The following is a 72,089-nucleotide window of genomic DNA, read 5'->3' on the forward strand; positions in this document are numbered from 1 at the left end:
AATTACCCAGTGGGATTGTCATTATTAAATTAAATAGCATATATTAAGCGATAAGAGAAAGACCTAAGGTATATCATGTGCTAATCTAATATTTCAGTTCTTTCTTCTCCCTCAGTCCTCCCTTTCATCCCTTTTACTCCACCCCCCTTTTTTTGGCTCTTTATTGGGAAAGGGGTATTTGAAATAATAGTGAGCATGGCAATTTTTGAGACCAGTGGTGTTTGAGGAGACAGGACATAGCAGAATTTCAAATATAGAGGAACTATCACTTAATCTAGAGAGGGGGGAGAGAAAGGAAGAGAAGTCACCCTTAAAGATCCATTTCTTGCCCAGAGGTTTGTTTTTCTGATTCCATTACAGGGAATGGATTTAAAGATTGTAGGTATTTAGTTACCTCTCCCCCACAGAAGTGGATATTCCCAGAATGATGAGCGAAGGATGGTCATAATTTGTTAAGATTTCTTGTGTAGTGTAACAGACACAGTGTCTTCTACCCAATTTTATTTTATTTTTTTCCCAGGGAAGAATAAAAACAAAGCAAAAAGCAAAAGGAAGTTCAGTGGACACCGTTGGATGGTGTGCAGAACCCCAGCAGAGAGCATGATCTAATATCTGAAATGAAACAAAAACATTTATTAAACCCGAGAATTGGGGGGCTGGGGTGTTCAGTGCCTTGGCTTCACAGATAAGAAAGCTAAGACCAGTGAAGTTTCTCAAGGCTGAAAAGTAATTGCAGAATTGGGCAGGGGTTGGGGGGAAGGCCATGGCACTTGGATTCTTTTCTCCCCGTGGAGGTGAAGAGGGTTTGTCCGGTTCAGGAAGGACTTCTTGGAAGGGACTTGTTTTGGGCAACTGAGAGGCTAATGTGAAGAGGCAAGATGGGGAACTCCCTAGGACAGTGGAACCCAAAGGGGACAATTCTGGGGCCATTTGTAACCAATTACAGATGGAAGGCAGGTAAGAAAAAAATGAAGAAAACAAGACAGGAGGACAAAAGTTTGAGCTACATGTGGACAGCAGCAAAAACGGAGACCTCAGGAAACTTTAGCGAGGAAAATCAGAGAAAAGTCCTTGTCAGGACCAAGAAAAAATAGGTAGTTTGTCAGCAAGGAGGAAGGTAAAGGAATTAGAGACAGAGAATGGAAAGAAAGAGGAGAGAGGAGCTGGGGGAGGAAGAAGGGGTTGGGGAGGAAGAGGAGAGGGGACAAGAGGAGAGGATGTGGAGGAGGAGGAAGATGAGGAGGAGGAAGACAAGGAGGAGAGGATCGCAACGGCAGCTAACATTTCTTAGGTGCTTACCACGTGGCAGACATTCTTCTAAGACACAGTGTTTGCGTCTGTATTTATTTATTTAATTCTAAGGACAGCCCTTTGAGGCTGACAGCAGGCCAGACAGTCTCAGGTTCCAAGAATCAGGAAGGATCATGGTCTGAGAAACACAGAAACAGCACGATGTTAGTTAAAGAAGGAAAGTGTTGAACTCAGAAGCAGACAGAGGGCATTTGAATCTCAGCTCCTACTACTTTGGCCCAGATCTGCCCAGGAGGTACCTTTAAGCAAACAGCTGAACCTTCCTGACACACTCAGTGATCAGTCCTAAATTCATATTACCTGAAAGTTTGTTTACAGAGTGGCCCATGCTAAAAGAAAGAAATGGGGTGAGGAGAACCACCTGCCGGTCCTGTCTGTCACCCACTTGCAGCGTGACCTTCAACCTAGGCATCGATATCTGGGCAGTTAAAAGACAGGAAGAAGTTACCCCTAAGATTCCTTCTAATGAAAAAAATTAAACCAGTCAATGTCTCATGGCTTTCATCCCCTAGCGCTGAGTCTTCTGTTCAGCTGTTTCTGAACCAGGAACAATAAATATAATTGTATATAATTGTATATACAATTGTATATAATTTGTAGCACATAAAGTCTGCTTTTGATTATAAAATCTGGATTTACAATGATAAGTCATGACCGTCGGTAGTGGTGGGAACAGAATGTGGTGATGTCGCGGGGTCAATAAAACTAAAGCCTCCTACTCCTCCGTGAGCCAACAGATAGTGCTTAAAGTGAAACACAGGAACGCGGCAACGCAAGAATGGGAGAGATAAGGAGGTAAATATCAGGAGAATCGACTGAAGATGGAGGAGAGTGAGTCTGAGTCTGGGAGAAAAAGGGTTATGGTTCTTTACAATAAGACTTTATTAGAAATACCAACTTTATGAACAATATGCCCTTAAAACTTTGATCAGACTAAATACTGAGATTAAATAAATATATCCTCTCAAAAACCCCAAAGGCATATGAACCTCATGGGGAAGAGAGCTGAAGCTTTGGTGGGTGTTGGAGCAGAAACTGGATGAGGCTAATGTTAGTGGATATGGGGCAAGACCACGTGACCATGGACGCCATGATAAGAGTTTGTGTTTATTCTGAAATCTGCAGAAAACCCCAGAAAGAAGACATGACACGATCAAGATTTACATTTTGAAAATGACAATCTGGCTCTCCCATAAGACTGGAGATGCCGTGAAAAGAGGAGCCAAGACAGTTACATCAGCCCTAGCATCTAAAGATAGGACCTAAAACAAAATGGCCCTTGGTAGACAATTGGTGAATGAATAAACTGATGAATGCATGAAATCCTACTTCCTTCCCCATGTCTCAGTTTCTTCATCTGTGTAATGGGGAGAATAAACCCCCTTCTTACCTTGTCTTCCCTCTTTTTTGTATACTCCCAGGAATGCTGGGAAACAAATGATGTGATAAGGGTAAAATATCTTAAGCTTCCTATGAAGTACCACTCTTTAAAAGGGTGAAAGCAAAGTATTCTGGTGAAATGAGGATGGGCACTCCTGTAAATTAAATTAAATTAAATTAAATTAAACACAAATGTCTGGGTTCTACTAGTTTTCAATAGCAGAGAGAATTATCCCGAATGAAATATGGAGGGACTGAGTCCACCTCAGAATGGGACGGTTTTTGAAAACTTGATATTTGAAATTGTTTTTCCATTTGCATTGAAGATGTTTAAACTGAAGTGCACCTTTTCCTCTGGAAAGCCCACTCCAAATGCAGCCCGGTCCATACGTCAGAGTGTGTGTGTGTGTGTGTGTGTGTGTGTGTGTGTGTGTGTTGCATATTTATAATGTCAGTATAGTTTGCAGAAAAATTTATGGGAGCAGCAGGAGTTCATCATAAGCAATAAAATCTTTTATGTGGATTCTTTCCCATTCTTTCCAATGGGATTTCTCAGGATTTTTTTTTCCACAACTTAATTTCAGACTCAAGAGAATCCCTGCTGCTGTTTTTTTTTTTTTCCCCAGCTGCTCCCGTCTTTCTCCCCTCTGCCACAGGGTACTGGGAAGGAGAGGCGGGCCATTCCCGCAGTGCCATTGGCTGACTGAATGAGGACTTTGGGCATCCATGCATGGTCTTTTGCTTGACAGGTCAGGAAGAACTGGGGGAAACATTCCCATCCCATATAATTCTGGACTCTGAGTTCAGGTGATTACAGAATGGAAAAGTGCATGGAGACACGACAGTGTCTCTGCAAGGTTACTACTGACAGGACCAGACTCATACTTGGAGGCCAGGGGACTACCATGGGGTATAATGGGAAGTATGTCAAAGACCCCCCCTGCCTTCTTCCATCTCTCCTTGCCAGAGCCGGATGCTTTTAGCCTAAAGTTTGCACTCTGTTTTTGCGGTGCCCAAATATTCTCCCTTTGCTTTGCCATTGCCAGGCATTCAAGAATTGAACAGTCGACTCACTGCAGAAGCTTGGCCTTTCCCTCAGTCTCCCTGCACAGCCATCTTTTTCTCTAGCTTCCCTCATTCTGTCTTACGAAGATGAGAGAAAGTTCTTGCACATTAACTTAAAAACTAAATTCTACCAGTCTTTCCTCCAGTTTGTAGAGAAACACAAGAAGTAGAAAACTTGTACATTGGAAACTACAAAACATCACTGAAAGAAATTAAAAACCTAAATAAGTGGAAAGCAATCCCATCTTCGTGGGTCAGATGATTTAATATTGTTAAGACGGGAGTACTCCCTAGACTGATTTACAGATTCAGCACAATCCCCATTAAAATCCTAACTGCCTTTTGTAAAAGAAATTAACAAGCTGATCATTAAATTTATATGGAAATCAAGGGACCTAAAATAGCCAAAACAGTCTTTTAAAAAAAAGAAGCGAAGTTGAACAACTCATGCTTCTTGATCTGAAAACTTTTGACAGTAATCAAGACTGTGAAAAGGGCATATGGATAGATACACAGATCAGTGAAATAGAACTGATGGTCCAGAAATAAAGTCTTTAAAAAAAATTTTTTTAAGGCTTATTCATTTTTGAGAAAGAGAGACAGAGAGGGTGAGCAGGGGAGTGGGAGGGGAAGAATAAGAGGGAGACACAGGATCGGATTCAGGCTCCAGGCTCTTAGCTGTCAGCACAGAGCCCGTCGCTGGGTTCGAACCGTGATATCATGACCTGAGCCGAAGTCAGACGCTTAACTGACTGAGCCACCCAAGAGCCCCCAGAAATAAACTCTTACATGTATGGTCAATTGATTTTCAATAAGGATGCTAAAACAATTCAGTGTGGGCAGTATGGTCTGTAACAAATGGGGCTGCGGCAACCAGATTTTCACAGGCAGTGAAGGAAGTTGAAACCCTGCCTTAAACTATATACAAAAACTAATTCAGAATGGATCATAGACCCAAACATAAGGCTAAAACGATAAAAAAAAAATAAATGTAATTCTTTGTGACTTGAATTACACAACGGTTTCTTAGGATATCCAAAACACGACCACTATACACACACATACACACACACACGTACGTATTGGATTTCATCAAAACTAAAACCTTCTGTGCTTCAAGGGACACCATCAAGAAAGCAAAAGACAACCCAGGTGGCTCAGTCAGTTAAGCATCTAGCTTCAGTTCAGGTTATGATCTCATGGCTCGTGGGTTCAAGCTCCACATCAGGCTCTGTGCTGACAGCTCAGAGCCTGGAGCCTGCTTCAGATTCTATGTCTCCCTCTCTCTCTGCCCCTCCCTCGCTTGTGCTCTCTCTCTCTCTCTCTCTCTCAAAAATAAATAAACATCTAAGAAAAAGACAATCCAGAGAATGGGAGGAAATATTTGCAAATCATATATCTGATAAGGGATTTATATCCAGTATCTATAAATGACTCTTACCATGAAACAATGAAAGACAAATAGGCCAATTAAAAAATGAATTTGAGTAGAAATTTCTCCAAAAGAGATATACAAATGGCCAAGAAGCTCACAAAAAGATGCCCAACATCATGAGTCATTAGGGAAATGCATATCAAAGCCACATTGAGATACCACTTCATATCTACTATGATGGCAACGTTAAGAAAGACAGTAAGAAGTATTGACTGGTTGCGGAGAAAGAACTCTTTTTGTTTATAATTTTTTTAAGTTTATTTACTTATTTTGAGAGAGACAGAGACAGCACAAGCCGGGGAGGGGCAGAGACAGAGGGAGAGAGAAACCCCATTCGTGCTGTCAGCTTAGAGCCCGATGTGGAGCTCGAACTCATGAAACGTGAGATCATGACCTGAGCTGAAACTGAGAATCGGGCGCTCAACCAACTGAACCCTGAAAGTAGAACTCTTATACAGGATAGTGGGAATCCATTCTGGCAATTCCAACTTCTGGGTAAATGGCCAGGGGAACTGAAAACATATCAACACAAAAACTTGTACACAATGTTCACAGCAGGGTCACTCCTCATAGCCAAAAAGTGGAAACAACGCAAAGTTCTATAAGTTGATGAATGGACGAATAAAATGGCACAGCCATACGATGACTATACAAGAGGGCATAGCCATTCAATGGCTTATTCAGTCATAAAAAGGAATGTACTATTAATACATGCTACAGTACGGATGGACCTGGAGGCCATTATACAAAGTGAAAAAAGCCAGATGTGAAAGCCCACATGTTGCATGATTTCGTTTATATGAAATGTCTGAAATAGGCAAATACATAGAGACAGAAAGTAGATTAGTGGTTGCCAGGGACTGGAGAGGGGGATACGGGGAGTGACTGTTAACAGGTATGGAGTTTCTTTTTGAGGTGATAAAATGTTCTGGACTTAAATGGTGAGATGGCTGCAAAATGTTGCAAATACTGAATTGTACACATTAAAATTTTATGGCATGTAATTATACCTCAAAACAAATTTGCAAAGAAATAACTGTTACAAAGAATGCATAATAACAGCTGATGTTTATTAAGGCTTTACTATGTCTGAGGCTAAAACTGACGTTGGCTAAAATTCTGTAGAGTAAAATTTGTTACCGGGGAAAACTAATGGAAAAATCAAATCTGTCAGAGAAAATTTACATCTGTAAATTTGACACAAGAAGGAAACCATTACAAACAAACAAACAAACAAAAAGGCAGAAGTTATATCACACACAAAAAATGAACGAATCAAATCTTTATGAAATATTTAAGTAGAAAATATTTAATTCTAGTAAAAATGCTTTAAATAAAATAAAGAGGATGATGGCAAATTTTGGAATGGCTTAACAGTACTTACAGGGAATGGTCTTAATGGAGCTTACAATGGAAAATGCTTTCCTTATAAAAATTGGTTAGGGTCTCCATTTTTCTCAGCCTCATCTTTAAATTTGTTCTTAGGTGCCCTGTATGAATCAGTCAGGCAGCCAATCTTGGACAAAAACCTGTCACCTGTCACCTGCCACATACACATTCATGGACTTGCCCATGCAACCAACACTTGCTGAGTACCTACTATGTCCCAGACATCATGTCAACAAACACATGGCCGCGTGCTAAAAATAAAATGATTGAGACAGGCATGTAAAGGGCTACTCAGAGAGCAAGGAGACCAGTGTGGTAATAGAGGTAAGCGCAGGGTAGCATGGGTATACCAAGAAGAGGCACTTGACATGGCCTGGTATGAAAAAAATCTAGTTAAGGACACCACTGTTGTCCTTCAGGTACTTCTCAGAGCTGTTTAGTTCTGAGATACTACATTTTCGTTTGTTTGTTTGTTTGTTTTTTTGTAAGTAAATTTTTATTTTGAGATAATTTTATTTTTTTGTTTATTTATTTTTTTTTTGAGAGAGAGAGAGAGAGAGAGAGAGAGCAAGCAGAGGAGGGGCAGAGAGAGAAAGGGAGAGAGGATCCAAGCAGGCTCTGTGCTGTCACAGGGCTCGATCTCATGAACCATGAGATCATGACCTGAGCCGAAACCAAGAGCCGGATGCTTAACCGACCGAGCCGCCCAGGTGCCCCTATTTTGAGATAATATTAGATTAATACGCAAATGTAAGAAATAATAGAGAGAGAGCCTGTATACCCTTTGCCCAGTGTCTCAGTCTGCGTGGGCTGCCACAACCAAGTTATGGGCAGCTTAAACAATGGAAATTTATTTCTCGCCTTTCTGGAGGCTGGGAGTCTAAGAGATCAAGGCGTTGCCAGGTTTGGTTCCTCCTGAAGCTTCTCTGGTTGGCTTACCAGAGGACTGCCTTCTGTGTCTTTATATGGCCCTTCTTCTGTGCAGGCATATCACTGATGTCTCTTCCTCTTCTTATAAGGACACAACCAGGCCGATTGGATTAGGGCCCTACCCTTTTGAATTACTTTTTTCGAGGCCCTGTCTCCAAATGCAGTCCTATTGGAGCTTACCAATTCGTGTGAATTCCAATTCATACGGGGGCTTCCCCATGAATTTTAGGGGATGCAACTCAGTCTATAACACTCAGTCTTCCCCAATGACAACATCTTGGAAAACTGCAGTATGACGTCACAATCTGGATACCGACAGGGATACAGTCACGATACAAAACATTCTTCATCACGAGGGTCCTTCATGGTGCCTCACTGCTCTCCCGCCCTGACCCCCTCCTTCAGCCCCTGAAACCACGTAGACTCTAATTCTCTATTTCTGCGATTTTGACATCTCAAGAATGTCATACGAATGGAATCACATGATGTAACCTTTTGGTTTTGGCTTTTTTTCGGTCAGCATAGTTCTCTGGAGATTCATCCAGGTTGTGGTGGATATCAGTCATTCATTCCGTTTTATTGCCTGGTAGTAGTCCATGAACGGATGTAGCACATTCTGTTTAACTATTCACCTGTTGAAAGATATCTGGCTTGTTTCCAGCGTGTGGTTTTTACAATCAAGTTTCTGTGACGATGTGTATACAGGTTTTGTGTGAAAATCGGCTTTGGTTTCTCTGGAGTAAATGCCCAGACTGCATTTGCTGGGTGGCGTGACGGCAGCCCCGTGCTTAATGTTTTATTTTAAAAGCTGCCAAACTGTCTTCCAGAGTGACTGTGCCATCTCACCTATTAGCCAGGATTGTGTAAGTGATCCTGTCTGTTCGCATCCTGGGCATCATCTGTCTTATATTAGTCATTCCGATAGGCGTATAGTTAGTGGTTGTAAGTTGCATTTCCCTAATGACCAATAACGTTGGACAGCTTCCCTTGTGCCTATTTGCTCTCTGGACACCTTCTTCAGTGAAATGTCTGTATGTGTCTTTTATCCATTTTCTAAGTGGGTTGCCTGTTTTTTGTTTTGTTTTGTTTTACTGTTGAGTTTTCAGAGTTTTTAATATATTCTAGATCCTAGTCTCTTGTTAGATACGTGGTTTGCCAATATTTCCTCCCAGTCTGTGGCTTGTCTCTTTTTTCTCTTATCGAGGTATTTCGAGGCATGAGTGTTTTTAATTTCGATGAAATCCATCTTATCCATTTTTCCTTTAATGCATCGTGTTTTGGGTATCAAGCCTAGGAACTTGGCTTAACCCCAGATCCCAAAGGTTTTTCTCTTTTTTTTCCCTAAAAACTTCACAGATTTGTATTTTACATTTAAGCCCATGATCCAATTTTGAGTTTATTTTTTTGTAGATCAGGGATCATTATTTTGCCCTTGCATGACCAGTTACCCCAACATTGTTTGCAACCTTCTCAAAAGTAAGTTTGGCATATTTGTGTGGGTCTACTTCAGGATTCTCTGTTCTCTTCCATTGACCTATGTGCCCCCCCCCTGCCAACACCACACAATTTTCACTACACTAGCTGTATTTTCACTCGTGACATTGGGTAGATCCCACACGTTTTACTCTTTTCAAAAATTGTTTTAGGGGTGCCTGGGTGGCTCAGTCGGTTAAGCATCTGGATTTCGACTCAGGTCATGATCTCACAGTTCGTGGGTTCGAGACCCGCATTGGGCTCTGTGCTGACAGCTCAGAGCCTGGAGCCTGATTCAGATTCTGTGTCTCTGTCTCTCTTTGCCCCTCTCCTGCTCACACTCTGTCTCCCTCTCTCTCTCAAAAATAAACATAAAAAATTTTTTAAATTGTTTTAACTATCTCAGTTCCTTTGCATTTGCATGCGAATTTTACTTTTTTAAGTTATGTTACGTTACATTACGTTACGTTATGTCATGTTATGTTATTTTGAGAGAAAGAGTGAGCCCATGTGAGCAGGGGAGGGGCAGAGGGAGAGAGAATCTTAAGCAGGCTCTGTGCCACGTGGGGCTCGATTCCATGACCCTGAGATCATGACCTGAGCCAAAATCAAGAATCAGACGCTTAACCAACTGAACCACCCAGATGCCTCTTGCATATGAATTTTAAAGTAATCTTGTGTATATCTATGAAAAGTCTGGCAGTGTATTTAATATGAATTACATTAAATCTGTATGCCAGTTTGGGGAGAATGAACTGCTTTATTAAGCTGAGTCTTCCAATTTATGAACAGGGAATGTGTCTCCATTTATTTTGGTCTTCTTTGATTTCTTTCATCAGAGTTTTGTAGTTTTCAGCATACAAGTCCCATATATGTGTTGTTAGATTTACACCTGAATATTTCTTTTTGTTGAGTAGTCGTCAATGGAATGGTGTTTTAAATTTCAGTATCCACGTTCATTGTTAGTATATAGAAGTCCAGTTAGCTTGTACACATTTGTCTTGCAGCCTGTGACCTTGTTGAACATGTATTGGTTGTAGGAGATTTCTTTTGTTGATTCCTTAGGATTTTCCACAGACAACCATGTCTTCTACAAAGAGACAGTTGCTTCCTTCCTTCCTTCCTTCCTTCCTTCCTTCCTTCCTTCCTTTCCTTCCTTTCTTCCCTTCCTCCTTTCCTTCCTTCCTTTTCTTCCTCCTTTCCTTCCTTCCTCCCTTCCTTCCTTCCTTCCTCCCTTCCTTCCTTCTTTCCTTCCTTCCTTCCTCCCTCCCTTCCATCTTCCCTTCCCTCCTTCCTTCCTTCCTCCCTCCCTCCCTTCCTTTCCTTCCTTCCTTCTTCCTTCCTTCCTTCCTTCCTTCCTTCCTTCCTTCCTTCCTGATTTGCTTGCCCTTTATTTCTTTTTCTTGTCCATTGTACTAGCTAGAACTTGTAACAATATATTGTACAAAAGTGTTCAGAGAAGACAACCTTGCCTTGTTCCTGATCTTAGAGGGAAAGAGTTCCCTCTTTTGCCATTAAGAATAATGTTAATTATAAATATTTTGTAGATGCTCATTTTCAAGGTGAGGAAGTTCCCTTCTATTCTTAGTTTTCTCAGCATTTTTATCACGAACAGATAATTGAATATTGTCAAATGTGTTCTTTAGTGATTAAAATGATCGTGTGATTTTTCCTTTAGCTATTAATAAGGTGGATTATGTTGGTTGATTTTTAAATAATGAACAAGCCTTCCATTTGTGGAACAAACCCCACTCTATTTGGTCACGGAGTATAATTTTTTTCTATATATTGCTGGATTCTCTTTACTAATATTTTGCCTCTAAATTTATAAGTATATTGGTCTGCTGTTTTCTTTTTTTGTACTGTCAATGTTTGGTTTTAGTATTATGATACTACTAACTTTATGAAACAAATTGGGAAGTATTCCCTCCTCTTCTATTTTTCTATAAGATATTTTGCTGAGTTGGTGTTAATTCTCTTTTAAATATTTGATAGAATTCTCCATTGAAACCACCTAGGTCTGGATATTTGGGACTTGGCAAGAAGTCCCTTGCCAAGTCCCTTGGCAAGAAGAATAGAGAAAGATATGTCTACTCAATCTTCCTAGAAGTGAAAGCCTGACTCCAAAATGTTAATGTGACCAGTTTACTGAAGAGCTTGGATCCCAAAGCTCCATTTTTGCCTCATCTCTACCCTTCAAATCCTATCTTCCCATCTCCCTACCCTGGATGATAGCGTGAGTGGGTCCTCAGACTTTCCAGGTCCAAGTGTGAATGGTCTTTATTTTCAGGGGTCAAAAAGGCAATCCAAACTAAGCCAAAATTCAATTTTTCATCCACCTCAGAGGATTCTTTTTCTTTCTACCACCGGACTTGGCCCCACCTTTTTAACCTGCATAGGGCAGAACTTGGCTTTCTCTTCTGCTTTGTTCTTCCTCTCCCTGGCTTCTTTTCCATCCACGGTTGGGGTCAGGGGAGGGGAAATTAAAAGACAGGGCAAAGTGTTACATTACGGTTGGAGCTGCTTCGGTCAGACAGGAGTGCCCCCTGCCAGTCAGGGGCCCAAATGTGGCTTCTCCCTCTGTTGTGGGTTCTCCTGAGCCCCTGCTCTAGGGGGACCACAGGTGTGGCACCGCTCTGTCAGCCTCTACAGACCTAGGGTGACAGACATTGTCTCCTGGCAACTGCTGCCCAGAGTCGTCCGTGTAGGGCACGGTTCTGTCATGACAGTTCAAGCCCAGCTGACTCCCACAGCATCTGCTAAAAGTGTCGCCAGTCTGCGATGTCTTCTTTTGACTTGCATAAACAGCTCTGGTCGACCTTTCTCCTCTAGAGTTCTCCCAAGGAGACTCAGGCAGATTCCAAGGGACACTGTCATGTCCTCCCAGGAGCTCATCTGCTCCTCCCCGTTGTGTTGTCCCAGCAGCACTGGGCAGCAGGCTCTCCACACCGGCTTGAAAAGGGGATGAGAAAAAGCTTTCCTCTGACTCTCACGAGGAGAGTGGAGGTACATACAGGACACTCAGATAAGCTGCTTTGAAGAAATCTTACTCCCCAGCATCCTTGATCAACCTCTAGCTTTCTCTTATATATAGGTTAGAGACGGGCGATGGGCCACCCCTTAGCAAATCCCACATGGACGGTCTAGCAACTTCTTTAGAAAGCAGAGTCATTTGTCAACTTGGGGCCCTCAGGAGAAATGCTGAGAAAATAGGGAAAGTCTCACTGAACATTCTGTCAGGAAGAACGAACGAAACACCATAGTCTAAACCATGCCCTAGGCCTGTAGAACAGTGGTTCTGAGACACAAGCTTGTCCCTCAAATCACCTTCATCCTCATGTACGCGTTGAGCTTTAAGCTGATCGCAGCCCACTCAGTGGCTAAGACGTGGTCTTCTTGTAACACAGCCACCTGTGCCATGGACTGGAGCACATTCAGCACAGACTGAATGCAATCAGAGCAAGTCGCACCTCAAAGGGCACAGCCTGCCACGGGACAGCTGGGAAGTGGCAGCAGCAGAGAGAGAAACTGGCTACAGCAATCTGAAGCTGAAGAAGCCTTTTTGAACAACAGACATTCTATGTGGAAAGTCTGTGGAACAAGAAAAGAGTAGTGGCCTTTGCGGCCTAAAGCTATTGTGTCCTACGCCTGTGGTAAGTCTTCCTGGGGTGCCCATGACAGCCCCTTGGTCCTCTGTGTGTCGCTTCAGCCCAGCTGGTGTCTTATAACACATTCCATGACATCACCCCCAAAATAAAGGATGAAGGGTTTGGGCAACACCCCACGTCTCATTCTGACAGTCCATTGTTCTGGTTACTAGAGTCTTCAAAATTGAGGCACACAGGTTGCCAATCTTCAAGGAATTTGAGTAAATAAAATACGTGGAGCCCTGAGAAGAGAGGGAGCTCAGAAGTTGACTTAGGATCTTACAGGACCCAAGGGTCATTAGCGTGTCACATGCTCTTGGACGGACAGCTGCAAGGAGTGTCAGTTAATTAGCTGTCCACTTAAGAGAATACACTTTCAAGGAATCTCAGGACCTCCGGAGGTAAGCTAGTTTGTCTCATTTCAAAATTTTTTTTTAACGTTTATTTATTTTTGAGACAGAGAGAGACAGAGCATGAACGGGGGAGGATCAGAGAGAGAGAGGGAGACACAGAATCTGAAACAGGCTCCAGGCTCTGAGCTGTTAGCACAGAGCCCGACGTGGGGCTTGAACTCATGAACCGCGAGATCATGACCTGAGCCGAAGTCGGATGCTTAACTGACTGAGCCACCTAGGCGCCCCTAATTTCAGGCTGTGGGTGTTGCAAGCCTGGAGCATGGGGTTCCGGACTCCTATTCCTTGGTTCTTCCCTCTAGCTGAGTGAACGCTGCGAGAGGGGCCTCCGAGGGTGAGCTTATCACTGACGTGGAGCTGAAGTGAGGACTGAGGACCAGACGTCAACAGGAGAGCATGGCGTTGCCATCCACCTCCTCTACAAAGTAGCAAATTCCGTCCAGACAACAGATGAATGCAGAGGCTTTCCCTTTCTCTCAGTGGCCACCAAAAAGTGTCAGGCCAAAACAAGACTATGTCCAAGCCTTCAGAGTATTATTTTGTTCAGCTAAACGATAAATTTCCCCTGGTCAATCATTGTGCGGTCCATGACATCTGAAAGGAGGTATCTCACGCTGCCCGCCCGGAGGGCAATCCATTTGGAAGTCTCTGGGGGGAGAGCAGAGCAGGGCTGATTTATGGCACCACCACAGGCATTACCGCAAGTATTGGGACCAAATGGAGGAAACGCCACAGAGCAGCCCTGAGGCCGGGCTTCCAGCCTGTGAACAAATCCTGCGGGTTGGGAATGCTGTTTTGAACCCAGCATGCACGAACCGCCTGCCCATACAGAAACCTCTGACAACACTTTCCTGTGAGAGACCTGGGCTCTAGGGAGGCCGGCTTCCTTCTGCGTCACCGTGATGTGACCACGAGGGTGGGAACCGGGCCCAGGAAAACTTCCTCCTGGACTGGGGCGACCCTTGTGCAGAATACTGGCTCAGAGCAGAGTGCTTTTCCCTGAGATATCAGGGCCTCTGTCACCCTGTCCAGAGGGGCCCCTCTGGCCACTGCCCTGCCAGGATCTGCCTTACTGCACCCTTGAGACTCTAGGGCTAAGAGCCGACTAATAGCAGGGCCTCTCTGTGTCCCAAGCCAAAGGGACCAGATTTAGAAAGTTTGATGACTCGGGTACCTGGGAATTCAAGGGCCTCTCATGCTATCAACAAAGCAAGCAAATTCTAAAAAATGAATACAATGTCAATTAGAACACAAAAATGCCAATGGAACTGTCTTGGAGCAGTAGAATTATGCTGATTTTTCCTCCTCGTACTTCATTGGATTTTCCAAGTTTTATATGCCTTTTGTATTGGAAACATAAGCTTTATGAAGTAAAAATGATCAGAATAACCATTAATTGATTCAATTTAATATTGCTCTTCAAAAGACTCATAAATACTGCTAGTAAGTAAAATCTTATAACTTAAAGCGCCCGAAGGTTGACTTGACTCCTGGGACCTTTTATTTCTCTGGGCCAGCTCCCCCAGATGTTGGCTGTCATCAAGACCTTAGTCGTTACCATGTCACAAAACTCCTGCATTTTCTAACAAAGGAATCATCTTTGTAAAGCTTCTTCATAGTCACATAAGAAACAAGACAGCTCAGTAAGCCCGCTATGCAACTTGTAAGAAAGCGACACAGTGTCCAGTATTAAGAAGGAATGATGACATAAAGATAATGGCCATTTATTGAGTATATAAGGTGCTTTGCCTTCATCTTTAATCCTTACAACAAGAAATAATGGGGGGTGGGGGGGGGCTAGGATAGGAGCAATTCATACTGCTGGGCTTGGATCCCGGTTCGACCATTTGTGAACTCTGTTACTTGCATGGTTACTTAACCTCTTTTACCTTCATCTGTAAAATACTACCTACCTGATCCAGTTGTTCTGAGGATTAAATGAGATTCCTCTGGTGAAACACGTAACATGATGACTGGCATAAAACAAGAAGGCCCCATACACCAGTTGTTATTATATTTGTTTTACAGAGTATGGCCGGGATGGGGGGGTGATGAAATGCATACCATATGGCTCCTGCCTCAGTGGAATTTATTTGAATGATACATAGATAGGTCTCCAGCTGATTAGTGCCTATATCCTCAAGTTTTAGGAGCAAACGACAATTGAATGTTCTCTCTTTGCCTCTCTATTGTGATTGGGAGTTTGAGGCCCAGTGTTGGAGGATGCCGTTAGCTAGTTAGACGGCGGATGTCTGACAGGCTACCCATGACACCATGACACCACACATCCGTGAGAGCCAAGGTCTGTGTCAACTGAGGTTTCCAAGGGTCATTAGTACGTATTCCATAGAGTGATTACAGTTATCAGGAAAGACCACTGCCTAATGGGGACATCCTTCCAAGAAAATTCAAATGGCAATGTAGCTTCCTGGTGGAGGAAATTTCCAGAGCCCGCATCTATTGCTTTTAGTGTGGCCTTGTACAGTTAAAACCAGAAAAGTCTGTCTCCCAACCTGAAGCCTCAGGAGTGAGGATAAGGAAGAGGGGAAGGAACAGAACTGCACTTGGAGCATTTCCCACATTAGGTTATTTCAGGATCTGTGTTGCTAGGTGTCCACATAAAATATATTCACCAGAGAAGCAGGAAGTTGAACACATTCTGCTCAAGACTTTTTTCAGCTGTGTGTCCACATTAGTGCCTCCTAGAAAGAAAACAGAGACAAAGACGGTCCTCCTTGGATTTTATATCCAGAAGCCCCCCAAAACAAAAATACTTGGGCAACTTTGATCTATAGACTTGTTCTTTCATCTGAGCTATGAGACTATTGGACGAGGCAAGTCCTCTAGGCCACTAACATGTTTGAGTTATTCTTTCACAGACAGTGGGGAGAATTCTGGATTGGATGGGTCCCATGAGCAATGTAAAGGGCTCTCTCTGTGTGTCTCCTCTCACTTTCTGCCTCCTTCCTAGGTGATGTCATCACTCCACTGGTTTTTACTGATCACATATGACAATGTCTTGAAAAATGCAGATATTACAGTCAAGGAAAAACTACATGACCCATTTCAAGGTCTCCTCTATGCTCCAGACCCATTGGATCAGTTAAGAATCCGTTTAGCTGCAAGTAACAACAATAAAAAATTCAACTTACAGTGGTGTGGCAGAGTCTATTAGCTATCCACAAAATCCATCCTTCCATAGAAGCTGGAATATGGTCTCCTGGTTACTCTGTATTTCTCAGTTCCCCTTGCAGCTAGATGTGGCCACATGACTCAGTTGTCTCCCATGCAAAGGGAGTGGAAGTTAAATATGCCATTCAGGGGCCTGGCCTATAAAATCTCCCTTCTCCCCCTGCTGGCCAACTGATTCTATGCTCAGAACAAAGTCAGAAGCCACAGGTTGAAAACAATAGATCCACTATTACCTTGTGTCCCTGGGCTTTCCACCACCAACAACCCGCAACATCCAGCCTTGACCGACCAAAACTAAGAAATACATGTTTATCATGTCTGAGCCATTACTTTTGGAATCTACTCATTACCTTACTGTATCCTACCTTAAATAAAACAAATGCCTTAAACTAACAGAACACTTTTATCTTACTTAAGAAATTCAGAGAGTAGCTGCTGGCATTTATTCAGATGCTCAAGGGTGCCATCAGGGACCAAGTGTCACCTTCTGCTTACCATCCTTAAGGTATTGTCTTTGTTCTCAAACTCTTGTCTCATAGCCACAAGATTGCAGCTGCAAAGGGATATGTGGGCTACGGGGGTTATGCTCACCTCCGGACAGGGAGAAGGGAAAATCAGCAAAGTGTTAGTTCCCCAGTTGTGTGTCTTTTTATGCCTCAAGGGAAGCCCCTCGATATATTTTAGCCAGAATAAATGAGTCACTTGCCCACAGTTCGACTAAGTGGCCAAGGGGGAAGAGATTAGCACAACTGGTTCAGACCAACCTCACTTCATCCGTAGGGGTTGGGCCTAAACCCTTCCAATCTCAAAGGATTTCTGCCTATAAGTCAATAAATTGGGGCTCTAGCAACAAGAAGGTGGGACATAGGGGATGGTTGTTATGTAAGCAAAGATCAGTGTCTGCCATAATTGTGTATTGAACCATTTGCTGAACATTTCCACCTACTTGGCATTTTTAACACCTTTCTTCCTCTCACTTCTAGATCCAATTTTATCTTCTAACTGTCCCCTCACTCCTGCCCTTTTTCTCTGTTCCCACTCCCTATTGTCTGCTCCAGCTGTCTCTAGCCTGCCCTTCTATTCCATTTCCTGCACAGTCACGGCAGGGATCTTACAGAAACTCAAACGTGACCTCAACACTCCACTCTGTAAATTCTCCAACAGCCCTCGCTATGGAATCAACTCTTATGTGTGAAATCTAAATACCACATATTGTAAGTCATGCGCACACACACACACACACACACACACACCCTTTACACCTCTATTCTCTCTGCCCAGAATACTTTCTCTACCTTTTCATCTGTCCAACCTTAAAACTTAATTCAGTCTTTAAAATGACTCTTTCCCTGCCTCCTCCCCAGTACTGACTTAGGCCCTCTCCTTGCTGCTATGACTGTGCCCTGAAAGTATGCTATGTTCCACTAGTGCGTCTGTTCTAAGTTCTTCTAGTGCCTTGTCTACGTGTCTGTCTCCACAACCACCCTGTGACCTGCCAGAGGACAAGGGCCACATCTTATTCATGCATCACCTCACCCAGTAATTGGCCCAAAGAAAACACTTCTGCAGGGGCGCCTGGGTGGCTCAGTCGGGTGAGCATCCGACTTCGGCGCAGGTCATGATCTCACGGTTCGTGAGTTCAAGCCCCGTGTCGGGCTCTGTGTGCACTCTCTCTGTCCTTCCCCCACTCGTACTGTCTCTCTCTGTCTCTCAAAAAATGAATAAATGTTAAAATAAATTTCAAAAAAAAAGAGGAAACACTTTTGCAAATAGATGGAATAAAATCTGATTTTCATCGGCACAATACCAGTGGTTTAAAATGACTTTTTTGTGCGTGCGAGGGGTCGGGGGGATGCCTGGGTGGCTCAGTCGGTGGAGCATCCGACTTCGGCTCAGGTCATGATCTTGCGGTTTACGGGTTTGAGCCATTTCGGGCTCTGTGCTGACAGCTCGGAGCCTAGAGCCTGCTTCAGATTCTGTGTCTTCCCTGCTTGTGTTCTCTCTCTCTCTCAAAAATAAATGAACATTAAAAAATTTTTTTAAATGACTTTTTAAGGCTTTTTTACACATAGAGCAGCCATATAATTTCATTAGTATTTTTCTTCAGGATTGGCAAATGAATGTCTGTCTTCATAGTGCACACCCTTAGAAGATTAATTCTTTGTTAAGTAAGATCTCCAGATAACCACAGTGAGTTACCAACAGAATACTAACGTGAAAATGCATTCCTGGGATGAATGAAGACTGCGGCAGTATCTGGGAATAATTATACTACAATATTATTGCTTAATAAGGGCGGTAACTGCAGCCAATTTTGGGGCACTTGAATTGTGACAGCACTTTGCAGCTGTTTTTAAATTTAATCCTATCACCTCATGAATGAGGTGCTCTTACTAGCTTCATTCCGTGGAGAAGAAAACCGAGGCCTGAGGGTATAAGAGATGGCTTAGATTCACGCAGTCAGGAAAAACCGGAACCAGGATGGAAACCCACTTTTTCTGACCCCAAAGCACACCTTTAACTAATCTACTGCCCTCCCTTTAATGTCATCAACCAGGAAATCTTGAGAGCTTCTTTACTATGTGAAAAAAGAGGGCTAGAGAGAGTTTTTTTTGGTTTTAGGTTTATGTTTTTATTTTGAGAGAGAGGGAGAAGAGAGCAAGCAGGGGAGGGGCAGAGAGAGAAAGGGAGAAAGAATCCCAAGCAGGCTCCACACCGCCAGCATAGAGCCCAGTGAGGGGCTCGAACTCACGAACCGCGAGATCGTGACCTGACCCGAAATCAAGAGTCGGACACTCAACTGACTGAGCCACCCAGGTGCCCTGAGAAGTTTTTTTTTGTTTTGTTTTGTTTTGTTTTCCAGAAAGACTGAAGTTAAGCCCGAGATTGGATTTATTCCCCATAATGAGAGACCCCAGCTTGATTGAATGGCGGTTGGCAAACACACAGTTCACCCTGTGGTTCGGCTGTTGCCATCGGAGAATTTCCCTTCCTGTGATCGCAAGGACTCCTTGAGAGAAGTGGGAAGGCTTGGGTGGGTTTTTTTTTTTTTGCCTGTTTGTTTTGTTTTTAGCTCAGCGCTTCTGAAACTGGAAGGTGCGCGCGCATGACCTGAGGTGGGATCTTGCTGAAACGCAGACCGAGGACCCCTGCGCCGGATCCGCGTCAGGCGTGGTCACAACGGGGCCGTGTAGCTCCTGCACAGCCTCACCTCGCGGGGGCACCAGGCCCAGAGCCCCACTGCCGTGCCGAGAGGGCGATCCTCTCCCTCCAACCGCAGGCCCAGGTGGAAGCCAAGCAGTTCCCACCATCCTCTGCGTGAGGGAGAAGGGACGGCCTCGCGGGTGAGGCTTGGTTTTCTCCCTCCCTGGAGGAAACAAAAATCAACTTAAAAATAAGTTCAACATCCATTTCGGTATGTGCCCCAGCCATTCTGTGAAATCCTCAGAATTTGATCAGCCCGTCAACCTCTCACTTAATTACCTTTTCACCTCACACTTGCCTGACCCAAGAAAGTCTCCTGCCATAGAGGGCTGCGAGGTGTTTTCAGAAGCTGGAAAGCAGCTGAGCACAGTGTCGGATCCTCGCCCCCGCCCCGCTCGGGCCTCGGGTCAGGCCTCGCCTGGCAGGTGCACTCGTGGCCGCTCTGAAGTGACCGTCCGCTCCCAGGAGGCCTGCAGCTTCCAAGGGCGGTTGGCCGGCTACTGGGACTCACCCCGCAGCGCGTCCGGCTCCAAACGGAGCAGAGGAAACACCATGTCCTCAATGACTTATCCTTGACTGACACCATTTTTTTTCCCCCCTCAGCGGGGCTCTTCTTGTTATGTGGTTCCTGCAATATCCTCTCCTCCCACACATTTTTCCCCCCCTGTCAAAAAAGTTTCTATTTTCTTCCTTGAAATCTTTTTCCTGGTCTTTTTTTTTTTTTTTAATCTCGCTTTCCAGCCTTCCTTTAATGAGGTCAAAGACTACAGACAGACCTATAGATTTTGGCTTCATCTGAGGACACGGAATTCAAACATCCAGGTTGGTTTTTTTTGTTTTCGTGGTTTTTTTTTGGTGGGGGGTGGTAAATGTTGAATAAGCTGCAGCACAGGAATGGAGGAGAGAAAGCGCTATCTCTCGAGAGTTGACCATGCACCAGTGATCGTGCTAGCTGCTTTTACAGACCTACCTCGTGGGCTCCTCACGGCATCTCTGCAGAGCAGACCGGTCCAGACTGTTACCCCTTTTCACAGGTGGAGAAACCAAGGCTTAAAGAGATCAAGAGGCTGCCCACACTTACACAGCTGCTAAGGGACAAGGTCAGAATTCAAACCCAGTTATTCCCAAAGCCAGCGCCCGGGTCCTGTCTACTGTACCGTGCTGCATTCTAGACCCTGACGCTTCTTGGTTAGAAAGCTTCGACTTTCCCTCTTTAACTGAGAAGGAAGCGGAGGCCCCAGGGCCTTGGGGACTTGCCGTGGTGGGTCCGACTGGCTTCATCCTTTCCTTCACCAACAGGAACTTCGTGTTCTTCCTGTCACAGGTATTGACGTGTCCCTGAGGGTTTCTCAGCCTCCTGATGACCCCGGCATGGCATACCCGAAGCCTCAGTTTCCTCCTCTGCAAAATGGAGGCAATAATGGTATCTACCTTATAGGAATCAATGAGAAACATTTGGCCCAGCATATGACTCATAATAAACATTTAATTATTATTTCCTGTGAGTATTGTGGCTGCTGCTGCATTATCATCATTATGATTGGTGCTCAAGATGAAAGTCAGTAACAGTATGTCCCATTCGTGTATTTAACAGATAGCCACTGAGTGCCTAACTGTGCCAAACACTTTTCTGTGAGCCAGGGACATGGTAGTGAGGTCTCGATCATCCTGGATCTTCCATCCCAGTCATGGGGGAGAACCAGCACATAAAACACAGGGCAATTTCTGGCAGTGAAAAGCACTGAAAGAACCAAAACAAGAAATGAGACTTAGTAACTAGGGCTTGAGGTGGGGAGGGCTGCTTTGACATGGGGGTCAGGAAGAACACTTCAAGAAATACGTCAGAGCCAAGCCCTGAATGATGAGAAGGGGCCAGTCAAGCAAAGACAAAGGTAAGGAAGGCATTCCAGGCAGAGGGAAGAGTCACTGCAAGGTCCAGAAGTGGGAATGAGCTCAGCACATCAACCATGCTTGTCTGTTTCCAGAACGTTCCTACGCGGGGTAAGAAAGAGTGGTATTTGTAGCAGTTACAAGTACAGACAGATGCTGGAGCCCATGCTGCCTGGTTTTATATCCAGACTGTGACCTTGGGAAAGTCACCCAACCTCGCTACATCCCAATTTCCCGGTTTTCAAATTGGGGAAAACAATAGCGAATATGAAATTAGTTAGACGTGAAGACACTTTTCACAGTTCTTGTCACATAATAAGCAGTCAATGAGGGAAGCTTCTTGACATGATGATTATGAATCCTTCATTAAAATATACACAGCCCTCGAACAGTTCTTGGAAATAGTAAGTCAACAGGTGTTAGCTGTTGGTGGTGGTGCCCAGCACCTGCTGGGGTTTCACCGTGTATCCAGAATGAGTAGGTCACTCTGGTACCCTTCTACCTAGATCAAGTATAGAAGAAACACTTGGCATATCATTTTACCATTTCATTTTAAAATGCACCAATATAATCTCCATGGTCAGGTTGACTTCTGTTTTATCAACATGTGTTTATCAACATACCCATTCCGTACTGAATGGAAACTATGCTTTAAAAAAAAATAGAAGAAAGGAAAAACAGAATCACAAAAATCAGGGCGTTTATTGGAAACTGATCACTTATTTGCCAAGTGATTTAGCTACTGTTTCCTCAGCAGTGACTTACACAGTGTGGTACAAAATTCCTCTATTTTCTTCATCATTTCCTGAGGACATTCATTCCCCTCAGGAGGTGAGGTGCTGTGAAAGGGTGAGTTCAGATTCGGCCTCCATGGAACTTGGGTTGATTTCAATGGTTTCCCATCAATGTTTTTCTGGCTTCGATGTTATTACCTATGGGTTCTTGGCCCTGGCGACACCATAATTCATGGCTGACATGGTTTTGTTCCCATGCCATCAGAAAGTGCAAATTCTCCCCCTTCAACCATCAACAACTGGGTTTTATGAGCCCAACCCAAGAGAATTCCTGGTGGGGCCGACCGTGGTACAGGTCTGTTGTAGCAGGAGACCCTGGTGGTGTTTCTCTGCGTGGGGGAACTTCCCCAGGGGTGGAGCCACCAGGCCTGGGCATCAGCGCTTCTTGGACAGCCCCCCATTCCAACCGTGTGGCCCTTCAGAGAGAAACTGATTTTACAGATTCTCTATTTAGGACATCAAGATAGGTTGCCATGGAAAAATGACATCTTCCAATTAAAAACACAGAGAGGTCACAAGTTTCCCAGAACAACTAGGGCACAGATCCTAAAAGGAAAGAAATGAAACATTTAAAAAAAAAAAAAAAAAAAGTCAAACAACCCTCCAGAGCTGCGTCAGCCTGTAACTTTCCAAACCTGAATGAAATGCCTTGTGTGGACACAGCATGCCGAGTGGACAGTGTAAATTCACCCCAGTAGATGTCGGTTTGGGCTGGCAAGGGCTCAGCAGGCAGAAGTTCAGGGATGCTCAGGGAATATCGACCTAGGACAATTATCCATGTAGATGAGCCTCCTCAGGACTGGGGCGGTGGGTGGTACATGGAAGGGAAGGGCGAGCAATCAGGAAGCTGTTAGTTGCAGAACGGTCTTAACACTCTCTGCCAATTTCCCTTATTTGTGTACTCTGTGCATGTATTGCGAACACCCACAACATGAGTTGTACTTATTTCTGTCTCCCCACACTGGACTAGGGGTTGCTCCAGGACAGGCACGGTGTTGTGTTTATTACCTCCATATCGCTAGTGCCTAACATATTGTTTGGCACATAGAATGTGCACAGTACATCCTGGTTGAGTGAATGACGACGATGATGCTGATAGTGTTATGCCCAGAATTCGTGATCCCCAAAGACCACCAGGGAGCCGAGTCCGATGCAAAAGCAAAAGAGCCTTTATTCGAGCTAGCTCGAGCTCAATCCCCTACCTGCACCAACGCAGCGGTGAGATACCTGGGGGGAGAGAGCGAGTTTCAAAAGCACACAGGTTTTATTGGGGTCTAGGGGCAGTTGGTGAGGTAATGGCTGTGGCCTCAGCCGATTGGCTGGGGAAGGGTCGTGGCCTCGGCCGATTGGCTGGGGAAGGGTCGGAGTCCTGTTACGAAGATGCCCGGGCTTGTTTTGATTGGGAAGTTTGAACGGGTGAGGGGGAGGTTACTCAAGGGGAGGAGGCGTGGTCAAGGTGAAGGACACAGAACAAGATGGAGTCGGCCGGCATAGTCCCGCCCTTTCAATAGCTGCAGTCCACCGAGTGCCCTGGGCATTGGGACATTATTAATCTTCTTTTACAGTAAAGAAACTGCATCTCAAGGAGGTACAGTAACCCACATACATTCACACTGCTAATAAGTGACAGTGATGGCAACATGACACTTTCTGACTCCAAAGCTGAGGAGTAAGCGAATCCTCATGGGGCTGATTTTCTCTCACTCAGAGGTTGCTGAACTCACATGTGGTTTGAGGGGCCCTTTGCCCTGGCTCCTCTCCCCCTTCGCTGACTGCTTGTTGGCACTTTCAAGTCCCCAGTAATTCCTGAACTAGACTAAGCAAGAAAAGGAAAAACTCTGCACTTCAGTCTGGCTGCTTGACCAAGGCTCGTGTGGAAAAAGAGAAGCCCACGTGGTAGGGGGTGAGGATGTGGGATTCCTGGTTCTTTTCCCTCCCCTCTTCTGCCCATGCCTGGTCAGTGTTCCCCAAGTGGGGAGTGTAATCACACTCCCGGGATGCCAGCTGCCACAAAGCGGAAATCAGCTGTGCTCTACGCTCCTTATCACTGGGGAGGTAGGCGTCCTGAGTGTGGACTGGGTTTAGAATGGAATGCCATCTAAAAGTTCTTAACGATGAGCTGAATGGAGTGGGTTCTCATTTACCCGATACCTCCCTGTCACACAAACCCATGGGCACCGTGTGCATAGAGCATTATGTGGATAGCACCCCTGAGGTCTGTGTAAGAATGTTTTTGATGTTATCTTTCAACTTTCAAGTATGTTTCGCATAATACATTATCAGCAGGTGTAAAAGGGCTTTTACCCACATAATTTCATTGCACCCTGTGAGGTAGGTACTACTGTTACCCTCCTGTAGAGATAATAGGACTAAGTTTTGAGGGATGAGTCACTTTTGCTCTATCAGCCCTATCCGAAGTATTGTCCACAGATGGCAAGTAGCGACATGAGCTAGAAGCTTGTTGGAAATGCAGATGTTAGGGTCCTAAATCCCCGACCTCCTGGATCAAGGTGGTTGGGCCCAGGAATCTGTTTCAACAGCTCTCCAGGTGGTTGTTGTACATGATGGAGTTTCAGCAGCGCTGCCCCAGGACACAGAATAAGTGATATTCTCTCCCACCCTGAGTCAGGCCATGCTGGAGGTACCAGGAAAGGTAGAGAACAAGCCAAAACCTTTAGTACAAATCACAGGGCAACTTCTATTTGTTGAGAGAATGTGAACTAGCCATTTCGCTTCTGTGAAGTTCAGTTGTTCCATAAAACAAGCATACTGTTTACTGGGAAGGGGTGAAGATCAAATGCAATATTGTGTATGAAAGTACCTTGCAAGTTGTTAAATACTAAACACTATAAACTTTTGTTCTTTACTATTGGTTTGTAACCATAGTAATTTTATTATTAGTATTGTTGTTGTTGTTGTTGTTATATTTTACACATAGAAAACCCAGGCACTAGTGGGTAAACTGAGATTTAAAATTTGTACTAATTCCCAGTAGGTTTCCATTATGTAATCCTATTCTGTAAATATAAAATTATTTTCACAGAAAAGAAAACAAAGGCACATTGAGGGAACCCAAGCTGATAAACAATGACAACAACCATCTCAATAATTACTTGTGTAAGGAGAGGTGCCATTCTGTCTACCCGCAGGGATAAACTTGACAGTGGAAAGACGATGGGAGTCAGCTCAGTACCTGCATCAGCATCCGGGCTTCCCACTTGCGGGTTATTTGATCTCAAACAAGTCTCTTCACCTCGAAGAGCCTTGTTCTTTCCATGCAAACTTGAAATTATAATAATAACTACATGAGAATAATACTGATCTGTTGGATGTGAGGCTGAGATAAGAGGAGGTCTGTGAAAATGCTCGGCAAGCTGCAGCTTACCGTTCAAGTGTTAATTGCGCTGGTCGCTATTGTTGTTTACACTAAGAGAGACTAAATGGCGCTGAAGAGAGAAAACAACGTCTCACAGAGGAATCTTGGAGTCCTGGTAGGAGGAAGGCTGGGAAAGGAGAAAAACAAGAAAAAAGGAGGGGGAAAAAAAAAGGTGTTTTTTGTTTTTTTTTTTAAAAACTCTCTCGACCCTGGGCAGCAAAGAAAGAGAGGTCTCTTGGTTGGGAGGAGGATGAAAAAGCCCCCAGAGCCCGAGGGGACCACGCAGTCACCCAGGAGCTGATGGTCCTGGTGGCTCAGACCATCAGAAATGGGCCTGCCAGAGACCAAGGGTGTCCAGCTCAGGGCTTGGCACATGCCTGGCTCAACTGTTCAGGATTCACATTCACAATGGCCTCAGATGTAGACTTTGGACGCCACTTCCAAATGAGTTTGCATAGGCACAGAGATACTGACAGAATGAGAGATGCTGGTCATGCAGCCTCACGCGGGTGTCTCATCGCCAGGCTGGGCCTCTCTGTGGTGCACTAAGAATTCATTTTTTTATAAATCCTTTGGTCACATTGCGAATATCCCATTATATTTTTTTTATAAAAATGTTGATTTGTTAATTATAAAATGTTTACAGTATTCCGGAATCTTCATGAATGTTCGGGCCTGCTTTCACTTTTCACTCTATCAGGAGCCCCTGAGAGATGCCAGTCAAGATCGGCAAATCTAGAAATCCGGCTCCTCTGTGGGACGTAGCTGGAAACTCTGGCATGTGGACATAGATGTACTTGTGTGTTCCCTGCGTTGTCCTGTGATAACTGTGTTTGTGCAATACTTTAAAATGTACATGAACAAAAATAAATAAATAAAATAAATAAATAATAAAATGTACATGAACTTCATGTACATTCTTACTGCTTCACAACCACCTTGTAAGTAAAGCAATTTTATCCTCATCACTCATATTCTCCATCGCAATGTCACACACTACCCCTAATCGAATGGGATAAAACAACCAAATGTACTTCGTTCACGAACCTTCCACCTGCCCTGGGGAGGGACAGCTCAGCTCTGCTCCACTCAGCATGGGCTGTTGTGGCTCCAAGTTTGGGAACTAGAATCACCTGGAGGCTTGCTCACTGGTCCGTATGTCTGGGGCTCTGGCCAAGGATATCCAAACCGAGAGCTGGGACAACAGGAGCTCCTCCATTTCTCTATCTCATGTGGTCAGTTACTGATTGTAGAAGATACGGAACTTCTAAGATAGCTAAGATAGGCCGCTTACGCAAGAGGTGCTCAGCAAACGACAGCTACTTGTTTTTGAATGCACCTCCCCGGAGAAAAAACTCTGTAAAGCTATTGTTACACTTGGCGGAAAGTCAAAGAGAAGACTTTCGGTATGGTCAGATATCTGAGGATCTGAGTGGTATTTGCTTGTAGGGGATGTCACCAAAATAGCTCGCTCATTTTCTGCTTTTGAGTAGGGGCACTTCTCGGGGTTTGATTGCAAAAATGGAAATAGACATGGACACTGAGCTGGTCACCTCAAATGCCCGATCAAGAGCTTCTAACTCCCAAAACACATCTTTGGAGAAACAGGCCCTACGTATACTCACATGCCTGTGCCTGTGTGATTTTTGTTTCTTAATGAGCTTGCTTTCCAACTCTTGCTGGGGTTTTTAACCTCATGGTAGGTCACCCACCCACGTGACCCAAGATCTAACTGCCCGGAATGAGGTGGCAAAAAGTCAAGTGGCTTGGTAAAGAGCATAAAATGAGAAAGCTGCTCTCAGAGGCCTTATCTCCCCTCTGCTTTCAAAGCTGGACACACTTTAATTGGGTTTATGTATCTCAAAGTGCACACAGTTGTGGCAAAGTCTAACAGACAGGGCTATAACGTACAAGTCCACAAAGGATGCTTGTCTCTCTCAGATTTTTAAGCGCCGTGACTAATCAGGAGGAGGGCTGGATGCGTGCAAGTTCTTTTAGGATGCTGACCTATCCTTTTGCGAATGCAGAAAATGCCATTCATTTTCACATAATGAGAAGGGATCCTCTTTGAAGTCTAAAGCCTCAACCTTCTGACCATAGTCTATCTGTTGATCTTCAACTGTGCACCAGTGCTGAATTCCTTGCGGATCTGCTGGTAAAAGTGGCTCCAGTATTTCTCTGAGAAAGAAACATTCAAAGGCTTATTTAGGAGGTATGAACTAGGCTGCCTTTCTCCTTCTGAGTTTCCTTTCAAAAACAGGGAGTTTAGGCTCTTGGCTGTTCGACTGACCCCGGAGGCATGGTGACGACGATGGTGACGATGGTGGTGATGGATAGTTAGCACTTACACAGCACTTACTATGTGCCAGACACAGTTTTGTACATATTCCCTCGGTTCATCTTCGGAATAATACTATGATGTCGGTACTATTTTCCCGGTTTTGCAGGTGAGAAACTTGGAGCCCAGGGTAATTTGCCCAAGGGGGACACAGCTAACAAGCGGGTGGGGTTAAAATTCAAGGCAAAGCAGTTTGGCTACAGAGTCCACACTCACCAAGGACCGAAGCATGGCCAACTGTTGCATTTAGGGTGTGGAAGCAAGAAAAAAAAAAAAAAGTGTTTGCAGAGCTCCCATGGGGCGGTGAGTCATGGGGCACTACCTTCTCTGTGGATGTGTGGGTGCACACGTGACCCAGTTGGCCAATCAGAGTGCTTTATCTAGGGGCTTCACTCACTGATCCAGGGTGGGCTATGTGATCAAGTGGGACCAATCAGAATTCCTAAAAATGTCTGGCTTCTGGGAGGAACGGTCTCTCTACTGAGGTCAAGAGGGCTAGGAGAGGGGCAGCCAGGTGGCTCAGTCGGTGAAGTGGGTTAAGTGTCCGACTTTTGATTTCCGCTCAGGTCATGATCTCATGGTTCATGAGTTAGAGCCCCCGCGTTGGGCTCCAGTGCAGAGCCTGCTTGGGATGCCCTCTCGCCTTCTCTCTCTGCACCTCCCCTGCTCATGCACTCTCTCTCTCTCTCAAAATAAATAAATAAATAACTTAAAAAAAAAAAAAAGAATTCTAGGAGGAAACCTGTAAAGTCTTGAGCTGCCAAAGACTGTCTTATGAGGGACAATCATTCCTGAGACTAAAGTCACCACGGTGAAAACCTGAACTGGGGGTTGGGTGGAGAGAGGTGGAACTCGTAACATTACTTGATTCAGGTGGGTGGGAATGCCAGCCCCCCTCTCCCTTCTACCTCTGATCCCTCACCTTCCAGTCACCTGGGCCAATACATATCCACTTTTGCGAAAGCAGGTTTGAACAGGGTGTCTGTCACTTTGCAATAAAGGACTACCAGGATCTTCACCAAAAACATTTAAGGGAGCATAGTGAACACGGCAGAGCTAGGATGACCAGGCATAACTTAAATGGAAGCAGATTTGTGTCAGTCTGTATTCAGTGACTACAATGTCATAGTGTTTAAAAACAAACAAACAAACCCCAAATTTGCGGAAGAAAAAGTTGAAAAACCGTTTCTAGGTCTGAGCAGACTACAGGTTACTGACCTATTGCATCCACCAACATGGATCGGTTTCTGGAGTTCCCAGGATTATTTTCAAGTGACTTTCCTGGGAGCAAACAATGCCATTCTGACCCTGGCTGCTACTCTGCTGGGTATCCCATCTAAAGCAAGGAAGTCCTCAAGACCAACCTCAAGGTCAGAGATAGGAGAAGACTGGCACCTTCTTCTCCCTTCCGGATGGCGGTCCAGGGCCTATGATGCTCCGCCCCAAAGTCCCACAGAGTTTTAAGTTCGACTGCTTGTTCAGTTTCTACTTGCAGCAACTCTGCCCTTTCTAGAATTCAGAATCTTATGGAGAGTGGACTGGGAGATGAATATGAGTGACAGATATTGAATTATTCTCTCAAATGTCCTCCAATACCAAGATCAATGTTTGTTTGTTTGTTTTTTTGCTAGGTAGTGTTCATTATGCCTCTTTCTTTCTGCCCTTGATTTGGATTGTCCCAAGGGACTTCTAGAACCACCACCCCCCCCTACAAATGGACTTCTTATGGTCAGCTTTATGGTCACTGAACATGCCCAGACTTGCCTGATCTCCCGTGTATTGCACATTTAGTTAAGTACAATAAGGTTGAGAGACAGGGATGTAGCATAGAGTGTCTGGAAGACGAAGGTAGAGAGGCCCCTAGAGGGCCCAACAGGGACCAGAAGTGACTTTCCTTACCAAGAGAAGGGGAGATGGAGAATAGAGAGGATAAAAAACAAAATAATTCCCTCCAACAGAAGAGTTCAGTTCTTCCCTGTCCCCCTACTTCTGGCAGCATCAGAACAGATGTCTACTGCCCTCTTGTAACTTTCATAGTGGGTTTGACAGGCAGCAGTTACTGCCTGTTAAAGGATATGTATTTTTTGAAGCTAAAAAGAAAAATTCTCATATAAATATAAAGTAGACACATGTCAATGACTTTTCAACTCATTAAAAACGAATAAGATTCAGGGCGCCTGGGTGGCTCAGTTGGTTGGGCGTCCGACTTCGGCTCAGGTCACGATCTCGCGGTTCGTGGGTTCCAGCCCCGTGTCAGGCTCTGTGCTGACAGCTAAGAGCCTGGAGCTGGCTTTGCATTCTGTGTCTCCCTCTCTCTGCCCCTTCCCTGCTCCTGCTCTGTCTCTGTCTGTCTCTCAAAGATGAATAAACGTTAAACAAAAAATTAAAAACTAATAAGATGCAACGGGAGAATTAATGGAACATTCAAAACGTGCACACATATATTGACCATGAAGACTATGAAATGAATTTACAAATAAATTCAGAATTGGTCCATATCTACAGGGCAACCATCAAGTCCATCTCTAGGAGACATAATTTGGGATTCTCTACACAACAATTATTTGCATTACTATCAGTAGTCTACAATTTACAGAGCTTTCAAAGAAACTCAAAGACAATGAAAGCTGGGGATAACCTGGAAGAGTGCCCTCCACAGGACAAGCTGTCATCATTTTTGCCCATTTCCAGTCTTTCACAATTCTTCCTGCCATGCCCAGTTGTTTGGGGGGCCCTAGGAGACAAGAAGCAAGGAAATCATGATTAAGAACCAGTTCTGGGGAAGAAGAGCCACTGTGCAAGTCTGACCAAGTGGGAGTTGGAAAGGAATCTCTATGCTTCCCAGATTAAGTGGATAAATGGCTGTCCCAGTAGATAAATGCTGGGAGATCGTCATGGAAGCCAATTTATAAAGGAATTAAGTTTCAGTAGCTGTAAGTAAGGTGAATGAATTTTGTAACAGTGAATCACCCAGTAGCTTTTTAAGATGGTAGAAAGGATCAGTTAGATTTGAGGTTTCCACACTGTTTGACAGAGCCTTAGATCTCCATGTAGGGGCCCTGAGGTCATGATTGGGACAAGGAGATGGCCAAAGAAAGGTCAGGACCCCTCATTCCTTCTACTAATGCAGCTCACCTTCATCTATTTTATATATTTGAACGATGCATAAGACTTCATTTGAATAAAGGATTTAAAAAATAAGTTGAGAAGGGGCGCTCAGTCGGCTGAGCATCCAACTTCTGCTAGGGTCATGATCTCGCGGTTCGTGGATTTGAACCCCGCATCGGGCTCTGTGCTGACAGCTCGGAGCCTGGAGTCTGCTTTGGATTCTGTGTCTCCCTCTCTCTCTGCCCCTCCCCTGCTTACATTCTGTCTGTCTGTCTCTCTCAAAAATAAATAAAGATTAAAAAAATTTTTTGAAAAAAATAAGAAACTGAAATTTATGTGAAAATAACTAAAGAGTTGGGCAACGGGTTGATACTTTATAAAATACAGGTTTTGTTTTATTTCAGGAGATTGTATGTTACATTATAATATTTTGTGTTTATATTGAATAATATGAAATAAACAAGAACTGGTTGCTGGATCGTCCCTGTCTGCTGGGATGCCTAGACTCAGGGTTAGGACCTTGTTTGTCATACTTACAATGAAGCTTCTCTAACTCTCCTTACACTCACACTGTTATAAACCAACAAAAAGCAGTTTTTTAATAAGGCTAACACCCAAAGTAAATAACCATCCTCTCCCTCTCTTACAAATTCACAATCAACCTGGGCGCCTGGGTGGCTCAGTCGGTTAAGGGTCTGACTTCGGCTCAGGTCATGATCTCACGGTTTGTGAGCTTGAGCCCCACGTTGGGCTCTGTGCTGAAAGCTCAGAGCCTGGAACCTGTTTCGGATTCTGTGTCTCCCTCTCTCTCTGCCCCTCCTCTGCTTGCTCTCAAAAATAAATAAACATTAAAAATTTTTTTTTAGAAAACAAAGTTACAATCAACCACCTTTGCTACTGGCCCTTGTTCATCCTCACCACACCCTACCTGGAAAATTAGGTCCTTGGCATTAATCTCTAAACTTTTACCAGAATAAGTTCTAATCTCAGAGATAATGGAATCCTATTTGCTTTTCTCATGATTTCCCACGTCCCACGCCTCAGTGGGGAAGCCTATTTATAGATAGACAAATTTATAAATCCCACACTAAAGACAAAAACAAAAAACAAGCTTTGCACATCAACAACTTCTTCATCCTGTATCCTTTTTTTAAGTTGATTTATTTATTTTTGAAAGGGAGAGAGAGAAAGAGCATGTATGTGAGCAGAGGAGGGGCAGAAAGAAAGGGAGAGTGAATCCCAAGCAGGCTCTGCACTGTCAGCTCAGAGCCCCATGTGGGGTTCTATCTCACGAACCGTAAGATCATGACCTGAGCTGAAATCAAGAGTCGGACGCTTAACCGACTAAGCCATCCAGGTGCTCCTTGACCATAAATATTTTTAAGTTTATTTATTTTGAGACAGAGAGAGGGGGAGTGAGTGAGCAGGGGCTGACAGAGAGAGAGAGAAAGAGAGAGGGAGGGAGAGAGAATCCCAAGAAAGCTTCCCATCGTCAGCTCAAAGCCCGACTCGGGACCTGAACTCCCGAACCACAAGATCATGACCTGAGCCAAAATCAAGACTCTGACACTCAACTGACTAAGCCACTCAGGCATCCCCCTTCATTCTGTATCTCGAACCCAGAAATTTACTGCGTCCTCCTCCAAACATCTGGGCCTTTTGGTCCTTGTATGTCATACTCCCTCCCACCAGGTGGCCTTGACAGTCTACTCCATCTGGAAAGGGTGGTCTTGCAACACCCTTTGTTGAATTAATGCCTATTCATCCTTTAGACCTCAGCTGAACAGTCTTCCCTGACTTTGATTGCGTCAAAACCCCCCTATTATATGCTGTCATAAAACCAAGTGCTTCAACGTAGCACATAGGACAGTCATAATTTTACTCTTATTTTGAAAACTGTTTGATAATTCTTCCCCTTCCCTGAAATGTAAGTTTGATGAAGGCAGAGAACATATAATTTTACCCACATTTCTATCCCCAGCACTCAACATAGCGGGGGCTCAATACATACTTGCTGAATGAATCCATCAATATGACCATGTTTTCAAAATAAGAATTAGACCTTGCATGGTCTGGTGAGTCCCTTACGTCCTTCAGACCTTCACTCAAAGCAAGTCCTTAGTGAGGTCTTCTCCAGTCATCTGAACTGAAGTTTGCATCCTCGCCAGCCCTTAACCCCTGCCGCCCTACTCCGCGCATGGGGGCACGCGTGCCCACACGAACACACACACGCATGCACACACACACACGCACACACTTCCTAACCTCTTGGTTTAATTTCCTCCTTCGAAATTTATCCATATCTAACAGAGCATAGGATCCATTTATTTATTTTGTCTCCCCCCAGCCACCAAGATGAAAAGCTCCACGAAAGCAAAGATTTCTATTTTTACATGCGTGTCTGGCACGTGGTAGGTGCCCAATAAATATTGGCTGAACAAATGAATAACTTCTTTTTTTTTAAAGCTTATTCTTTTATTTTGGGAGACAGTGATAGCACGAGCGGGGGAGAGGCAGAGAGAGAGGGAGAAAGAGAATCCCAGGCAGGCTCCACGCTGTCAGGGCAGAGCCTGATGTGGGGCTCGAACTCACAAACTGTGAGATCATGACCTGAGCTGAAATCAAGAGTCAGACGCTTAACCAACTGAGCCACCCAGGCGCCCCACAAATGAATAACTCTTTAAAGTGCTAAGAGGACAGAATATTTAAAATCTGAATTGCGCTGGTAAATCTAGTTGAGGCCACCACAGTGATGTCCCTGGTCTCCCTAATGCCACCTTTGCCCCCCTTCACACTTTTCACGACACAGAAACTGCAGAAATCTTATTTCAAAGTAAGTAGGATGATTACTCTGCTGCTCAAAACTCTCCAGAGACTGTTGATCACATTTGCAACAAAATCCACAGTGCTTACTTACAAGGCCAGTGGGACTGGCCCCTGGCTCCCTCTTTGACCCCATTTTCAACCCCTCTCCCCCATCCCTGCTCTGCCCACCCCACCAACCTCCTAGCTGCCCCTTCAGTACCCCACAGTTTTTCCAACCTCACACACACACACACACACACATACACACACACAATCTCTCCTAGAGATCTGCATCTTTTTCTCTGTGTGTCTCATCACTTCCTCTGGAAGCTTTCTTAACACTGTCTAAAATAGGGGTGCCTGGGTGGCTCAGTCAGTCAGGCATCGGGCTCTTGATTTAGGCTCAGGTTGTCATCTCGTGGTTCGTGACATTGAGCCCCGCATCAGGCTCTGCTCTGACATCACAAAGCCTGCTTGGGATTCTCGCTCTCCCTGTCTCTCTGCCCCTCCCTCCCTGTCTCTCAAAAATAAATAAATAAACTCAAAAACCCACTGTCTAAAATAGCCACATCCTCCCCCATCATCTGCTGCGATATATTTTCTACAATTGTTAATTATCTGTTCTTCACCACTAGAATGCAAGTTCCATGAGGAAAGGATTTTTTTCTTTACTTATCCAATCCCTAGTACCTAGAGTAATGCCTAGGCACTCAGTAAATCCGTGTTAGTTGAATAAATGGTTGTCTACCCTGTATAGTCTCCATATCCATCAAACTAAACAGTAGAGGGAGCAGGAAAATTCAGATTCAGTCTGTTGTATCAGATACATCAGTGAGCCACGCTCTCGACACCGATGTAGCTCCCCACAATTATGGCATGGGTTTACATGCAGGGAAGCCAGGAGGACTTGGATGGGGAAGCTTTGTGATGCATTCACAGAACATAATGTGGACAGACAGGGCAAAGGAGAGGAAGGAATGAAGGGATGGTCTCCTCGAAGGACTCTAACCTACAGCAAAAGCAGAGCCACTAAGGGTTCTGGTGGCAGAGCAGCAGAGGTATAAATTCTTCTTATGTCTGCAAAGAATAGAGCACAGCTTCAGTGCTCTGAGGACAGAGAGAAAGGAGCCATCAGGTGGCCGGGGGAGCAGTGTGGAGGCAGTCCAGGGCTGCGATGGGGCATTCTCATGGAAAACACTTCCCCCCAGTGGCAATGATGAGGCGTCTCCCAAGGGGCTTCTGGGCAGTGGACACACGCAATGTGGCTAGAGAGAAAAAAATCCTTGCCCCTCAAAAGACACTTGGTGACCCCTGCAACCCCCAAATAACTGCGGAGTATGATAGACGGCTTTGATAGAAGCTGAGATAACTGAGGCTTTGATAGAACTGAGTAATATGAAAATGGAGGAAACAAGTCAGCAAATTAGGATATAAGTGGATAAAAAGAACCCATTTATACCCATGTGGCTCCTGAGGTGTAGGGGACATTTTTGCAGGTGTGCCCCAGGGAATTGCACCGTCCCATATTATAGCACATGCTCTGAATTATGAAAATTGATGAGCAGATTGAACCTCTTGTCCATAACCAAGGCTCAGAATTTGTTGTCAATTCACTTACTATGGTGTTAAGACATTGTTCATTTGGAATTACGTATCAAGATCTTTAAAATGTTTTGTGCTCTTTGACCCAGAAATCCCACTATGGGTCTCTACCCTGAGGAGATCATCTGAAATACAGGGAGAAAGAAAAGCTGGGTGCACGGAGATGTTTATAAACATTATTGATGATAGGGAAAGTTTTCCAGGCTCATAAGGAAGTAGCCACATTTTTTATTACGTAAAAATAGTGGAGAAATGATGCATGAATTCCTACAACCTGAGAATGAGGAAAACCTTTGTAGTTATGGCTTAAATCCGGAATCAACAAAAAGAAATACCAATAAATTCGGGAAGACCCAAAGGAAAAACCATTGTTTTGCATGGCGAAACAGCACTATATGTATTGGAAGAGGGAAGGCACTGAGTTCAATAGAGAATTAGGCCAAAGACATGAACAAACAAAACTCATAGAAGGAAATAAAAAATGGCCTTTAAAATACTAAAGTTGCTCAAGCACATTCATAATTAGAGCAATGTGAAATAATAGCACAGCAAGATACCATTTCTCCCCTATCAGATTGGCAAAAATCTACAAGTTTGATAACACATTCTGATGACGAGCCTATGGGGAACTAATTTTCCCCTCATTGCCTTTAGGAATGCAATGGCATTGCCCCTCTGGAGGGGGGTTGGCAACATCAAGCTAAATGGCAGATGCACTGACCCTTGGACTTGGCGGTCCTAGTTCTCAGAATCTGTCTCAAAGATTCAGTGATGTGAAAACAGATGCAAAATAGCATACCCACGAAGTCATTACTGGTGGCCTTATTTGAAATTAAAGGATTGAAATCAACCTGAATCTCCATCACCCAGGGATTGATTAAAGTATGGTAAGGGCACCTGGGTGGCTCAGTTGGTTAAGCGGCGGACTTCGACTCAGGTCATGATCTCACAGTTGGTGAGTTCGAGCCCCGCGTGGGGCTCTGTGCTGACAGCTCAGAGCCTGGAGCCTGCTTCAGATTATGTTTCCCTCTCTCTCTGCCCCTCCCCCACTCACGCTCTGTCTCTCTCTCTCTCTCTCTCTCTCTCTCTCTCTCTCTCTCCCCCTCTCAAAAATAAATAAACATTATTTAAAAAAAATTTTAAAAAACTATGGTAAGCCCACCCAGTGGAGTGCATGCAGCTGTGAAAATGATGGGGAAGAGTTCTAGCAGTTTCGCGGAGAGATCTTCAGGATATCCTGTTAAGTGAAAACAGAAAGAGGCAGAAAAATACAAATGATGTGCTATTGTTGGGGTAAAGAGAGGTGAGGGTATAAATACAAATGTGTTTTTATATATACATATTTTTTTTTGTATTTGTAAAAAAGAAACACTGGAAGCATAAATCGAAATCTTACAAAAATATTTACTATAGGATGAGAAGGAACATGGTGAAGAGGCAGGAAGGAAGCAGGATTCATCTGCATAAACTTTGGACATTCATTGACTCGCTGTACATTTGCTCTACAAGCATGGTGTGATTTCGACAAGGACAAAATTTTAAAATAAATGAGCATAACACCAACAAAAAACTTTCCGAGGAATCTAAATCTACTTTTAGTTACACCCTATTGTTAGAAGTGATATTAGCGTTGTCATTTTGAAGCTAGCTTTTGTTTTCTAAGATAGTTTTAAAATGTAAGATTTATACTGCAAGATAGTGTAAAAGACATAAAAGTGCAAAATCAAAGATATTAGGTAAAAATCCTATATAGTTAAACTTGAATTACACATATTAGTGTAAACTTAGACATTCAGGGGCTCCTGGGTGGCTCAGTCCGGTAACAGTCTGACTTTGACTCAGGTCATGATCTCACAGTTTGTGGGTTGGAGCCACGCGTTGGGCTCTGTGTTGACAACTCAGAGCCTGGAGCCTGCTTTGGATTCTGTGTGTGTCTCTCTCTGTCCGTCTCTGCTCGTGCTTGCTCTCTCTCAAAATAAATAAATAAACAGTAAAAAAAAAAAAATACCTTAGACATTTAGTGATGTACATATGCATGCCACACTCTTTTGTTTTTTAAGAATTTAAAGCTCTATCCTTGCTCTGTCCACTGGAAAGCCCTGGGCTCAACACCAGCCCCTGTAGTAATGAACATCTTCAGTGCCCAGATTTGGTTTCTAAATATCATTCTCCACTGAAGGGGATTGGAGGGGTGCCTGGGCAGCTCAGGCGGTTGAGCATCTAACTCTTGATTTCTGCTCAGGTCATGATCTCAGGGTCATGGGATCAAGCAGCGAAGCTCTCAAAGTTTGTGGTGTATTATCTAGGGGACACAGAAGCCAGTTTGAAGAGGCTCTCATAAGCCAAAGTCCAGACAATCTGTGTGCCACAAAAAAAAAAAAAAAAAATAGATTGAAACACACTATTAAAACAAAATAAAATGAAACAAAACCAAAAAAATCACTGTATTAATAATGCTATTGAAAATGAGAAAGCCTCACACTCAGTTCTCAGAAAAACATCTAAATTTGTCACCATTCAAAATACCCATTATACTGGCCTCTTACTCTAAATACTGATAATTAAATGGGTAGAGTTAAACATTTATTTTCCTTTCCTGTAGGAACTATATTTTAGGTTGTACCGGACTGTATTTTCCAGAGGTGGCCACAGGGTCTCCCATCCCACAAGTTCTTCTGCACCGTGACTATTGCACTTTCCCATCACAAGGTGGGTCTGGGGGCCTGGGTGGCTCAGTCAGTCAAGCGTCCAACGCTTGGTTTGGGCTCAGGCCATGATCTCAGTTCATAAGATCAAGCCTTGCATTGAGCTCTGCGCTGACAGTGTGGAGCCTGTTTGGGATTCTCTTGCTCCCTCTCTCTCTCTGTCTCTCTGTCTCTCTCTCTCAAAAAAAAAAAAAAAAAGTGTCTGCTTCCCCTCCCCTTGAACCTGGGCAGGTTTGGGTGCCCAAAGGTGATGCTTTGCAGTCTGAGGATAAGTCACAAAAGGCAGCTGGGCTTCTGCCATGTCTGCTGGAACATTAATTCGGAAGTCCTGACCATCTCAGTAAAACAGTTCAGATTCCCTGAGGCCACCATGCTGTGAGGAAGCCCAAGCCACAGAGACGGTCCAGATGTACAAACTCTGGTTAACAGTCCCAGCTGAGCTCAGCGTTCAAGTCATTCTGGGCCCCAAGAAACTTGGGAGGGAAGGAGTTCCTGAATCAATCATGCATCCAATAGCTGAGTAATCCACACCTTCCCGTCTCCTCACTTGAGGCCCAGACATCACAGAAAAGAGACATGCCACCCCACTATGCCCTGTCTGAATTCCTTTGCCCACAGAATCCACAAACATAATAAAATTCTTGTTTTACGCCACTGTCTGGGGTGGTTTGCTACATACCCATATTAACCGGAATGCAGGCTCACTAAGTAGCTCTAGCTAATAAGGGGAAGCTCTACTTTACAGAAGAACTCCCATTAATAAATTAGAAATAAATAGAATCTCAATAGAATTCCAGTGACTAAATTAGAGGAATTACCAGAACAAGAAATTGACATTTTGTAACTCTCAATGAGATATTTGATTTAGGGGCTGTTCAGCCGTGGAGGCTAAAATCATTACAGTAAAGATTGAGGGAGAACTGGATATTTGTAGAATGCTAGAACATCTCCCCACTGATTACTTGTTGGTCTAAAGGGGGGGAGGGAAATGTACAATTCTAAAATGGACAGATCAAGCTGTTGCTACTTAAGCTCACTGATCAGTTAAATTTATCTTTAATTTTTTTTAGATTAAAGATCAAAAGATCTTTAATTAGATTAAAGATCTTTAGATTAAAGATCGACACTTTTGGTCGAACAATTTCTATTATGTACCTGCTGATACAATATGAGACATGGTCCTCTACGAAGTATTTTTACCAAAGAATATGATTAAGACCCAACTTTTCATTTACATGCGAGGATAAGGAGAAAATGTTTAATGACATTTCCAGAAAGCAATCCAGAAGGTAGAAAAGTCTAATGGAAAACTGACCCAATTTCCCCATCAAGTCAATGGAATAGAAAAATATTGGGACCAGGCAGGGGATTCTAGGTTAAAAGGGACTACTCAAAAGCCATAACCACAAAATGCAATGCGTGGGTGGACCTTGTTTGGATTTAGGTTTGAGCAAACAGTAAAAAGACATTGTGGGGCTATTGGGAACTTTAATATTGACCAGGTATTAGAAGATATTAAGGAATAAATGTTCATTTTGTTAGCAATGATTTTGATTTTGACATCCTTTAAAAAAATTTTTTTTAACGTTTATTTATTTTTGAGACAGAGAGAGACAGATCATGAACAGGGGAGGGTCAGGGAGAGAGGGAGACACAGAATCCAAAGCAGGCTCCAGGCTCTGAGCTGACAGCACAGAGCCCAACGCAGGGCTCAAACTAACAGACCGTGAGATCATGACCTGAGCCAGTCTGATGCTCAACCCACTGAGCCACCCAGGCGCCCCTGGTTCTAACATTCTTAAAAGTCCTTATTGTTTACAGATGCAAATTGAAGTATTTAGCAATGAAATGTCATTTTGTTTACATTTTTTTGGAAACCTGATAATTATTTTTAAAAATGTAAGCAGCCTAGGGGCGCCTGGGTGGCTCAGTTGGTTAAGCGACCAACTTCAGCTCAGGTCATGATCTCGCAGTTTGTGAGTTTGAGCCCCGCGTCGGGTCTGTGCTGACAACTCAGAGCCTGGAACCTACTTCAGATTCTAAGTCTCCCCCTGCTCCCCCTGCTCACGCTCTGTGTCTCTCTCTCTCTCAATAATAAATAAACATTAAAAAAAATTTTTTTAATGTAAGCAGCCTAGGGGCACCTGGGTGGCTCAGTCAGTTAAGTGTCCGACTTCAGCTCAGGTCACCATCTCATGGTTCATGGGTTCAAGCCCCGCATCGGGCTCAGTGCTGACAGCTCGGAGCCTGGAGCCTGCTTCAGATTCTGTGTCTCCCTCTCTCTCTGCCCCTTCCCTGCTCGCACTCTCTCTCTCTCTTTCTCAAAAATAAATAAACATTAAAAAAATTATTTTTAATGTAAGCAGCCTAAGTGTTCAATTATCAGGAAATGTATAGCTCAATTATGGTTCATTTTCTGGATAGAATAGGTAGTTATTTACAATCGGCATTATTGAGAATGTAAAAATGAAAAGAGTTTGTGATTTATATTAAGTATGAAGATACAAAATTATGGTTTCATAGTGACTTCAATCATACCGGGGTATGTCTGTCTGTCTGAGTGGATAGCGACATCTTCTAAACTGAATCAGTTCCACATCATGTCACGTTTTCTTATTGATTAGCCTCAGGAATGGAGACCAATGCCACCATGCACTGTACCAGATACTCTGACGGGACAAAGCTCATCTCAAGTATGGCATTCAGCATCACCTTGAAGGAGCTTCTGATCATTAATGGGAACCCCAGATCATCTCTTACCCACCTTATGATGTGAAAAGACAGTATTCTTGTGGGCTATCCATTTAAAAAGTTTTCAAAACCAAGGAGAGAAACTGCCAAGGTTGAGAAGAGGGCCACGTTGAGATTCTAAATCCCATGAAAGGTAGCGGTGTCTGGCTTTTGTTTTCTTGCCCCAAAGACCTTAATAATGACAGTGCCAGGCAAAGGCTCAGATCCTGGAAGAATGAGAGAAACGCAATCAGGTGAACTCACTCTTCCCCTATCCTCTGGCTCTGGGTTGGTGAGCGTTGCTCCCCTCCTCCCCACGACCCTTCTCATTTCTGCATCTTTCCCCGGAGCGTGCAGGTAAAGCCTGAAATCAAAGAGTTGTTATTCTGGCCAGGAAGCTTCTAGGGGGCCAGTAAGGTAGGCATTTACTTTTAATACATGTTTTCTCAGAGCTCCTGAATTCACACTGCATTGGTTGTCGCCTTCTCTTCTTCCAGGTAAGGTGCTTATCCTGGCTGAAAAAATACTAAAAAATTAAGAAGAGACACTTTTAGGAAATTATTGAGGGTGTTGATAAAATGGGCCCACAAGGGTAAGAAGGCATTTACCTAGAGCTGAAGTGTTCCTTCAGCAGACAGCAGCTTTTACTGAGTGCCTATCCCATGCCAAGTGCCGTGCCAGGCCCTGGAGACTGCATTCTCTGCCACTGAGGAGAAATATATCAACAGATGACTTACCATACAACGAGGTAAATAATAGAGATTGGTACACCGTGTCATGGGAACACAAAGCAAAAAGCAACTAGTTCTGCCTGGGTATGTCTGGAAAAGCTTCATGCAGAAAATGACATTTGCCTTGGATGACTAGGGACAGCTCATTTAACTTCCCTGCGCCTTGACTCCTCATCTTTAAAATGGAAATAATAAGACTACTGTTGCGGCATAGTTGTATTTATAGGTCTGACTCTGCTTTTCATTCATTGATTCATTAGATTCCACTTATGAGTGGAATCATATGGTATTCACCTTTCTCAGTCTGACTCCTTTCGCTTAGCATGATTCGCTCTAGGTCCAACCACGTTGTCTCAAATGGCATGATCTCTCTTTCTTTTTGTGGCCATATAATATTCCATTGTTTATGTACACCACATTTTCCTTAATCATTCATCTATTGATGGACACTTAGGTTGCTTCCAGATTTCGGGCTTGGTAAATAATGCCACAGTAAACCTAGGGGTGCATATATCTTTTCAAAGTAGTGTTTTCCTTTTCTTTGGGGAAGCACCCGGTAGTGGAATTATGGGATCATATGGTACTTCTATTTTTAATATTCTGAGGACCCTCCGTACCATTTTCCATGGTGGCTGAACCAATTGACACCCCCACCAACAGCGCATGAGGGTTTCTTTTTCTTCACATCCTCACCAACACTAGTTGTTTCTTGTCCTTTTGATTTTAGCCATTAAGGAATGTAACTCTGGAATGGTGGAGAGAAGGCATTAGAATTAGGTGGGTGCTGGCCTGGGGAAGAAATAGTTGGCTTCAATCATTTGTGCATGGGTTTGCTTTGGTTTGGTCTCCCCTATTATGCTCTGAGCTACTGAAGGACAAGAATTTTTTTTTTTTAACTGCCAGCACCTATATCGTTACCTGCCACAGAGTAGGTGCTCAGTAATTGCATATTAAATAAATTAATAATAAAGGGAATGAAATGAGAGGTTGAAACCCGGAACTAAGTGGTGGTGCAGAGGGAGCAAAGAGGCCAGATGTGGAAGATAACCCCACAGCCGAAGCAACAGGACTTGGTGGCCAATGTAGGAGTGGGAAATGAGGGTAATACAGCAGCAATAACGTCACTAGGTCTCTAAGGTAGGCACAGAGTGATTGGTGGGTAGAAGCATTCAGAGAGATTGCCCATGAGGAGACAGACGGGTTTGAAGGTCAGATATAAATTCTTTATAAAGATATAAAACTGGACTGTGAACTGAAAGGCGGCAGGAAAACCACCCACGGAAGAGATTGCAAGCTGTCACCCAATATCTGTCCTTCGTGTCCTCTGTGGTCACAGATTGTTGCATGGACCCACGATTACCCAACTGAAGACTCCATTTCCCAAACTGTCTTGCGGCTAGGTATGGCTCTGTGACAAGGTTCCAGAACATGAAAAGAGGCCACTCACACAACTCCCAAGTGGGGTCGCTATAAAGCCTGGGCCAGCCCCCACCTGCCTCCCCTTCCCAGGCCTGCTGGCTGTAGTAGCCCAGATCTGACAGCTGGAGCTGTGACATGTTGCCCGGAACGCAAGGTGGAGGCACATCCTGAGGGTGGCAGGGCAATAACACAGAAAGATCTTCAGCCCCTGATGCTGTGGGCCACCACGATAACCCTCGCTAAGAGAGGAAAAGACAAATCTCTGCCTTGACTAAGTCACTGCCATCTCAGCCTTCGTTACAGTAACCAAACCAATGTTCTAATATCCCTCCCCAGCCCAACACATCTTCCACACCAGTGTTGCTGCCTGAAACCCCACAACTAAAGATGTATTCCTTTGGATTAAGTGCTGCTCTCCTTTTTCATTCTGAGGAAGAGAAACCTATCCCTTCTGAATTCACATTCAAAGATTTGACCAAAACTTACTTTCTTCAGTGAAATGGGATCCAGAGAGGGAAACTAATGACATCTAATAAGGGATCAACTCTTTCTTTGGACGATGAAAGTTGGGGGAGGGAGTAAATATCTCTGGAAATAGTAACCTACAATTTCTGAAATTTGATAGGTCATAAAGAGAGGGGCTGGGAGTGCCCAAAGACATCCTTCTCCTGTGATCTAATCCTGTCCAGGGTCTCTCCTGGTAGGGACTGAAGGTACAACGGTACATCTGGACACAAGAGCTCATTGTCAGATCAGTGTGGGAAGACCTCCACAATGGAGGGGTGAGGTGGCTGCAAAAAGGGAGGAGAACCTACTCCGAGTGGACATTTTTAGATAATGGGAGCAATAAATGTCATGGTATAATTTTTAAACTAGTGAGGAAGCCAAAAATTCTCTCCTTTTCTTTTCTTTTTTTTTTTTTTCCTCTTTGCTTTAGCTATATTTGGGTGCCAATTATACACAGAAAAGCCAAGCTCGGTTTTGTAATGTCAGGCTATAGATACATGTGATCTGGCAAAGGGCAATCCCTTTGCAGTTTTGGAACTTGTCATCAGGATTAATGGACCCAGAGCAAAATGTCTAGAGCGATGTTTGGTCCTTCAAAGACCCTGAAACTCACATCCAGCAGGGCTGGGCAACCTCCCAGAGCTGGTCAGGCACATTCCCATGATTCCATATCTCTTGGCAGACTTCCAGGTCTGCTGCTCCCACTTCCCTCCCCAAGGCTGCAGAAAAGTTCAGAAAGTGCAGGTTACTCCCACGGGTCACCTGGCAGATGCCCAATCCCTCTGCAGAAGAGGCTGGTTCTGAAATCAGGGAGTGGAATATTCCCTGGAATGATGTATAGGTCTTCTCTTTGCAGTCAGAGGTGGTGATAACCCCCAGTGCAGAGATGGCCACCTTTCCTGGGTCAGTGGTAGTGCACTTTCTTCTCGGACCACTCACTTGCTGGGGGCCTTGGACTGACCTTGGTGTGCCTGGGATCATGAAGACCGAAATAGTCATCTGGAAGAAAGGTCAAGGCTCTCTCAAAGCCTTGCACATATCCTTGGAGCTATGTGAATAGTGTTTATCTCCTCCACTAGAAGGCAAGAGGGCTGAGTCGCATCTAATATCTTCCTGCCATGCCAATTATCACAAAGGACTTCAAGTTCTGAAGAGATATGTGTTTTTCAGCTTTGTACCTACCTTCCCTCCCTGCCTTAAGAACTAATGATACTCTTTCCTTTATTAATACCTTAACTTCTGAATTATTTGTGGGGTTTTTTTTAGAAGTAGACTTGCCCACACTCCATCCATTCATGCCTACTATGTAGATATAGAGTGGGTGCTGTGCTGTGAACAACTGTTATTTCCAAGCCCAACACTCATGATCGGTTTGGGAGAAAATACCTCATGTGTCCTGGGAAACAATACCCATCCACACCCACTGGTTGGAGGAGATATTAGCCCCCCACTCCCTTAACTGAGGCATGGGCATGGGACCAAGCAAGGCCATCCAGACTATCCGAAGGTCCCAATCCTGGCCTGAAAAAAAAGAGGAATGAAAATTCATTGGAACTAATTCCTCCAGCATAAGTCCCTTGAAATTAACTGCCCATGATGCCCACACAGAGACCTCCAGAACCACCTGGTCTTATCTTTTGCAAGGCCTGGCTCTTCTCTTTTCCTTCAATTCTAAGAGTTCTCTACGTATTCCCAATAAATTTTTGCTTGTGTAATGTTAGCAAAGATACATTTCATGTTTATAACCCAGTGACCCTGACCAAAACACAGGGACATCTGTGATCTTTAAAGCTCCATTGGCCTGCAGAGTGAGCTCAGACACCCTGGCCATCCACGTGTCAAGATCTATGATGAGGTTCTACACACATTTTCTCATTTAACCTCATAAAAAATCCAACAAGTAAAGAAAATGAGGCCCGCAGAGGTTTAGTGCCATACCACAGGTCATATAGGTAATGAATGGCAATTCTGGGATTTGAACCCATTTATTTCTGAGGTCTCTCAATCTCATTGCCAATGACAATGCTATTCCACTCTCTTGGTCTCCCATGGCCCTCTGACTCTTTTTAATGTTTCATTGTCTACCTTTTGTTCAATCTGTTATGTGTGTGCCTACTAATCTGTATTATTAAACCATGAGTTCCTTGAGGGCAGGTTTATATTACGATACACTTTTATGTGTCCTAATACGGTACTTTTCGTACTTCTATGCTACATACAGAAATTCCCCTACATTGTTGAATGAGTGAATGAATGAATGAATAATGATTATTGGTCACCACACAGGGTGAATCAGTGTGTGACTGGCCACTGCCGAGTTCATATTGAAGTGAGGAAGCAGGAAATGTTGACATGGATTGACCTCAACATGTGACCACGAAGGCATTTCTTCTTCCTCAGGCTCATCAATTAGTGACTTTCCTGGACCCTAGAAGGTTTTCTTCCTTCAACTCCCTAGACAGCTCCTTTGACACCCGACCTCAGCTACCTTTTCCAGACATCCTTCTCTCTCCCTGCTTCAGGTCTAATAGCTGAGGAGAGGCAGATAGGATGAATCAATCCCCACCAGCTTAGAGAATATCATAATTTCTCTTGATCACCCCCAAAACAGAATCTAGATAAGCCAGGACAATAGTCTGGATAGGATGAATCTCACATTCAACATGAAAATTCCCTGGGTTTCCCAAGCAGGCTGTAGGCTCGGAGCTGTCAGCACAGAGCCTGACGCGGGGCTGGAACTCACAAACCGCGAGATCATGACCTGAGCCGAAGCCGGTCGCTCAACCAACTGAGCCACCCAGGTGCCCCAGGAAGAAGAAGTCTTAAAGGAGCCCATGGTCAACTAGGGGAGACCAACCTGTAAACAGGCTATGTCAACATGGGTGACAAGAGCCAAGGTGAGATGAGTTAGAGGCTACTGGGGAATGGAGGGGAAGGTCGTGAACCTGGCCCCCTTATCTCCTGCTGGGGCTGCCTAAAGAAGGTGTTTTTAACAAGATAGAACTTTCTTCACATAAAGTAGCTCCCTCCAGACTTCTACTTAACTCCATGAAAAGCCTTTTGCCCCCTGCTATCCCTTACCCAAAGGACTTTACTTCGCCATTGTTGGTACTGAATTGTAAGTGACCATAGCACAGCACAGGCCAGTTAAGATGGGACAAGGGGTCAACTGTATTTTCGCCACCGATAGTCAAACACTCACTACATGCCTGATAGCACACTGAGAAATTCACCAAAGTATCTTACTAAATTCTAACCACAGACAGATTTCATAGGATAGGCATTTTGACTACCATTTTCTAGGTGAGTCCACTGAGGCTCAGGGAGGTTCAGGAACTTGCCCAAGATTTCAATAGAGTGGAGCCAGGATTCAAGCCCAGGTCTCTCTGACTCGACTGCATGTGAAATCACTAACACACCTGCTTCCCAAGCTCAGGCACATGGCATATACTTTAACAAGGAAGATTTCATTCCAAGAAAGACTTCGCAAATCCATTATAGAAACAATGAAATTTTAGGGTTTACTGTAAATCTCCATCTACCCCAACTTCATTCTTAAAGTTGCAAAAAAATATGAAGTTCAATTTAAAAATTTTTAAACATTTTTATTTATTTTTGAGAGACAGAGAGTGAGCAGAGGAGGGGCAGAGAGAGAGGGAGACACAGAATCCAAAGCAGTCTCCAGGCTCTGAGCTGTTAGCACAGAGCCTGATGCAGGGCTTGAACCCGTCAACTGTAAGATCATGACTTGAGCTGAAGTCGGATTACTTAACCGACTGAGCCACCCAGGCACCCCAATATGAAGTTTAATTTAGAGACAAGTTCCAATACGCAGGACGGAGCCCATGGGCCTGAACATGCTAGAGGAGTCTGGAGAAGTCCTTTCCTTGGTGCAGTGAGCCAGCTGACGGTTGAATATGCCAGACCCAGGTCCAAGGCCCCCTCCTTCTAGAAGCCTTCCTGGATCCCCTCCATGAGGGTAAATCTCTCCCTCCTATGCAGCCTGACCTGTGCCTGTCTCTCCTGGGAATCTGCAAGCCTTAGAGACAAAGCCAAGTTTTTTTCACTTCTCTTTGTATTTCCCCTGAAGCCAGGTGGGTGCTGAACATACAGTAGGTCCCCAAGAAATGGTCACTAAGAGTATTGAAGATTTTGGAAACAATAGGCCCATTCTCAATACAAATAATTGCATTCTTCATCACTCAACCCTTTAAATAGCTGCCTGAAATATAAACCAAAAGAGGCCCTGACACACACACCCCCAACAGACTCCAGTGTTTTTCATAAAACACTTTGCAACATACCTCTACATACACTTTTCCGAGAACTGATGAATGGCTCTCAAAACCGCTTTTAGTTATAATCTGAGACACACATCATGATCAAGCACAAACTTTGCTATTTTAAAATTAAAAAATGGTGGTGTCACACACACACACACACACACACACACAATTTCAAAGGGCTTGTTTATTTCCTGAGTCTCACAAAAATGTTGGTCTGTAAAATAACCTGAAAAAAATCACCTATGGCAAATTCTTGCCAGACTTGGATCTCAGAAGCGCTGTCTCCCTCCAAAGGCAGTTAGAAAGTCTGTGGTACGTAATTAAATCAAAGTCGTTTGTTGTGATTGCCCTGCAGACTTTCTTCAAAGCTTTGAACCTCGGTGCATTAGCCTCTACAGCCAAACCATTTCACCAGCCACTCGGCCTGTGTTTACTCCTGCTGCCCCCAAGAGCTCCCTTTGGGGGCCTCCCAAGCTGCCTTGAGGACCTCCCTCTCACCTCCATTGTTCTAAATGTGTCCAGATGGCCCCGGATTACTGGCTGGGCTTCAGAGCCCCATAGAGAAAGCCGGGGACAATTACAGGGGGCCTTGTGCTTTGCTCACTTGAAACACAATTTGGGATCTTTAGAATTGTACTGTGTGTTTGCACTGAGAATCCCGGGCGGTTGCTCCGAATGAGTCCTGAGAGAGAAATCTCAAGCCATTCTGGTAACGCCCTACGTTCCATCTGCAATACTAGAGTCCAACTGCACAGGACGACACCTTCCATAAGGACAAGAACCACAACTGTCCTGTCACTGTTGAATCCCCAGTGTCTAGACATGGGGCCGAGACATAACAGGTACCCCACGAACGTCTGGAAAATGAGTAGCTGAAAAGGGAATCTTTTAATAAGGCTGCAATGTCACCCCTGCCACAGACGATGTTTACTGACCGGCTTCGTTGCTTTTCCCCCGCACCAGACTGACCAACCAGATAGACTGGCTGTCCAGGTATCTGACACACACTTGGAGCGTTGTCATTCAGGCCTGACTTTCGTCCCAGCACACACAAGAGACCCAGTGTCAAATCTCTCAGGAACATGCCTGGGAATAGAATTTGTTTTCTCGGCAGCAATATTCCGTAGAAAGAACTTTTTCTGTGATGATGAAAATGTTCTCTTAAAATACCCACGTGTAAGCGAGACGCTACCGTCCTGGACAGCACGGCTCTTGATACTCTAGATCAACTTGTCAGATTTCCCAAGAAGGCGCCTGGAAAACAACTGGCCAGTCCCTTGTGAATAATCAAGCCTGTTCGGGTGACATGCTGGTTAAGACGATTTCGATTTCTTGCTGTGCCAAGCCCAATTCGCTAAGGCAGGAGTCTCAGAGCCACATCCCGACCACTTGGCGTCTGGACATACGTGTCATCTGAAATTTACTAGCGCCGTACGAGGCAGGTGTGATAATAAGCAGCCCTGATCTGTGCGGCCACGGGCACTTCCCAGGCGCACGGCCCCTGCTGGCTTCTCCAGTGATTCTGGTAAAATTGGTCCTCAGACCACAGTGAGCTGTCCGAGGAGTAAGTCCCAGTAGGCCACCATTTCCTGGAAACCACAGAGACCTCACCACTCCCCCCAACCTCTGTGCTCCACCTGCCCCTGCCCCTGACCTATGGGCTCCTGTGTCCTGCTTCCCCCAGTAACATCCTCATCAACGTTCAGAATTCTGTGCACACCACCTCCAAGGGAGCCGCGTACGCCTCACTTGGCTCCCAGTGTGGGCAGGTGAGACGCTCAAGGGCAGGGGGTGGCCTCGTTCAAGTCTGCAGACGCAGTGGCCCCGATGCCTAGCCCAGCATGGGTATCTGTCGTCCCCTACCTCCTGCTCAGATTCCTCCAAGTCCTCTCTTCCAAGAGGTCACCACTCATCCTTCAGACCCGAACATGGTCCCTGGAGCACAAAGCAAATGAGAAGATCAGATAAGAGACACCAGAGTGGCGTAGACACGGGCAGAAGGCTCTGGATTTCTCACGCCAGGAAGAAACAGAGAAGTTGCAATCCAACTTCAGGTAGAATCAAGGGCCCTGGGCGGGGGTGGGGCGGGAAGGGCCTTGGCAGCTTTCTGGGAACTCTGGACTCTGCCGTGTTGCTCTTCTCCCAAGGGCTCCAGGGCCCTGGAGAGCACGGCGCCCCCAGCACCCACACACACACTCGCACCGGGCCACGTTTCTGCTCATCTCCCGCCACCACCGGCTGAGGTTGTGGTCTACTCGGAGCTCCTTGCACTACTGGCAAAATTAGAGTTAATTTAAGCGGCCTTGCATGCGAGGCGCCTTCCAGATCGGCCTCAGGTGAAGGGAAGCAACTTCCCAGGGAGGGGAGAGGCGAGGGCTTCAAGTGACCCACAGATGCTCGCTCTTTGTCGGGTCTTTACTCAACTTACTGGGGCATCCCAGCTATTATTCGCAGAGACCAGACTTGGATCCCAGGGAAGTGAAGGCACAACGGTGTTTGCCTTCTTTCTCAACTCCTGTTTCCACAAGCGATTCCTTGGCTTTTATATATTTCACAAGCATTTCCTGAGGCCCTACTACATGCAAGGCATCCCTTCAAGCACCACAAGGCACGCGGATGTATGAACACGGCCTTGTCATCACCAGCAGTTCACGGTCCACTAGGGAAGCCTGATACAGAGACTCGGCAGACGAGCCAGGCAGAGCAGGAAAGCGTGGTGTGCAACAAGACTTGACTTATCTTTATTTCGAAGCTGTACCCCATTTGCTCCCTAAAAGTTAGCAGTTTTGTATAAAACACATTGAAAACTATTCTGGTAGACATTTTCTTTCTTTCTTTCTTTCTTTCTTTCTTTCTTTCTTTCTTTTTTAACCTTTTAAATATGTATTTGTTTTTGAGAGAGAGAGACAGAGCGTGAGCAGGAGAGGGGCAGAGAGGGGGGGAGATAAGGAAACCGATGCGAGCTCCGGGCTCCTAGCTGTCAGCGCAGAGCCCGCCGCGGGGCTCAAACTCACGAACCGCGAGATCATGACCTGAGTCGATGCCGGATGCTTAACCGACTGAGCCACCCAGGCGCCCCTTTGGTAAACATTGTCAGTGAAAGCCATGCAGAAGGAGGGGGCAGCAAATGGGTTGATCATTAAGATAAGATCCTGCTGGTTCTGTACGGCATTTAGCTTTGAGCGTCCTACATGTCAAGGAACAAAAGGAAATTGCAGGATGGGGTGGAACAGGTGTTCCATAGCCATCCCCTCACACCTGCAGATACCTTGGCCTCGCTGCAGCCTCTCCTGGTGGCTCTCTGTCCTAGGCCAGCAGCTGGGACTCCTGGGCCCCTGTCCCCAGTGTATTGAAAGGAATCCCTCCTGGCCCCTTTGCCTGTCCCTCATCCCCCAAAACTCTGTGGGGCTGAAAAGCCAGGCCTGTGGGCTCCTTCACCTCCAACTGTCTGGTCTCCAAACTCAGGCTGGTGCTGATACAGCAAGGGAGGGACCTACATCTAGACTTTGGCCGTGCTGCTGGAGACCAAGGTTTAGGCACTGGGATGGACCGAGGGCAGAGATTCCAGGCAATGAATTTCAAACCAGGGACCAGGGCTCAAAGAGCGTGCGAACTGGGGCCAGGGCAAGCTCGAAGGGGATTGGAGTTTCTGCCCTAAGGCGATAAAGAAACAGCTGCCGTGTCACCAACATGTGATCTGTCGCTAGTTTTTATAACCAGTGCCATTGAGGTTGTATGTCTCACTTCACTTCATCCTCGTAACCACCCAGGGAGATGGGCATGTATTGTCCCCATTTTTACAGGTGAGAGACCTGAGCTTCAGGAGGATAAATAACTTAAAGCACACAGTCAGTGAATAGCAAACCCAGTACTGGCCACCAGGGCTCCTGATGACACAGCCTGGCTCTCCCACTGCACTGTGACACTTCTCTGAAATGGCATGGTTTCCACCGGATTCAGCTGTGGCAGAGATCAAAAAAAAAAAAAAAAAAAAGGGCAGTTGACCTTGTAGGGAACACTTTTGGGGACCCCAACAACTATTGAGTTGGAATTGCTCTAGGAAGGAGTAGAGCTTGTCAGTAGGGAATGCCCAGGAAATCCACACGCACTCGCAAACAAGAAAACGCAGCCCTCCTCGACAGCCTTGGGCTACTCCCATTCTGCTTGATCTAGTATGGAAGTGTTCTTTCCCAGAGGGACAGTGGGGCTCACTACCGTACCAGAAAGTGCCATGGCATTCCATTCATGACAGAAACCAGGACTCTATGGGATGCGGGCAGAGTTGTGTTGCTATCGCGATGACATTGACTGCCATGGGAATGCGCCAACCTGCCCCCACCCTGTCTCTACTCTTGAAATCATTCTCAAAGGGCTCTCAAATGATCAATAATGCTGTGGGCTCATGTCATGGCATGTCAGGACAGGGGTGATGCTGGGGATTTGGGGGAGGGGGTGAAATGCCCTGGGGTATATCTCTGTATCTCTGGGTAAAGAATCACAAACCCAACACCTATTCTATAAAGTGAGCCATTCTCCTGTCCCCTGGACCACTCCTCTCTCTGATGACTCCTGTGGGCAGGAAGAGGGTAACACAGGATGTGGCAGAGGGGAGATTCAATCCCCACTCTGCCACTTACCAGCTAATAATTAGGACGTGTTACTCAACCTCTTAGGTCTTGGTTTCTTCCTGTGTTATAGGGGTACGGGTCCACTCCCCTTGCATCCAGGGCCGATGTGACATTGGGAGAAGACCCTTCTCCTTTCAAACTCATGACTTTTTACCTCTGAGCCTCTCTGCCAACTCACTACTGTCATTACCAGTCTTCCAGCCCCTACCCTGCCCCCACCACATCATTAATCAAAAACTTTGGCTCCCGACTTACAGGCTTCCTCCACCTCAAGCACCCAAGATCATCTTGGATGGACCACCATCCACACAGAGGGTGACCTGGCCGGCACCCCGGCCCCTAAGTTCCTTGAGTGCCCTCCTGTCACTGACCTTCTTCCTCACTACCAATGCAGCACACATCCTGCCTCCCTTCTGTTCCAGGGCAGGGGCTGCGGTCAGAGCTGATCTCAGGAGTCTTGCTGTATTGATGAAGTCTTCCCCTCAAGTGAGTCCTTTCTATGCCTTTAAATATAGTCAACTTCCTCCCATTATGAGGAAGGAAGGAAGGAAGGAAGGAAGGAAGGAAGGAAGGAAGGGGGAAGGGAGAGAGGGAGGAAGTGAAGGAAGGAAGAGAGGAAGGAAGAAGGAAGTGAAAGAAGGAAAGAAGAAAGGGAGGGAGGGAGAGAGACAAAGCCTCTCACTTGGTCCTCATTCCCCTCCAGCTCTCACCATCTTTCCTCTTCCTTACAGCCCAACTTCTCCAAACAACTGCCTATACTATGCTGTCTTCTTCTCCTGACCTCCTTCCTTCATTGCTCAGCTATCCTTGATTCCTGCCCCTCTGCTCCCCCAGAAAAGCTCCTGCTGGCAGCACCCATGGCTGAAGGTCCACTTTTTAACCAGAGTCTTACCTGACTTTGCGGTGAGACCATTTGCTCATCACTTTCCTCCTGTGGCTTCAGGGACCCCTAGTGGTTTTCTCTGGCCACTCCTTTTGGGTCTCCTGTGTGGACTTTGTCCAACACTGGTCCATTAAAGCTTGGAGCCCTGGACCTTGCTCTGTACTTTTTCCCTGGCTGGTTTCATTCAGACCCGTGGCATTAATTACCCATGACAAAGGGCGCATAAATCTTTCTCCAGATCCACACAGCCTGCCATCTGCCATTGAACATCTCCCCTGGGATGTCTCACTCGTAGCGCCACACTCAACCGGTCTTCAAACTCATGATCTCTCCAAGCCTCGTCCCCTTCTGGAATCCGCGTGCTTTTCCACAGCACCTTCCCTCTTCCTCACTCCCTAGATGGGATTCACCACCAGGTCTTGTGAATTTTATTTCCTAAATTGCTCTCAGTTGGATGCAGTCTTCTCTATCCCCACCATGCCCACCCACCCTAGTCCAAGCTTCCACCAAAACTCTCAAGTTCAGGGGCGCCTGGGTGGCTCCGTCCGTTGAGCGTCCGACTTGGGCTCAGGTCATGATCTCGCGGTCTGTGAGTTCGAGCCCCTCCTCGGGCTCTGTGCTGAAAGCTCAGAGCCTGGAGCCTCTTTTGGATTCTGTGTCTCCCTCTCTCTCTGCCCCTCCCCCATTTATGCTCTCTCTCAGTCTCAAAAATAAAAACATTAAAAAAAAAAGCCCTCTCAATGAGAGTTCAACTGCCATGCTTCCTAACACATGTATGCTACACTAGCCTAGACCCATTCTAGTTCCTTGCTCATCCCCATTGTAGCGAGGGGCCTTTTGTGAAACACGTGGAATTATACAAGGATATAACGCATAACCCATCGACAGCTACCGTTACTTACAGGGCAGACACAGAACTTCCTGGCGCGCAGTTTGAGAACCTTCATGGTTCAACACTCAAGTCAGCAATGTAAGGAGTTCTGGATCTTACTGCTTAAATATGCATCCTGACCTCACCACTTCCTGTCTGTCTGAGCCTGGGCGAGTTACCCCCTGAACTCCCCGTATCTCAGTCCTCTCACCTGTAAAATGGGGTAATTATGACATGTACCTCCCAGTTCTGCTGAGAGCTGTGCCGTGTCTGCGTGTGGAATGCCGCCTGGCACACAGTAAGCACTCAGTAAGTGACTGCTGTCGTCAGCCCCCACTTCCTCAGCCTCCATCTTTCACCCCACCCCCTCTCATCCGTCTGTTTTAATCATGCAGATGCTCTTACACCCTCTTTCTCGCTCTCTCCACAGGCCGTTTGCATGCACTTCTGCCTGCGATATCCCATTCCTCCCCTGGCAGAAAGCACCGTCACGGAGGCACAGAACATAGAATGCTGGAGTGCCTGAGCTGGGAGGCACCTTAGGGGACATCCAGCCATCTGCCTTATTATACTTATTTAGAAACTGAGGCCCAGAGAGGGAAAGGGACCGGTCCAACATCACACAGCAAGTTCATGATAGAGCCTCGTCCAGGGTTCTTTGCACTGCCTCTCACAGTTCACTAGCTGACTCATTTGACAAGTGTTAGGCCATACTTTGTGCCGGGCAAGATGCCAATGCACACACACGTAAATAACTGATCCAGGGGGAACTGAGGTCGTGGTCTCATGGAAGGCTCATTCCTGCACTGTGTAGCCTGCCGGAGAAAGCAGGGGATTCCAGGCTGAGTCAGGGCCTGGTTCTGGAGAAGGTGCTGATATTTAAAGTGGCGCTCTTTCCCATAAACACCTGCTGCTGACAGACCCTTGCCGGGAGGCGACACTGAGGCCCCTGGTCTCCTCCAGCAGAAGGAGAATTCACCCATCTTCCTGATGGGAAAACTGAGACACGGCCTGGGAGAAGCCAGTCAGGGGCATGGTCAAGGTTACTACAGAGAATGGAGCTTCAAGGACAGGGTGGGTGGGGTCTGGGCAGGGAGTTTAGAAACCCAGGTTCTCTGCCTGTCTCAGCCTTGACTTTGTCCCTGCATAGTGCTGCTTATTCCTACCAGCCTCTGCTTCCTCTTGGGGGCACCAGGGCCAGGCTGAGACAGAGTGCTGTTGGCATCACTGGGCACAGCATCCTCTCTCACAGTCCCTTGTGGCCACTCTGCACCCACCTACCTCCATGGGTAGACTTATTAGTGACTGCCTGCCATGCGCCCTGGGATGATAAGTCAGTGCATAGGAAAATCGTAACTTCCTCATGCATGCAGTGGACAAAAGGGGGAGGGGCTCTGGGGCCACAGGCTTCAGTGGATCCCAGAGAGAGAGCCTCACACTGAGGGGAGGGCAGGATGCCTCTCTGGGGACTCCTGCTGGTGTCCTGGGACTCCTGCACCAGCGGTCTCCATGGAGACCCCAGTGACCCAATGATTCAGGCAGAGTGCAGTGGCAGGGGCCCAGGGGTCCTTCCTACTCTGCCGCCACTGGCTTTCGGATATGTACTGTCATCCAGTCCTCCGGTCCCATTCAGAGAGGTCCTGGTGACTTACCCCAAGTCACGTGGACAATTGAGAAGTAGTGTAAGACCCAGAAGCCATTATCTTTTGATTCCTGCCCAGAGCTCCTTCCTGCCAGGCCCAACCCCCCCCCCCCCCCCCCCCCCCCCGCCCCAACCACGAGGTACTGTGCGGGGATTCAGAGGTGATGAAGTCATGCCCTCAGGGGGCTCACAGCCTAAGGGGCACGAAGGGTGTGGGCACAGGGCGCTCCACCGGGAAAAGCACAGGGAATGGATTTTACATTCTGCTCCTCTTAGCAGGACTAGCCAGCTCTAGAACCATGGACAAGTTCCCACTTGTCCTCTGAAGCCTCAGTTTACTGATTTTTAAACCAGGGATAATGCCAACACCTACAGCCCTGAAGATTGACTCAGACAATGCACGTAAAGCCCTCAGCCCAGTGCAGGAAACGCGGTAAGAGCTCAGCTGCTATTCCTAACACAGGGCAGATGGTCATGAAGATTTAAGATTCAAAAGGCAGCCAAAAAGGCAAAAGAAAGGCTTAAGGCAGCCCAAAGGAGGGGGGAGAAAGGCTTAACATCCATCTGGTGCCGCGCCCTGCCCTGTGGGAACAAGTTATTCATTAGGGGAGACGCAGGGTTGGGAGGGGGCTTCTTGGAGAAAGTTTGGGGACTGCACACAGGACAGGAAGGCTTAAGAAGAGGCAGGTTTGATAACAGTAATAGCGGCTAAGCCCGTGAAATGCCTAGGATTTCACCGAATCTCTTCTCACGTCTCATCTCAAATCACCACCCTCCCAACAACCCAACGGTCCCCTTGTACAGATGAGGATATTAAGCCTCCATGAGTAAGTAGCAGGGGGATTCGGACACATGCCTGCCCTGTTGTTTTCAAAGCCAGTTTCCCCTGCTCCAAGGTTTCCAGAGAGAACCTGCCCGGTTGGGAGGAAGGTCAGAAGCGTAGGACGAGGGTAGCTTCCCCCCTGGGTGGTGGGGTGCGAGGTAGGGGAGGGTAAAACCATCCTCCCTTGCTTCTCCAAGAGAGAAGAGTCAGGCCCCGGAATTGGGCGGCGGAGAGGGGGTCAGGCTTTGGAAACACAGTTGTGCAAATTTACCAACTGCTGTGTGCAGATCCTCGTACAAGACACTTTGGGAGCTCCGAGCACGTGACCCCCATTCCCAAGGTGTTTTTATTGCCTCATACGCGCACAGAGACCCTCCAAGGTAGGCAGTATGGTTACACCCATCTTATAGAGGGGCTCAGGAGGCCCAGAGAAGTTAGGTAGGGCGCTCAGAGACACACAGGTCGTAAGGGGAGGCTCCTGCAATCAGGCATGTCACACAAGCACTCGGGCCTCCTGCCATCCTGTACTGCCTCCCCACCATCAATCCAGACCACGCTGGCTGCCAGCTCGAGGGGGCAAGGAACAAGAGCCTAAGGGGAGGCAAGGCCACTGTGAACTGCAAGCCTCCAGATAAGCTGCCTAGAGGACGGGAGCACGCTGGGCTTTGAAGGATCAAAAACCTGGGAAAAAAAAGAAAGGGAGAAGCAAGATATTTTCTCAAAGGGCATTGGCAAAAGTAAAAGTCTCAGAGCAGAAGGCACCTTCTTTGAGGTAAAACCTCTGACCTTCCATTTCCCCATCTGTAAAATGGGAACCATAAAATTACCAGCCTCACAGGAAAGCTGAGGATCAGATACGATCATAATTGTGAAAACACTTGGGACGCCTGGGTGGCTCTGTTGGTTAAGCCTCGGACCGGCTCAGGTCATGATCTCATCGTTTGTGAGTTCAAGCCCCACGTCAGGCTCTGCGCTGACAGCATGGAGCCTGCTTGGGATTCGCTCTCTCTCCTCTGTCTCTGCCCTTCCCTGACTCGTACTTTCTCTCTGTTGGCCCTGCCGGCTGTGGTGGGCATCTGCTGCCACCTATAGGCCCCGTATGGCATTGCCTCCCCTGTCCAGCTTTGAGGGCCACTCCCAGCCTCCTCCTCCGGGAGATGTGGCTCCGTGTTCCCTGGTCTGTCTCCAGGCCTGCTGGCACTCCCTGGCGGCAGCGACAGTCTTCTCTAGCTGTGTCTCCAGCATCCAGCTCCGTGCACGCGTACAAACAGGTGATTATGGGATGGATGAATGAATGAATGAACAAATGGCCTTCCAGTGATGGAGATCATACACCACAGAAGGAACTTTTGTTGAGGGTTCTTTCCTGCCTGCACAGTTGACTCATAGAGGCTTGTAAATTCTCCTTCAGAGGCCTCTAGGAACTGAGCGATTCCTCGGTGCCTTTGGGGTGGCTGTAAGAGAAGCAGGGGCTTCCCAGACTCTGCCATTACAGGAGAGACCTGGCCTCTTCTATTTTTTTCTTCCTCACCCTGGGCCAGGATGTCCTTCAAGGACGCGTCCTCAGTCCAGGAAAGGCTGAGGAAGCGAGGTCTGAATGCGGCCAGTCTCAGTGCAGAACGGAGTCAGTTTGCTCCTTGGCGACAGCACCTGCTCTGTGATCCTCACCAAGCACCTGGAAGAACAGACGAGCACATGCGTACTGTAGAAAATTCCCATTCGACAACTGGAAAGCCTGAGGCACAAGAGGACAGGAAAGAGCACAGGGACCAGAGGAGGGGTCAGGTTTAGAACCCAGGAATCCAGGCTCTTGGCCTCAAGCCCAGGTGTCGCTGGTAGGTGGAAGAAGTGTTGACCTCAGGCAGGGGTTTCTGTGACCAGGCTGAGCACAGCTTGACCTCTTATGCACCAGTGGTTCCTCGGACTTTGGACACTTTGTTTCATCTTCAATGTTTCTATTTTGCCCTTTTATCTCACTGAGGCTCCCGCTTCCTGGGAAGTCATAAAACGGGGCCAAGCCTAGCCTGGACGACCTGCCTAATCCCACCCGAAGCGCTTGAGGGAGGGGCCAGGCAGGACCCCAAAGCCCAAGCCTCTCCGGAACCCTCAGGCAGCCTCTTTCCTTTCAGCCCCACAAACTCAGTACTACGGCAAGATCAGCATGGGCACCTGTTACAGACTGAAAGTTTGTGTCCCTCCAAATCCACGTGGTAAATCCCAATCCCAGTGTGATGGTACTAGGAGGTGGGGCCTTTGGGAGGTGGTTCGGTCACAAGGGTGGAGTCCTCGTGAATGGGATGAGTGCCCTTCTGAAAGAAGCCCCAGAGACTCCCTGGCTCTCTTTCTACTGTGTGAGTGCTCAAGGGGGAGTCGGCAATCTGCAACCCATGACACGGCCCTCACCAGAACTGAGCAGGCTGGCACCCTCATCTCGGACTTCCGGCCTCTAGAACTATGAGAAATAAATTTCTGTGTTCGATCAGCTACCCGGGTTTGCCAGAGCAGCCCAAATGGACTCACACAGCTCCCTACCCCAGACCTTGAAGTCATCTTTGAAGTGGGTTCAGTCAACCTCTGGGAGCCCCAGCAAGTACAGCTCTGTCTACACTGCTTGTAGTGAGACTCAGGACCTCTGGGCTTCTGGCGGGGCCCCTGCCCTGCCACTCTTGGGTAGTCCTGCCTCTCGCCCAGCTAAACCCCCCTGCTGCTACTTGAACTCTTCCTCTGCCTCTGCTCCCCATGGCCGCCAAGATGAAAAAAAAAAAAAGGTAAGTTCCAGAAGCCTTTGGCCCACCCAGAAGGCCATGTCCCAGTTCCCCTGAGACTAAGACAGAACTGAATTCTCAAATTCACCCAGGCACTGTCACCCCCACCCCGTACTCAATCAGAACTTCATACTGACTACTCTGTGCCCAGAATCTTCTCCCCATCCTAGTGCTAGCGATTTGAATGAACATTTGAGACAAAATTCTCAGAGGCATAGGCACAACAGGGGCTCCAGAAACACAGTCCCTGACTGATTAAAGCCATTTGCCCAGTGCCTGGCCCCAGGACTCCCCATTTCCTGCACCAAAGTGCTCGAACACACCAGCCAAACCCACAACACAGCACTCTCTGAGCCCCCACCCGGGTCTCTCTTGCACAGACCCAAGCCTAGGTCCCTCCGCCGGAGAAACAACCGCTGCAAGCCTCCAGCCACATGGAACACGGGACAGAATTCACCACAGACTAGAATTCAGAGAAGGGCAAAGTTTCCTGAGCCCAAGACACGGGGACCACGTGTGGGCCCCCCCCCCCCAGGTCATGTGACCCTCTGCCTTTCCTGTCCCAGGGCTCTGCTGCCCCTGCAGGGATCACACTAGGGGAGGTGGGCTCCAGCACATTCTGAAGCCTGGGCGGTGGGGGACCACCCTGCTGTGCCACTAGAAGCTAAAACAGCAAGGGAGCAGTGCCTATGACAGAGCAAAGCTGACTACCTTCCTCCAACCTGGTGATTCTGAAGGATTTTGCAGCTTCCTTGTATGTAGGGCAAGTAACCTTGGGACGTTCCCTGTGAGGCCCATGGCTCCTCTCACGCGGACACAGCCCACTTCGTTCATTCATCCATTTGCACACTCATTGATTCGACAGCTCCAATAGCTTACGTGCCAAGCACTGTGCTAGGCTCTGGAGGTCCAGCCATGAACACAGCGTGTGACACAGAGGCCCCGCCTTCACCAAGCCTACAGTCCAACAGGGAAGACAGAATCGTTGTGCTGTGATGAGTGTCACGGGCACTGGGAATACATGGCTGAAAACCAGAAGCTGTTCAGATCTAGGCTGAGCTTCCGTGCCCTTCTACAAGCCCCGGAGGAACGGCCATCCGCTCTTGAACCGGATGTGATCTGCCCAACCTGCTGGGTTAGGTAGATGGTATGAGCTGCAGACAAAGGGGTCATCAGGGGTCCTGAGGTTACCAGGGGAGGGACAGGCAGGAGGGACTCGTGCTAACACATGCACATGTGTACTGAGTTTGCAGGCATGCGATCACACCCGCACGAAGTCACGTGCACGCCTTCACAGGGCACACACGCGCGTCCCGCTGGGAATGCTGGAAAGCTGCATCCCACACACGTGCACACCCTGGAAATCAGGCCTATGGCAGCCCCTGAGCCATGGGAGCATCATGCGGTGTGGAGGCAAGAAAGGCAAGGGAGCCAGCTTCCGACTGTGCACCCGGAGCCCTGGCTCCAGTCCCCCACATACCCCACTAGGCCTGCCTGACTTCGGGGAAGTGACTTCAGATCTTGGTGAATCCGTGGCCTGAAGGGCAATGAGAGTGACTCGTACCCCCCCCCCCCCCCCCCCCCGCCAAACAATAGGCTTCACCAGGAACAAAAGCCAGCTTCCTACGGGCTTTCCTCTACAGGTAAGGAGGTGAGCCTCGTGCAGCCCTGACCTGCCAGGACCCCCTGACCACCCCACCCAGAGCCCCATATGCCACCTGCCGCCTGCCCCCAACCCACCTCAGCAGGCTCACGTTCAGCCGCTTCTTCCTGCTGGCCTTACACCCCCGCTCACCCCCACCCAACAGCCCCACCCGCAGTAACCCAAACCCAAGTGAGGGGGGCACACCTCGTCTGCATTATTCTACTCGCTGTCCTTGTGCCTGGCCCTTTGCTGGGATGTCACTGGGGACGCTTTAATGGGCTCAGCAAGACTCTCCCGGAGACTCCGCGGGTTGGGTTGGGGGAGGAGCAAGGAAGGTGGAGAAGCTGTGTGTTCTGCCTGCTCTGTGACGACAGCTTCCCAGCCTTGCCATCTGTCCCACCTTCCTCTGCCCCACTGCACCCCTGCCCAACTTGCCCTTGGGTCCCTGTGTCTCGGAGCTCACAGGCCTCCAAGAGCCTCTGCTCTTTTCTTTAGGAGTCCCCACTTGCCGGGGAAGATTGTGCTGGGAGGCCGTGACCCCCGCTGTCACCGAGGGACTTTCCACGGCTGAGTTGTCAGCAAGAGCGGCCCCCCGGCCGATCGGAGCAAAGGGTCGGGAATCCACAACCCTCCCTGCTCTCCAAAAGCACTGCTGCCACCCTGCCCCGTCCCCCCTGGCAGCCCCTTGTCAAGGCACAGCCAGCATTTGCTCTGCCCAGCCCCAGGAACGAGGAGATGTAAGGACCGGGCTTGGGGTGGGGCGGCAAGTGAGAGACGGTATCTCCCACCCGCTGCCTTACCTGCCTCTTACTGACCCCACTATCCTCCACCTGCCCTCGCTCAGGAAACTGCAGCCCGCTGGTGCCCCATCAGCTCCTGGCTGTCTGACCGTGGCCTCCCCTGGGGTGTCTATGAGGTCCGTCGAGTGGCTCTGTGAGGAGGCCTGCAGGAGTGGTGGGTGGACCTTAGCCCATCCCTCAACCCAGGGGCCGCCAGCTCCCCGAGGCTGCCCATGGAGACAAGGGGACTGAGGAGCTGAGCACAGATAAAGAGAAGCCCCAAAGGGGGGCAGATGGGGTGGGACACCACTTGGTCCAGGCCCTAAAATCACCCCAGGCGGCATGAGGCCCCACACAAGGCTTTCTCGGGTCTTCCTCCCCCACCTCTCACATATTTCACATATATAACTTGTTCCCCCAGGGAAGGAGGGCACAGTCCTCTCCAGACCGGCCAGACACTGGGCTCTGTCTGCCGGAAGGACCTCGGCGCTCAAACGTCCAATGGACTCCCTCTGCCACTTCCCGCAGTACGTTGAGGCTTGTAAGCAACTGTGACATCCTCTTCCCCCTCCGAGATGTATTACAAGGGAGGCTCAAATCGGACCCTCCGTGGCAGGAAGGAAGGGGGGGGGCAGCGGCCTCAAGGGAGGACAGGTCATTATGCATAGATGATATTGTAGACCAGTGGTTCTCAAACTTGGTGACATGTTAGACTCACCTAGGGAGCATTTGAGATCCTAACGTCCAGGCCACATCTCCTGTCTATTAAATCGGAAGCTCTAGATACAGCCCCAGGGCATCAGTGCCTTAGAAAACTCCCCAGGGGACTCCAGTGTGCAGCTAAGTTTGCAAGCCATTATGTTGGTCCCTATACCTCCATTTTCTCATCAAACGCTCCCAGGAATCTTTTGCTGGGAATATTCTCATCCCCTTTTCTACTCAACGGGCTTCGGTAAGTTCAGTGCCTTGCCTGGGATCCGAAGCTCTGCTCGACTGTAAGGTGCCTGATGCTGTTTGCCTGGTGTCCGGCCTCGTGTCCGCATCCAGGATGGGCGTAACCCATGACGGGGTTCATGGCTGCACAGCCAGGATGTGATGGAGGCCTGGTGCGGACCGGGAGAGGAGCAGAGGTGTAGCAGAAGATGGCTGTGAGGGTCGGGCAGGGTGAGGAGGGAATGGGCGGGCATATGCCGGGCAGTAGGGAAACACTTGTTTGGGGCCACAGCCTCTGGGAAGTTCCTCTGTCTGCTCTGTGCCCTCACACAGATGTGGAGCTCCCCCCGCATACTTGCCTGACCCCCAGCGCTGGCTCTCCCTGCTTTGGGGACAAAGAACAAAGGTCACGTTCACAACACCATTGCTCTTGGGTTTGCTAAGGACTGGGACAGAGGGAGGGGCAGCTGTGTGCACATATGATGCAGAATGACAAACCACACACCCTGAGCAATGTCCACAGATGCCAGCATGCAGGGGATGATGCCATCTGTCTGCCATTGGTGGGGCTCCTAAGTGTGGAGGTCTTTACACAACCACAGGTGGGAAGTTTGCAGAGAGCCAGCCCCGTGCCCCCCTCCAGCCCCTTGGGGACCAGCGCTACGGCGGTAGGCTGTGCGTCAGAGACATGCTCGCAGTTCACGGGAGCCAGCCCCGGGCTCAGTCTCTGCACCCCTGAGCTGGCCAGCCCTGCTTCGGGTGCCCTGCAGAACTTGTGAAGCCAGGGTCTCACCTGGCAGATCGCCCTCTTCCCCCGGTTCCACCCCACAGAGCCGTTCACACACACAGCCTAAAGTACCACCACCTAAAGACACAAAACATCGGAAATCTGAGCAACATTTTCACTTTACACAGGGGGAAACTGAGGCTTAGAGAATGGAGGCTGTTCAAGATGGCTTAGAATCAAGAACCCAGAATGCAGCCCGTCTGATTCAGGTCCTGGGAGCTCTCCACCTTACCATGTGCAGTTGTAGCGTCCAGGGACATAGCTTCCCACACCCTGGTATGGGTCCACCTGCACACAGCAGACGCACACAGCACTACTAGGGTTGCAGAGGTGGAACCCGACGGGTAAATGCTCTTCTCCCCTCCCACCCCTTGGGCTGTCTGCAGGGGATGTGTCCCTGGAGGCGGAGGCAGCATCACCTGAAGACAATGAAGCCGTCCCTCTTCAAAGGAGGTCCCTCTTCAAGGGAGGAGTTTAATAAACTCCATTTATTAAAAAGGCTGAGTCACTGAACTGGGTTGCACGAGACCCAGGCAAACCTCCTGCTTCTAGAATCGTAGCCTGGGGCTCCCCTAGGGCAGCATTCCTGCAGACAGGAGACCTCTGCAGCGTCCCTAGTCCCTATGCATAGCCAAGAACATGAGCCCGGGATGGGGATGCTGGTCCCCACCCCCCGCCTTGTTTCCCCATAGATTCTCGGAGTTCCCGTGCCCTGCCTGGCTTTATTTCCCCACCGCAAAAGGAAGGGTCAGGGTCAGAATCCTTTTCAGCTCCGACATGCTGAGGCCCATGACCTTAAGTGGGCACCCCCTTCAGTACGGTAGCAACTAGCCACACATGACTATTTACATTGACATTTAAATTAAACCAAAGGTTGCACTAGCCACAGTTCAAATGCTCAGAGGTCACGAGTGGCTAACGGCCACTGCATCGGGCAGCGCAGATACAGAACATTTCCATGACTGCAGAAGTTTGGTTGGATAAAACTGGATTCCAGACAATAGAAGACCCATGATTAAGAGGCCCCTGAATAGGCCAAAAGGAAAACAAGGAAATAGAAAGGGCCTTCTCTAGAAGCACTTTTGGGTAGGAAGTAAGGGATCTGGCCTCTTAAAAAAAAAAGTGCCGGTGACTAGTTAGGTCCCAGAGGCAGACAGAAGGGGGGCTGACCGAGGCCTCACTAGGGCAAAGAGGGCTGGCATGCTACAGTGCCCTGCTCAGTGGGTGACAGAGGGTGACCAGAGGAGAGTCTGCCTAGCAAAGAGGCTTTCTCCTAAGCTGGCCTGGCCACTCACCATTTCTCCTCCTACCCCCTAGCAACTGTTCTCAGGCCTATACCCCCAGTACACACACACACACACACACACACACACATACACACGCACACACACACTCACCACCACCTGATCCCACCTTGGTGCTACCTCTGTGCCAGGCCTTCACCTCTTCACTCCAAGGGCAAGCACAGACTCTCCCCATCACCAGACCTCTAATGCCCCCAGCAAAGCGGTAGGCTCAGGGACACCTGTTTGCCCACCGCCTGCCCCCAGACTCAGGACAGAGGGGAGGCTTTAAGAACTACTTAAAGAGGGGTGCTTGGGTGGCTCAGTCCGGTGAGCTTCTGGCCTCTGCTCAGGTCATGATCTTGCAGTTTGTGAGTTCGAGCCCCGCATCGGGCTCTGTGCTGACAGCTTAGAGCCTGGAGCCTGCTTCGAATTCTGTGTCTCCCTCTATCTCTGCTCCTCCCCCACTCATGCTCTGTCTCTCTCTCTCCTTCAAAAATAAATAAAAACATTTGAAAAAAAAATGTTTTTAAAGAATTACTTAATGACCCAAACTCAGTCTTGCTCAAACTCCTGGCCCAAGGAATGTCCAAACACTCCCATGCCCCAGAATGCTCGGTGGCTCCCCTCCTGCCCCCATCACCCTATGAGCCAGTGGATGTTGGGGGCTGAGCCCCTGAGGCTCCCTGCAGGAATGGGCCTTTGAGGTGCAGCAGGGTCCCCTGGAAGAGCCTTTCCCAGGGGTCCCCAGACTAAGGGAGGGAGCAGGGACTCAGTGGGCGTGTCTGAGCTGACCTCTAGGAGGGGCGGATCTCCAGGCTCTAGGAAGCCTGGGGCACCAGAAGGGCTGTCCCCCACCCTGTCCTGCCCCAGCCTGCCTCCAGGGCCCCCAGCCTGGGAGGAGGGAAGAGGCCACCTCACTTACTGCTCCCGGAGAGACCTCCGGGGGACCTAGTGGGGGCGGGGTCTTAGGCGACCTGCTCCAGCGTCACCCTAGCCCAGAGCTCCAGGTAGTGCGGGTCCCCAAGGGCGACAGGGGCTGCTGGCTCACCCTCGAGGCTCACGGGAGGGGACTGGAGGGAGGTGTTTCCGCCCACTGCTGTCTCAGGCTTTTAGCAAACCAAGAGCTGCAGCCACCCTGGAAGCCGGAGCAAGTTCTGGCCAAGAGAGAGCAGGGCTGGCGATGTGCACCTGTCCCTGCACCCTTCCGGGCGTCCCAGGGGAGCATGGGTCCTGAGCGGGAAGAGGTTTGCACGGGTGGTTTGTGTATGTGTTTCTCTCTCCACCTCTCCTGTTCACTGAGTGGAGGCTCCTGTGCACCTGCCCCCTGTCACCCGCTGTGCGGGTGGACCCATGCCAGGGGCCCTGCGGGGCCCAGAAGCACATAACTGGCCATCTCTGAAACCTGAGGAGACAGGAAGCTTTGAGGGAGCCCCCACACTCTCAGACACACACTGCTGCCCCTTCTCCAACCCATGGTGGAGAAGCCTCCAGGCCCAGACTTGTCCCAGCTGGGCCTCGATGCCCCACTGGAATTCTATTAGCACCTGGCCTCTGCCCGGGGTGGAGCCTTCCCCTCAGCTGCAGCCCCCAGGGGCACCCTCCCCGCTCCCAGCTGGGCACCTTCTCCCGCACACAGATGTGGGCCGACTGACTCTCCAGATGACCTACCTTCAGAGAAAAGACACCCTCAGCAGTTCACCAGCCCCTGGGGTTGCCTGTGAGGAGGTAGAGATTCACTAGGTTTCAACCTGCCAATGCTTTTGTTGTTTCCCAGGGATTATTATTCAAGCAACAGGCAGAGGTGAAGGCAGCTTGAGTGTTGAAGCCTCGGCAGAGGTTGAGGGGCTCCAGAAAGGAGGCAGAGGACAAGGGGCCCTGGATGATAGGGTCCTTATCAAGGCCCTCCCTCTCTGAGTGGTCAGTCCTCCAACCACCCTCTGCTCTCCCAGAAAACTTCTCCAGAGCTGTTTTTTCCTCTTCACACAGCCCCTTCCCTCTCTCCTGGGACCTTGGATAATGCCTCCAGGAGACCTTGAAAATAGAAGCCTGGGAATCTCCTTCTGGGGAGACCCTGGTGGCTTGGGGCAGGTTGAGGGGAGACAGCAGGGGGAGCGTCCTCTAGCTTCCTTGGCGGAGGAGGTTGGGAGGGGGTGTGGCCTGCCCCTGGTGCCTGCTGGGTTGGAGACCTGAGCCTCAGACAGCGGCTCCCAGGGTGCAGATGGGCCCTTTGGTGGGGAGGGGAGGGAGGAAGTGGGAGATCTGAGAGCTGGGCAATTTTGCCACCTTCCTCTGTCCTGAGCCCTGGGGGGGATAGCTGCAGGCAGGGCCTGGAACTGAGTTTTCTCCCATTTGTGCCTCACTCAGCCCAGGACAGACTATGGGACTCCGGACTTGGCCGTATTTCCCACTTTAGCCAATGGCACCACGGGAAATATGGCACAAAAAGAGGTGTGGAATGTGCTTGTGCTTTGGGGCTCGCTTACTTCCTGCTCTTTGGCTCCCTGAGGCTGCCATGTGAAAGAGTCCAAACTAGGCTGCCGGATGATGGAGCTAGGTGAGTCATCTCAGCTGAGACCCCCGAAACCCCCAGACCAACCTAACTTCCAACATGGGAGTGAGGCCATCTGAATCATCCAGCCCTGTCAAAGCTGTCCACACCAGAAGAATATCCCAGCCAACCTACAATCGTGAGGAAAAAATAAATGTTTGTTGCTTAAAGAAGAAGAAGGAGGGGCGCCAGGGTGGCTCAGTGGGTTAGTCTGACTTTGGCTCAGGTCATGATCTCATGGCTAGTGGGTTCGAGCCCCGCATTGGACTCTGTGCTGATGGCTCAGAGACTGGAGCCTGTTTCGAATTCTGTATCTCCCTCTCTCTCTCTGTCCCTTCCCCACTTGCACTCTGTTTCTCTCTCTCTCTCAAAAATAAACATTTTTGAAAATTTAAAAAAAAAAAGGAGGAAGAAGAGGGGGAAGAGGAGGAGGAGAAGGAGAAGAAGGGGAAAAAGAAGAAAAAGAAGAAAGAAAAGAGACAGAGGAAGGAAGGAAGGAAAAAAGGAAGGATGGAAGGAAGGAAGGAACGTGGAAAGGAAGAAGGAAGAAAAGAAAGAAGGAAAATAGGATGCTAGGACCTTTGGTGTCTGGTCCAGAACATAAGGAGCTTGGAAGTCATTACTCCTGTTCACACCACAAAGAAAAAAATAAAAAAGATGAACAAATGGAAAAATCAACAACTTTTCTTAGACCCAAAAGAGAACTGAGGCCACAGTGCAAACCACTGCCTCCAAAATTAGAGAGACAAGACGAACAGGGAATCATAACTTACCGGAGCAGAAGCCTCCATGGGCACCAGTCCACGGCAGGGAAACCTGAACTGTAATTGACAAATTGCTGGAGGCTCAGTGTGGTGAACATGTTCGAAAATTAAAAACTACGGAGAGACCCAGCCTTGGCGAGGGAGGGGAGGCGGTGGTGCACACGCGTTTATGTTTTACCTCCAGGAGCTCTATCATGTTCTCACAGGGAAAATCAGGGGAAAAGTCCTCTTGTGCTTCCAGCAGTGGGAAAGCAAGATAGACATTTGAAACACTACCAGAGGCCTCTGTTCTTAACAAGGTCTGTACCAGAGCCTAACCACATGGGGTTTTACCAGAGCTTAATGGACCTGGGAGGAGGGACCTGGGAGAAGGGAAACACGGTTTCACCTAAGAAATCAGGACATGAGCATGAGATAGGGTAGTGAGAAGGACTGAAAAAACACTTGCAAAAGTCACAGTCCAGGGACACAGGCTCACCAGAGACTAAGACCTAATCAGAGGACCACAGGAAACGTCCCCTCCCCCTACATCTTACCATCATTCACTAAAGACCTATTTACCTCATTCCCCTTCCCCAGTACCTCACATCCAGTTTTCAGTAGAAAAATCACAGAGCAAACTAAAAGACAACAGAGTTTGAAGAGACAGAGCAAACAGCAGAACCAGACTCAGAATCAGACTCCAAGGATTTTGGAGTCATCGGCCTGGGAATTTAAAATAATGATAATTAATAGGCTAATGACTCTAATGGGGAAAAGTAGACAGCATGCAAGAACAAATGGGTGATGTAGGTAACAATGGAAATTCTAAGAGAAAGTCAAAAGGAAATGAAGAATGCCTTTGATAGGCTCATTAGTAGACTGGACACAAGCCAACGAAAGAATCGGTGGACCCGAAGAAAGTATCCAATCTGAAGAACAGAGAGGAAAGAGATATTGTAAAATTAATAGAGCTCCGATCACCTGTGAGACAGCATAAAGGGTATAATATATGTGTCATTGGTATGGCAGATTGAAAGGATAATGAAACCAGGGCAAGTATATACAATACTTATTTATGGATATTTTTATTCCTGTAATGCATGTAGAGAAATGTTTAAAGAAACATGTAAAAATGATGTTTCTAACTATAGTATTTGCTCAGCATGAGAACAGTGTTATATACATGAATAGAGGTGCTGAACATTCTATAATAAGTCCAGGTAAGATACATGGACTCCTAGAAATAGTTGTCTAAATACAATGTCGGGCGGGGGGGGGGGGGTTGGCTGGTTTAGTCAGTGGAGCATGTAACTCTTGACCTCAGGGTTGTGAGCTTAAGCCCCACATTGGGTGTGGAGATTACTTAAAAATAAAATCCTTAACAAAAAATAAATGCAATGTCAGGTATATCTCCATGATTCTATATTTCATGTGTGTGTGTGTGTGTGTGTGTGTATACATATAATATTATATATATTATATATATTATATATCTCTATTATATTTCTCTGTATAGCTCTATATTATATATATTATATATATATCTAACATATATAATATATACATGTATATACTATATATAATATAATGTAGGTATATAATATAGAGATATATAATTGAGATATAATATAGATAGATAGATAGTATAATATAGATATATATATCCTCTTGGTTCTATTTCTCTGGAATAGAGGAGAACTTCCTCAACTTGATAAGAACGTCTACAAAAACTCTACATAATACTTAATGGTGAAAAATTAGGTGCTTTCTCTTTAAGATCAGAAACAAGGTAAGGATATCCACTCTCATCACTCCTATTTCAGCATTATACTGGAAGTCCTAGCTAAGGCAATAAAACAAGACAAGAAAATAAAAGGTATACAGATTGGGAAGGAAGAAATAAAACCCTTTATTTGCAGAGTACATGATTATCTATGTAGAAAAAACCCAAAGTCAAGGAAGAAATCCTCCCAGAACTAACAAGTGTTAATTAGTTATAAGTCAATTAGTCTTATAGCAAGGTTCAAAGATATGAAGTTAATGTAAACCAGTAAAAAATGTACAAAAGTCACTGCCTTCCTATATACCAGCAACAAACAATTGGAATTTGAAATTAAAAACACAATACCATTGACATAATTGCCAAAAGAAAGAAAAGGAAGGAAGGAAGGAAGGAAGGAAGGAAGGGGAAAGACAGAAAAAAGAAAAAAAAAAACAATATATGACGAGATCTACATGAAGAAAATCACAAATTCCGATGAAAGAAATCAAAGATCCTGGGCCATCTGGATAGCTCAGTTGGTTAAGCACCCAACTCGTGGTTTCGACTGAGGTTTGTGAGTGTAAGGCCTGCATTGGGTTCTGAGCTGACAGTATGGAGGCTGCTTGGGATTCTCCCTCTCTCTGTCTCTCTCTCTGCCCCTTCCCTGCTTTCTCTCTCTCTCTCTCTCTCTCTCTCTCTCTCTCTCTCAAAATAAATAAATTGCTTATAAAAAGTTTAAAAAGGGGCTCCTGGGTGGCGCAGTCGGTTAAGCGTCCGACTTCAGCCAGGTCACGATCTCGCGGTCCGTGAGTTCGAGTCCCTCATCAGGCTCTGGGCTGATGGCTCAGAGCCTGGAGCCTGTTTCCGATTCTGTGTCTCCCTCTCTCTCTGCCCCTTCCCCGTTCATGCTCTGTCTCTCTCTGTCCCAAAAATAAATAAAAAACGTTGAAAAAAAATTTTAAAAAAAAAGTTTAAAAAAAGAAATCGAAGATCTAAATAAATGCAGAGATATTCCATGTTTATAGATAAGAAGACTCAATACTGTTAAGATGTTGGTTCTTCCCAATATGTTCTATATATTCAATGCAATATTAATCAAATTCTCAACACAATATTTTGTGAGATTTTGACAAACTGATTAAAAATTTATATGGAAAGTCGAAAGATTCAGAAGAGCCAACACAATATTGAAGAACAAGGTTGGACAACTGACACTATCCAACTTCAAGATTTACTATAAAGTGGCAGAAATCAAAGACAGTGTGGTACTGGTGACAGAATAGACAAATAGATGAATAACACAGATTAGAGAACCCAAATACAGACCCATACAACATAGTCACCTGACATTTGGTAAAGAAGCTAAGTCAATTCAACGGAGGAAGGATAGTCTTTTCACTAAGTGATGTTGAGTCAACTGGACATCCCCATGCAAATAAATAAATAAATAAATAAAAGAAAACCATCAAAGCACAGACCTTATACCTTTCACAAAAATCATTTCAGAATGGATCATAGACTTAAATGTAAAACATAAAACTACATAACTCCTAAAAGGTAAAAAAAAAAAAAAAAAAGGGAAAAAATGAAAAAAAATGGAAAAAAATCTAGGTGATCTTGGTTTGGTGATGACTTTTTTGATAAAACATCAAAAGCATAATCTATGAAAGAAAAATTTGATAAAATGGGCTTCAGTAAAATTTCTCTGCAAAGGACACTGTTAAGAGGATGAAAAGAAAAGCCACAGACTGACAGAAAAACCTTTACAAACTCCATGTCTGTTAAAGGGCTATAACACAAAATACACAAAGAACTCAAACAATCAAGTTGTCCTTCATACAAAAGAATGAAACAGGGCCACTTTCTTACACTGTACACAAAAATAAACTCAAAATGGATTAAAGACTTATTGAGACACGAAACCTAAAACTCCTAGAAGAAAACATAGGTAGTAATTTCTCTGACATCACTCATGCAATATTTTCCTAGATATGTCTCCTCAGGCAATAGAAATGAAATAAAAAATAAACTATTGGGACTACACCAAAATAAAAAGCTTTTATTTTTTTATTTTTTATTTTTTATTTTAATTCACTACACAGTGAAGGAGACCAGCAACAAAATGAAAAACTTAATGGGAGAAGATATTCACAAATGATATATCCAATAAGGGGTTAATATATCCAAACTAGGTTTGGATGCAATTAACACTGAAAGAACCATCAATCCAATTAAAAAATGGGCAGAGTACCTGAATAGAG

The 72,089-nt window shown here is 46.6% G+C and overlaps 2 long non-coding RNA genes across 3 annotated transcripts; one reads left to right on the top strand and one right to left on the bottom strand.

Moving 5' to 3' along the window:
* Nucleotides 1-492: 492 nt before the first annotated feature.
* Nucleotides 493-19,923, bottom strand: LOC128312080 (uncharacterized). Of its 2 annotated transcripts, XR_008290885.1 has the most exons (4): nt 19,719-19,923; nt 15,677-15,745; nt 1,300-1,429; nt 493-612 (listed from the first exon to the last, which is right to left on the bottom strand). It is a non-coding gene; the product is annotated as an uncharacterized LOC128312080 (long non-coding RNA). The 2 variants fall into 2 exon arrangements; XR_008290883.1 differs by lacking the exon at nt 15,677-15,745.
* LOC113599063 (uncharacterized) lies at nt 19,232-20,934 on the top strand. The gene is made up of 3 exons (XR_003419786.2): nt 19,232-20,261; nt 20,474-20,539; nt 20,739-20,934. It is a non-coding gene; the product is annotated as an uncharacterized LOC113599063 (long non-coding RNA).
* The last annotated feature ends 51,155 nt before the right edge of the window (nt 20,935-72,089 follow it).

Source organism: Acinonyx jubatus, chromosome C1 (assembly GCF_027475565.1).
Source record: "Acinonyx jubatus isolate Ajub_Pintada_27869175 chromosome C1, VMU_Ajub_asm_v1.0, whole genome shotgun sequence".
Classification (NCBI taxonomy): Eukaryota; Metazoa; Chordata; class Mammalia; order Carnivora; family Felidae; genus Acinonyx; species Acinonyx jubatus.